This window comes from Ranitomeya variabilis, chromosome 3 (assembly GCF_051348905.1).
Source record: "Ranitomeya variabilis isolate aRanVar5 chromosome 3, aRanVar5.hap1, whole genome shotgun sequence".
NCBI lineage: Eukaryota > Metazoa > Chordata > Amphibia > Anura > Dendrobatidae > Ranitomeya > Ranitomeya variabilis.
Window position 1 is genome coordinate 87,130,072 of NC_135234.1, and position 60,948 is coordinate 87,191,019.

At 43.3% G+C, this 60,948-nt stretch overlaps 1 protein-coding gene across 1 annotated transcript; it reads right to left on the minus strand.

Moving 5' to 3' along the window:
• Nucleotides 1-11,013: 11,013 nt before the first annotated feature.
• TRAF4 (TNF receptor associated factor 4) lies at nt 11,014-56,534 on the minus strand. The gene is made up of 7 exons (XM_077294342.1): nt 56,139-56,534; nt 22,971-23,022; nt 19,888-19,992; nt 18,582-18,743; nt 17,026-17,187; nt 14,268-14,423; nt 11,014-13,987 (listed from the first exon to the last, which is right to left on the minus strand). The coding sequence occupies exons 1-7, from the start codon at nt 56,279-56,281 to the stop codon at nt 13,355-13,357; spliced, it is 1,413 nt and encodes a 470-aa protein (XP_077150457.1). The 5' UTR covers nt 56,282-56,534; the 3' UTR covers nt 11,014-13,354.
• Between the last annotated feature and the right edge of the window lie 4,414 nt (nt 56,535-60,948).

A 60,948-nucleotide genomic window follows, 5' to 3' on the forward strand; every position in this document is an offset into this window, starting at 1 on the left:
GTGTTCACACTAGACAGACAGGTTAGTTACCCATTCGATCTGAGATTACCTTGACGTTTGGTGAATGGGCTCACAATATTTGGCCAAATTTTGTGCTAAAAATCTCATGTGTTTTTTCATAAATTTCACAAGCCATCATGCTGTTCACATTTCATGTATTGCACATTTCCTTGCTTTAGCACAATAAACTCGAGTGCAGCCATTATCTATTTGCTATGTAAGACTTTTTGGTTATGCACCAGTTCAGACTAGATGGCTGTTCAGTCAGTTTTTCTATATTTACTATGTATTGCTTTTTCTGACTTGAACGCCCCGCCCTTCACCATGCTGTGATTTTAACTACATCCAAACACAGTTGGTTCTAACCTCCTCTATAAATACAGGCTTTACCATTTTATTAGCCATAGGTAAGTGTTCACACTAGACAGACAGGTTAGTTACCCATTCGATCTGAGATTACCTTGACGTTTGGTGAATGGGCTCACAATATTTGGCCAAATTTTGTGCTAAAAATCTCATGTGTTTTTTCATAAATTTCACAAGCCATCATGCTGTTCACATTTCATGTATTGCACATTTCCTTGCTTTAGCACAATAAACTCGAGTGCAGCCATTATCTATTTGCTATGTAAGACTTTTTGGTTATGCACCAGTTCAGACTAGATGGCTGTTCAGTCAGTTTTTCTATATTTACTATGTATTGCTTTTTCTGACTTGAACGCCCCGCCCTTCACCATGCTGTGATTTTAACTACATCCAAACACAGTTGGTTCTAACCTCCTCTATAAATACAGGCTTTACCATTTTATTAGCCATAGGTAAGTGTTCACACTAGACAGACAGGTTAGTTACCCATTCGATCTGAGATTACCTTGACGTTTGGTGAATGGGCTCACAATATTTGGCCAAATTTTGTGCTAAAAATCTCATGTGTTTTTTCATAAATTTCACAAGCCATCATGCTGTTCACATTTCATGTATTGCACATTTCCTTGCTTTAGCACAATAAACTCGAGTGCAGCCATTATCTATTTGCTATGTAAGACTTTTTGGTTATGCACCAGTTCAGACTAGATGGCTGTTCAGTCAGTTTTTCTATATTTACTATGTATTGCTTTTTCTGACTTGAACGCCCCGCCCTTCACCATGCTGTGATTTTAACTACATCCAAACACAGTTGGTTCTAACCTCCTCTATAAATACAGGCTTTACCATTTTATTAGCCATAGGTAAGTGTTCACACTAGACAGACAGGTTAGTTACCCATTCGATCTGAGATTACCTTGACGTTTGGTGAATGGGCTCACAATATTTGGCCAAATTTTGTGCTAAAAATCTCATGTGTTTTTTCATAAATTTCACAAGCCATCATGCTGTTCACATTTCATGTATTGCACATTTCCTTGCTTTAGCACAATAAACTCGAGTGCAGCCATTATCTATTTGCTATGTAAGACTTTTTGGTTATGCACCAGTTCAGACTAGATGGCTGTTCAGTCAGTTTTTCTATATTTACTATGTATTGCTTTTTCTGACTTGAACGCCCCGCCCTTCACCATGCTGTGATTTTAACTACATCCAAACACAGTTGGTTCTAACCTCCTCTATAAATACAGGCTTTACCATTTTATTAGCCATAGGTAAGTGTTCACACTAGACAGACAGGTTAGTTACCCATTCGATCTGAGATTACCTTGACGTTTGGTGAATGGGCTCACAATATTTGGCCAAATTTTGTGCTAAAAATCTCATGTGTTTTTTCATAAATTTCACAAGCCATCATGCTGTTCACATTTCATGTATTGCACATTTCCTTGCTTTAGCACAATAAACTCGAGTGCAGCCATTATCTATTTACCCCCCTATACACACAGCCATGAAGCATGCAGAGAGCAGAGACACAGAGCATGGAGCTGGCATGAAACAGAAACCACATCATGACCTGGAGCAGTGGGTAAGATAGTGTGAGAGATGCGAGGCCATGCCGTGATGCCAGCAGAGTTGTTACAAATAGCACACCAGTAGTATTTCACAACTCATTTAAAGGGAATCTGTTATCATGCTTTTGTAATATCATTTGAGAGCAGCATAATGTAGGAAAAAAGACCCTGATTCCAACGAAGTATCACTTAGATTACTGGGTGACACAATCAAAGTTCTTAGATGTAACATGAAGCAGAGCTCAGAAAGCTGCCCCCCACCCATACCACAGCTTTTTGTGTACATTGTCTACTGACAGTGAGCTGCTTATCAGAGGAGGGGGCGTGACCGGACAACTGTTCACATGAGCAGCAGTCCTGACAGTGATAATGTCTTGGTGATAAAACTTTCATTGTAAGGCCTCTTTCACACTTCCGTATTTTGTCCTCCGTCACAATCCGTCGTTATGGGCAAAAAACGGATCCTGCAAGTGTGCTTGCAGGATGCGTTTTTTGCCCATCGACTTGTATTAGCGATGGATGGACACACGTCGCATCCGTCGTGCAACGGATCCGTCGTGTTTTGGCGGATGCGACGCACAAAAAAAGTTCAATGTAACGTTTTTTTGTGCGACGTGTCTGCCATTTCCGACCGCGCATGCGCGGCCATAACTCCACCCCCTCCTCCCAGCTCATCACAATGGGCAGCGGATGCGTTGTAAAACTGCATCCGCTGCCCACGTTGTGCTAAATTTAGCACAACGTCCGTTGGTACGTCGGGTCGATGGTTTGCGACGGCCCCGTACCGACGGAAGTGTGAAAGTAGCCTTAGTAAACAACAGCACACAGACCAATGAGTGACATATCGTTGAAATCTGTGTTTCATCCCTCATTGCCTGCTTTCTTCAGATTACATAGCAAAAATCTGCTGACAGATTCCCTTTAAAGAGTAGCCATCCTTTCAATTTTTATGTCACATATCAGTAATACATATCAAAATGAGCAACTTTGTAATATATCTTTTCAGAGAAATCTGCTTCTTCCTCTTCTCGAACTGATGATTCATTTTCAAAATTCTCAATTCACAGGTAAAATCTGTAGTCAATAAATACAGATTGCTGAATTGCTGAGATAGGAGATAACCATAGCTACTGATAAGATTTTATTTAAGGCCCCGTCACACACAGCGACGCTGCAGCGATACAGACAACGATGCTGATCGCTGCAGCGTCGCTGTTTTGTCGCTGTGTGGTCGCTGGGGAGCTGTCACACAGACCGCTCTCCAGCGACCAACGATGCCGAGGTCCCAGGTAACCAGGGTAAACATCGGGTTACTAAGCGCAGGGCCGCGCTTAGTAACCCGATGTTTACCCTGGTTACCAGCGTAAAAGTAAAAAAAACCAAACAGTACATACTTACATTCCTGTGTCTGTCCCCCGGCGTTCTGCTTCTCTGCACTGTGTAAGCACCATAGCCGGAAAGCAGAGCGGTGACGTCACCGCTGTGCTGTGTTTTCCGGCTGGCCGGCGCTCACAGTGCAGAGAAGCACAGCACTGGGGGACAGACACAGGAATGTAAGTATGTACTGTTTGTTTTTTTTTACTTTTACGCTGGTAACCAGGGTAAACATCGGGTTACTAAGCGCGGCCCTGTGCTTAGTAACCCGATGTTTACCCTGGTTACCAGTGAAGACATCGCTGAATCCGTGTCACACACAACGATTCAGCGATGTCAGCGGGACCTCAGCGACCAAAAAAAGGTCCAGGCCATTCTGACACGACCAGCGATCTCACAGCAGGGGCCTGATCGCTGGTACGTGTCACACATAGCGAGATCGCTACTGAGGTCGCTGTTGCGTCACAAAACTTGTGACTCAGCAGCGATCTCGCTAGCGATCTCGCTATGTGAGACGGGGCCTTTAGTCAGGAGGGTGATTAGGAGAGAGAAGCTCTGCCTCTAGCTCCTTCCTCCTCACCTCTACATAAAATCTCATCATGTTAAAAACACAGATGCACCGAAAATTACTCCAATTAAAATATATAATTATATAAAATATGGAAGAAATACAAATAAAATGAATCCGATGCTCTGTGAAAGAAGTGGATACCACCAACCAGGAAAGACAACCCAAACAACCAATCTATGAATTACCAGAGAAGCACCACGCAGGTAATAGATTATAAAATGCCTTTATTAAATGTTAATTGGCAAAATTAAAAACACAAAACAAACATCTGTGCGCATAACAGGACTCAGAAACCACACATGATTGCTTCACAATTTAGATGGTAATTGTCGACCCTATTTATATATGGACTAGATAGTGGCCCGATTCTAACGCATCGGGTATTCTAGAATATGCATGTCCATGTAGTATATTGCCCAGTCACGTAGTATATTGCCCAACCACATAGTATATTGCCCAGCCACGTAGTATATTGCCCAGTCACGTAGTATATTGCCCAGCCACATAGTATATTGCCCAGTCACGTAGTATATTGCCCAACCACGTAGTATATTGCCCAGCCACATAGTATATTGCCCAGCCACATAGTATATTGCCCAGCCACATAGTATATTGCCCAGCCACATAGTATATTGCCCAGCCACATAGTATATTGCCCAGCCACATAGCATATTGCCCAGCCACATAGCATATTGCCCAGCCACATAGTATATTGCCCAGCCACATAATATATTGCCCAGCCACATAGTATATTGCCCAGCCACATAGTATATTGCCCAGCCACATAGTATATTGCCCAGCCACATAGTATATTGCCCAGCCACATAGTATATTGCCCAGCCACATAGTATATTGCCCAGCCACATAGTATATTGCCCAGCCACATAGTATATTGCCCAGCCACATAGTATATTGCCCAGCCACATAGCATATTGCCCAGCCACATAGCATATTGCCCAGCCACATAGCATATTGCCCAGCCACATAATATATTGCCCAGCCACATAGTATATTGCCCAGCCACATAGTATATTGCCCAGCCACATAGTATATTGCCCAGCCACATAGTATATTGCCCAGCCACATAGTATATTGCCCAGCCACATAGTATATTGCCCAGCCACATAGTATATTGCCCAGTTACGTAGTATATTGCCCAGCCACATAGTATATTGCCCAGTCACGTAGTATACAGCACAGTCACGTAGTATACTGCCCAGTCACGTAGTATACTGCCCAGTCACGTAGTATACTGCCCAGTCACGTAGTATATTGGCCAGTCACGTAGTATATTGGCCAGTCACGTAGTATATTGGCCAGTCACGTAGTATACACCATATCCCTGTTAAAAAAAAAAAAAAGAATTAAAATAAAAAATAGTTACTCACCCTCCGTTGGCCCCCGGATCGAACCGGTTACCGAAGCGGTTACCGATGCTCCTCGCGCGCTCCAGCCTGAAGAGTGCATTGCGGTCTCGCGAGATGATGACGTAGCGGTCTCGCTAGACCGCTACGTCATCATCTCGCGAGACCGCAATGCACTCTTCAGACCAGACCGCTTCGTAGTAACCGCTTCGATCCGGGGGCCAACGGAGGGTGAGTATGTAACTATTTTTTATTATTTTTAACATTAGATCTTTTTACTATTCATGCTGCATAGGCAGCCTGAATAGTAAAAAATTGGTCACACAGGGTTAATAGCAGCGTTAACCGAGTGCGTTACACCGCGGCATAACGCGGTCCATTAGCGCTGCCATTAACCCTGTGTGAGCGCTGACTGGAGGGGAGTATGGAGGGGGCACTGACTGCGGGGAGGAAGGAGCGACTATGTTGCCGTCGGACTGCGCCCGTTGCTGATTGGTCGTGGGCGTTTTTCCACGACCAATCAGCGACTTGGATTTCCATGACAGACAGAGGTCGCGACCAATGAATATCCGGGACAGACAGACAGACGGAAGTACCCCTTAGACAATTATATAGTAGATAATTAATTCCCTCAGGAGTGCAGTTGAAAATTGTGCAAAAATAACCATTAACTGTGTACATAAAAAGAGGAGTGTATCAAATCCGGATGTAGTATGCTATATCATACTAAATGTGCAGCGTGCAAAGCAGCATTTCATATATCAGGATCCAGATATAGTACAATATATCCAAAAAGACGGTGCAATGTGCAAAGTAGCAATTCATATACCAAAATCTGGCCACACAACAAGATGTTATGAGCCTAAAGTACAACGTGCAAAAAAAGGGGGGAATGAGAAAAAAGTGGGAGGGATGAGAAAATACTCAATATCTACCTTTCAGGGTCGCCACGTCCCATAGTTGCACACCCCGACGCGCGTTTCGGAAGTTATCCTTCGTCAGGGGGTTTAATAAAGGCATTTTATAATCTACTAGCTGAAGAGCCCGGCGTTGCCTGGGCATAGTAAATATCTGTAGTTAGTTATAGCACCTCACTTCTCTTATTTTCCCATCACGCCTCTCATTTTCCCCATCACATCTTTCATTTTCTCCCTCACACCTCTCATTTTCCCCCTCACTCCTCTCATTCCCCCCTAACACTTGTCATTTCGACCTCACATCTGTCATTTTCCGATCACTCCACTATTTTCCCTCACTCCTCTCATTTTGCACTCACACCTTTTCATTTTCACCTCACACCTCTCATTTTCACCTCAGTATATACATGATTGTCATCTCCCTTATATATAGTATACACCTGTATGTAATCTCCTGTATATAGTATATACCTGTATGTCATCTCCCTCGTATATAGTATATACCTGCTGTGTGTCATCTCCCCTGTATATAGTATATACCTGTATGTCATCTCCTCCTATATATAGTATATACCTGTATGTAATCTCCTCCTGTATATAGTATATACCTGTGTCATCTCACCTATATATAGTATATATCTGTGTGTCATCTCCTCCTGTATATAGTATATACCTGTATGTCATCTCCTCCTATACATAGCATATACCTGTATGTCATCTCCTCCTGTATATACTATATACCTGTAGGTAATCTGCTCCTGTATATAGTATATACCTGTGTGTCATCTCCTCCTGTATTAGACTTCGTTCACACATTATTTGGTCAGTATTTTTACCTCAGTATTTGTAAGCTAAATTGGCAGCCTGATAAATCCCCAGCCAACAGTAAGCCCACCCCCCCCTGGCAGTATATATTAGCTCACACATACACATAATAGACAGGTCATGTGACTGACAGCTGCCGGATTCCTATATGGTACATTTGTTGCTCTTGTAGTTTGTCTGCTTATTAATCAGATTTTTATTTTTGAAGGATAATACCAGACTTGTGTGTGTTTTAGGGCGAGTTTCGTGTGTCAAGTTGTGTGTGTTGAGTTGCGTGTGGCGACATGCATGTAGCGACTTTTGTGAGATGAGTTTTGTGTGGCGACATGCGTGTAGCAACTTTTGTGTCGAGTTGCATGTGACAGGTTAGTGTAGCAACTTGTGTGCAGCAAGTTTTGCGCATGGCGAGTTTTGCGCGTGGCGAGTTTTATGTGTGGTGCCTTTTGAGTATGTGCAAGTTTTGTGTGAGGCAACTTTTGCATGTGTTGCAACTTTTGTGCATGTGGCAATTTTTCCGCGTGTGCAAGTTTTGCGTGTGGTGAGTTTTCCATGAGATGAGTTTTGCACGTGTGGCAAGTTTTGCATGTGGAGAGTTTTGCGCGTGGCGAGTTTTGAGCGGCGACTTTTGTGTTTCGACTTTTATGTGGCGAGGTTGGTGTATGTGTGGTGAAATGTGCGCTGAGGGTGATATATGTGTTCGAGCACGTGGTAGTGTGTGGCGCATTTTGTGTGTGTGCTCATATCCCCGTGGTGGTGTGGTGATTATCCCATGTCGGGGCCCCACCTTAGCAACTGTACAGTATATACTCTTTGGCGCCATCGCTCTCATTCTTTAAGTCCCCCTTGTTCACATCTGGCAGCTGTTAATTTGCCTCCAACACTTTTCCTTTCATTTTTTCCCCATTATGTAGATAGGGGCAAAATTGTTTGGTGAATTGGAAAGCGCGGGGTTAAAATTTCACCTCACAACATAGTATATGATGCTCTCGGGGTCCAGACGTGTGACTGTGCAAAATTTTGTGGCTGTAGCTGCGACGGTTCAGATGCCAATCCCGGACATACACACATACATACACACATTCAGCTTTATATATTAGATTACCTGCGTGGTGCTTCTCTGGTAATTCATAGATTGGTTGCTTGGGTTGTCTTTCATAAAATCTTATTATTAGCTACTATCATCCCCTCTCTGTTTCTCATTTCCATGTGCACTATTGATTTATGAAAGAAAAATTAAAACAACGGTTATTCTTTAAAAGATGCTTTTCACCTTCATAAATGGCTATTGTTGGATAGTGCTTGTAAATACAGGCAATTTTGTAATTTATGTTCTTATTACAATTTTTAGTTATTTGAGATAATACACTTATTTACAGCTTGTTAACTTGGAGACTGACCACCGCTGCTCAGCAGGAGAAAATGCACAGCCCTTACAAGCTCTACCGGAATGCTTGCGAGCTAGCCAGCAGCGGTGGTCGGTCCTCTAGGCAATGAGCTATAAACGTAACAAAAGTATTACAATTTGCAACTGTCCTTCATATAGGTAACAAGCAGTAAACTGAAAGTGTGCTTGGTCTTATGCAGCAAAATACTTTATTTTTTGCAGACGTGACTGGCCTGATTTTTTTATACAATGGCGATCTAAACGTGCCAAAATTATTAACATTTTGTAAATGATTGATCTCTACCATAGTCCCCAAGATGAATATTCTCTCTCCCCTACCTCTTCACACCTTCCATAGATAAAACTAGAGAGAACAGACACAAAGCAACATAATGACTTTCTGATGAAAGGTGCTAATTCCCCAATGAGTCATTATCGTTAACTTCAATACTAACGGGGACATCTGTATTTAGAAACGTGGTCATGGCACATGTGAGGATTATGTTATCAGTTTCCAGAAAACAATGAGGTCTTTCTAGATGCTATTAAGGACAGTAGGGCCTATACAGAATGCTGCGTTTCAGATGGTTCTTTATGGAGAATCTGCTCTATTCATCTATAAACAAAAAATATATCCGATGTACAGGACAAGAGCAAGGATGGAGCGATTGTAAAATAGTAGCAGGAGGAAGAAAATATAAAAAGAGCAGACTGTTCAAGAAGTGGTAAAAAAGAACTGATCACATAGTAAATTTTCTTTACTCATGGACTGTAACGGCTGTGCCATCTATAGTCACCATTAAAGGGACTGTCACCTGAATTTAGCGGGCTATGTAAATGCCGTTTCTTCTTTTTTCCTCCACCCCATCCTTCCCCGCTGTTCACAATATTTTCCGGAATTGGAGTAGGTGTCCTCCATAGTTCGCGCACGCGCAATGCAATCTTGTCTCGCACACGCGCAATATGCTTTGCCCATCTGCGGGCAAAGCCAAAAAGCATTACTGCGCATGCCCCTGCGCACTATGTTCCAGAAGTATTTCTCTGTGTTCCGGGACATAGTGCGCCGGCGCATGCGCAGTAATGCTTTTGCGGCTTTGCCCGCAGATGGGCAAAACATACTGCGCGTGCGCGAGACAAGATTGCATTGCGCACGCGCGAACTATGGAGGACACCTACTCCAATTCCAAAAAAACATTGCAGATAGCGGGGAAGGATGGGGTGGAGGAAAAAAGAAGAAACACTGCCCATCGGACGGAAAACAGGGCATTTGCATAGCCTGCCAAATTCAGGTGACAGAGTCCCTTTAAAGTATGGTTTCTACATTGCACTTTTCTGCTTACCAACTGCAAGGACTAACAATGGGCAATGTTATTCCTTGTGAAAACCCGATTTACGTAAACTTGTTTTGTAACATTTGTAGGTTTTCACATGTTCTTTTGCTAATTATGTAAATTGTCTCTTCAGAGAGGAAGAGAACTAGAACTCTAGTGCTACCTATTGGAAGTAGCAATCCAAAAGGTGGCACTAGAGTTCTAGTTCTCTACCTCTCTGGAGAGACAATTTGCATAATTAGCATATTTCCCAGAGGAGCATTGCGGCTTTAAGTCTCCTCATCTCGGCATGCTTAGCATGTCAATCTCCGCAAGGAGAAACGATACTTCTTGGATATCACTTGTTCTTTTAAATTACATTCAAGTACCTAATATGCTCCCATGGTCCAAAGAAACAATATAACCAGGTGGCATGGTTTTCTGGAATGTTAGTCATTGACCATCTACCTCAATAGGAAAACAATGTCTCCCTAGTATGACTTGTACAGTACAACCAAGGAAGTTGGCACTAGAAGAAGTACCGGTAATAGTAATTAATCACTTACAAATTTAATAATCACAAAAAAGACAAGAATATTCATCATGGAGAGGATTTATTATACAAAAGTATAAAGGCAATCAGTTGCCCCTCCATCCGATACATTAATTCTTCATTCAGCACAGATAGTTTAGACAATAAATAATTAACAAGAATAATTCAGACACGCTACATAACACAGATGAGGCGGGTATCAGAGCCATCTCACAATGTTCCACGATATTCAATTCCTAACAGGATCCAGATTGTTTTGAGATAAACAGATCATTGCCACATAGCACCATCGCTCCGGACACGTCTCGTCCATTAGCCCTGCCATATTTTACAGCACGCAGAAGATCAGATCCTATTATACTATTGGCACTTGGTAGGTACATTGGTCAATGTAATGAGTTCCATGGGGGAGAGGGGAAGTCACAGATTTTAATATATTATTTTATATAATTCTTTTTTTCTATAACAAAATGTGTATATCCACAGAGTATATCTATGCAAGATGCTCATGTGCATCGCACGTCTAAGTTACCTAAATGGGGTCTATGGGGGCTTCTGGCACATGACATTTCTACATGGTTTTACACCAATGACTTACAAATATGGATTAATAGAACTACAATTCTTGTCTCATGCTGTTAACGTTTCTCTAATTTCGTTGGCCAATTACACATAAAGGAGGATAAATAGGATTCACAGTCACGACCATGAACACTAATAGGAAATGATAAAAATAGGCAGTGAAAATGTCCAAAAACGGGTGAAAATAATAAACTTTACAATGACTAAATATGTTGGTAATATGGAGAACATCTTTAAGGGACTTCGAGGTCTATGCACCATTTAATGCAATGGGGGACTGAACCAGTATTATAGAAAAATCCATCTATTCACTGGAAATGTAGAGGAAACTCTGGAGTGTCCTGAATAATACAAGAGGCACTGACTTATTGTATATACACAAGACCCGATAAAACTGCATTTTCCTGAATTCAGTCCGCCATATTTCTTGTTGGAAAATTTCTCAAGGTATTTAGACTGTACAATCTGCTCACTGTTCTCATGTCATCCCGTTACCGAAGTGATAGATCTATGGAGGACCTGAGAAAAATTCTGTACAAAATAAAGTGTATGTCATCCTCTGAGATCAACCTATTTGGACAGACCAGTTGGGGCATTTTCTGTAAGGCCAATAGTAGTCTAATCTGTCACAGGTGGAATTAGTATCAAAGTCAAAAGCTAATTAAAGGGAATATGTCAGCAGCATGATGTAGGGACAGATACCCCAAGTCTACCGATATATCACTTCACTGGTTGCAGTAGTTGTGATAGAATCACAGTTTTCTCTGGTGCAGATCTAGCAGAGCTCATACTGTTTAGCTGCGTATAACCTCGCTAACACGACTGCTAATCAGTGCTGGGGGTGTGGTTGGACTAGGAAGCACGAGATAACTAGTCCTCTAGTGATACTCACTAAATAAAACACTAACATTTTACAGAAACAGCAAAACGCAGACAAGTTAGTGACACACCATTGGAATCAGGGTCTCTGCCCTTACATCATTATGCTTGCAGATTGCATATAAAAACCGGACGGCGGATTTTATTCAATCTTGATTGTGTTTCTTGAATCAATGGCCAAAATGGAAAGTACTGAAACAAATGTAAATGGACTCATTACTTTGTGCTTAGAGTCTGCTGGTGTCCTGGTGAACGGTCTGATGAATGGGTAGCTGTCAAGTAAGAAATGTAGTGAGGGTCATGTGTCCACATTAACGATAATGATTGTAAGGTTTTTAGAAATGTGATTACAAGATCCAGGTCACTATTTGGAGGTCAGTCGGTTTTGTAATGCTCAACGCACAAGGTCATTTCGTGACGGTAGGAGAGGCCGTGCTGTGCGCGTGTCTCAGACAGTTAATTCACGACAGGATTTTATTCACTGAAATGTACAGAGCGGCGAGGCTCACATTAGAGACGTCACATCAAACAGAACATTCTCATCATACAATAATCAGTAACAGAAGAACCCAGCTACGAAATCATTAGAATCAATTCCCAAAGCTGTCCAGTACGTATTATCAAACTGTCAATTGCAAAAGGAGTAAAAAGGCTATAAAATTCGAGTAAAAAAAATGCTGCTGCTCAGAATACAAATGGACTGATCCTGGCGGCCACATTGGGTGACAAAGGGCCTCAAGACTCTCGTCGGTTTGTCATTTGACGTGCCCGCTATCAGTGCGCTTGGCCAATGTCTTTTTGTAAACCTTTGGACCCATGGTAGCCAAATAATTCACTTCGGCTAAAAGTTATCCAAGCTTCCTTGCATGTGTGCCGGCACCACAAACACCCCTGAGGTAGACCCGTCTCTGTTGTATTGCATGGGGTACACCTCACGGTCCTCGCTCCTTGGTTGGACACTTTGGCTTTATGTTAGCACCTGGACTTTAGTTTTGCTCTTAGGTGCTGACCTCACAAACACCTTAAGAGCCTGAAAGGGCCCTTTTTTTTTTTTTTTGCAGCTCAGATAATATGAATCCAGTTGTATTTTCCTCCATAATATTCAACAGTTTATTGCACTGTAAGTCCACGCAAAAAAAATCCAGTATTGTGAGATGCAAAGAAACATTCTCCCCATTCGTTGTCACTGAAAGGAGCTAGGTGACAAATGTAGTCCCAGTTTTGCAGCAGGTGTTACATTGTTGCCAAAAGAGAAGCAGAAGGGTGAACTTTTGGTCACATAGACTGTTACAGTTTGTTTTGGAACATCATCTCCAAAAAATGTACCAATGGTTTGAAGAACCATCATCATCTCCACCAAAAAATGTAGCAACGGCTTGAAGAACCATCATCATCTCCCCCCAAAAATGTAGCAATGGTTTGGTATAACCATCTTCGTGTCTCCAAGGCTTCACAGTTGACTTGGTCAAATAAACTCAAAAGAAAATGTACACTTACTGGAGGACAAAACATTTGTACCTCTTTTGTAACCATCCTCCTAATTCAAAGCCAGGCCATCTCAGGTAGTGGTGCAACTCAAGAACTGAAACTGGAGAAAACACTACTCATTTTAGTGCGAGAACAAGTCCTCTCTCATAAATGTCCACGCATTACAATTATGCAATGATCTTCTGGGGAATATCCACTGATGCTCTAAGGAATACAGCATTATCACGTACATAGTTGCGTTTTCGAATGTCCTCATGAGAGATAAACTTAGGATATCCAAAGCCGAGGGTGCTTTCGTCCAAGGAATTTCGAGAACCACTTGGTTTCTGGAAGTTTTTCCAGTTTGGGTCAGGATTAAAGGTTTCTATAATGTGTTGGGGTTTGGACAAGGAAGGATCACTTTGGTCAAGTAATGAAAATGTGACACGAAATGAAAAAGGCCATTCTAGCAGGTTGTCATACTCGCCAGGGAGAACTCTTATGTATACAGAAAGGTAGCTGCCTTCACCGCTGCCGTTGCCATTCAAAAAAGCCGAGACTTGAAGCTTGTAGCCATATCTGTGCGTATAAAAGGGTGGGCTAAATGATTCAAAGTTGCCTCGAACCTTGGCTTCCTGCAATTTGCGAGAATAGTCGCTGATCTTCCATATGAGTATCCCTTCGCTGCTCACAGACAGCTCCTCCACCTGCTTCCTCAGCTCCAGAATCTCCTGTCTTTGTCGGTTTACCAAGGAGGACATCATACTGAGGTGGGCTCTCATATTTTCTTCTAGATGTCTGCTCATACCAATCTTAGGGCACTGGTGAAAAAAAAAGGGGACAAAAAAAAGCATGATTTACTATTTCTATCATGTTATTAGCATTTCTTCCATTTCTCATTAGAATATGGTTATATTTAACAAATTTGTAATGGACATTCCCACAACTGTTTCATTCATCTGAACAAGACCTGCAGAAATATCCATGGCACATGCTGCAGAAGCGGCTCCATTCAGATGTACGGATTAATTTCTGGAAGGAATATGCCATCTGTAATCATACCCTTATAGAAAGCCATAAAGCATTACATTGCAATCTTACCCGGTGTTTGCAGCCAGATTCCTTAAAAGGACAAAGTACTAAAGCAGAACTGCAGCTGTCCTTTAGATGGCCGCTCAAGTCTTCTCTGGCAATGCTGGCATTGCCACACTGGTTGGGACAGGAGACTGGGTACCGTGGACACTGAAACTGGTGACTCTACAAAGAATGGAATACAATAAAATACTGATTTTAATCACACACTTGAAATTTGTTAAGAAAATGAATGGATTACTGCAACTGCAAGTTATACAATGTGATGTTTTATAGCATCCATCACATATATGTATATTTATATATTAATATTAAAAGTGTCCAGGATTTATCAAAAAAGAATACTCCGCCAATAATTCTTAAACTTTAGGTTGGAGTCACTGGTCAGGTGCTACCCAGCTGCTAGTGCAGTTGGAGAATACGTTATTATCAAGTTTATGTACTTAATTTACTTTTTTTTCTGTTAAGAATGTAACAAGTAATTATCAGACCCCATAGAAACATTTGGAATGTGGCTCCACCACACTATGAAGATTATTTTTTTTAATCTCCTAATATCAGCCATGTGCACACAAAAATCAATAAGCATGTATTGTAAATGGCCGAGAGCATATTCAGAAATCAGGTATTGCTCTCCCAATATCAAAACAAGTCTATAGGAGCATCACTCCCAATAGGACATATTATATACTAGCGAAAAGAGGGAGCATAGACACTAAAATAAAAATCACAAAATTTTATTAATGAAGTACAGAAAAAACCATACAAGAAAATATAAATAAATGAATTCTAAATACATGACAGAATATATAAAAGATTCCAACATGTAAACAAAAGGAGAACCAACCAGTACACTAAGGGGTAGGACACATATCCAGTGTGTGACCTGGGTAAGTATTATTAGTCCACAAAAGTAATGTGTACTCCCATCATGCGAGAAAGATCTATACAGGACCAACACCTTATGTCACCTAGTACATCATTATATCCCAGTATGTATATACCGCCAAGGCGATAAGGACTTACCCATAATGGATCAGGATGCGTGTGTAGCCTACCCGCTACCCCTGACGCGCATTTCGCTTGATCGCTTCTTCCCCTTTGAAGAAGCGATCAAGCGAAACGCGCGTCAGGGGTAGCGGGTAGGCTACACACGCATCCTGATCCATTATGGGTAAGTCCTTATCGCCTTGGCGGTATATACATACTGGGATATAATGATGTACTAGGTGACATAAGGTGTTGGTCCTGTATAGATCTTTCTCCCATGATGGGAGTACACATTACTTTTGTGGACTAATAATACTTACCCAGGTCACACACTGGATATGTGTCCTACCCCTTAGTGTACTGGTTGGTTCTCCTTTTGTTTACATGTTGGAATCTTTTATATATTCTGTCATGTATTTAGAATTCATTTATTTATATTTTCTTGTATGGTTTTTTCTGTACTTCATTAATAAAATTTTGTGATTTTTATTTTAGTGTCTATGCTCCCTCTTTTCGCTAGTATATAATATCAGCCATGTGCCTCATCCTAATATACAGTGATGTCACAGTACGGAAAAATGTAGCTACAACAAAATGGGACAACTTAAGAACCATGCAAACAACAATCTCTAAGCAGTGGTATAGTAAGTGCTTAATGCACAAAGTGATGTCACAGCACGAGGGTGATATACACAGTGGAACAACAGCACAGGCATAATGAGCAAAATAACATCATTGGATTATCGCTGTGCTCCGACATCACCCTGTGCATTATGTCTCTGCGCCATGACATCACCCTGTGCATTATGTCTGTGCTGACATCACCCTGTGCATTATGTCTGTGCTATGACATCACACTGTGCATTATGTCTGTGCTATGACATCACACTGTGCATTATGTCTGTGCTATGACATCACGCTGTGCATTATGTCTGTGCTATGACATCACGCTGTGCATTATGTCTGTGCTATGACATCACACTGTGCATTATGTCTGTGCTATGACATCACACTGTGCATTAGGTCTGTGCTATGACATCACACTGTGCATTAGGTCTGTGCTATGACATCACACTGTGCATTAGGTCTGTGCTATGACATCACACTGTGCATTAGGTCTGTGCTATGACATCACACTGTGCATTAGGTCTGTGCTATGACATCACACTGTGCATTAGGTCTGTGCTATGACATCACACTGTGCATTATGTCTGTGCTATGACATCACACTGTGCATTATGTCAGTGCTATGACATCACACTGTGCATTATGTCAGTGCTATGATGTCACACTGCATTATTTCTGCCCTATGACACCACACTGTGCATTTTTTCTGCGCTATGACATCACACTGTGCATAATTTCTGTGCTATGATGTCACAACCCAAAAATAATACACAAATGGAAATCTACTACCGTTGTTGTAATGTCTTTAACCAGTTGTGAGCCCCGGGCATCTCCATGTTCTGACTCCTGAGATCCTGGGAGAAAGATTGAGAAGCCCTAATACATATTTTTTGAATACTATGTTCTCTTTGCATTGATTAATGAACTGGTGCAATGGCGGCCTTACTCTATCCCTTTGATGGCAGGTATCTTTGATGCACTGCTCACCATGTCACCAACATGTAACCCAATTTTCACCATCATTGCTTGGAACGCTCAGATTATAACAGAAGGGAAACTTGTCTTTTACTCGAAATACTTTTTGAAAGCAAAGCAATTCCTTTCTGCACATACCCAGCGGTCCCAGATTATAGGGTGTGCTCATCATTACCTGGATAGTGTCGAAAACAAACTCCTTGCTGCAGTAAGGGCATGGCTGCGTGCGCTTGGGGCACTCGGCCAGAGAATGCTGGGACAGGACGCGTCTCATCATCCGAGCGCCACACTTGTTCTCACAATACACGCTTTCTTGGGGACAGGAGCCCTGGTGATCCTAGTTTAGCAAAGAAAACAGAATGGGTTAATGGAAAGGAAAAAAAAAAGCTTCCCCGTCTTCGTAGAGGAGACAAATGAGTAAGATGTTCTCGGCGTGAGAAAGACGAGAGGCATTTAAATGTTTGACACCGCTAATACATCAAAGATTATCGCTCTAAATGGTAAATGTGTAAGTCATTAGCTGAAAATGTGAAATATCAGACTTAATGCTGAGCTCAGCCTATGTGGTTGGCATGACAAGGGGGGATTTTCTAAGAGGATCTTGAAAATTGCCTTATATTGCATTAACGAAAAATTTAAATGTGCTAATGGAAAAACCAAGAAACAGAAACGTTCAGTAAAGTGACAAATAACGCAACATCAATACTAATAATTACACTTATATAATAATGGTATTTCCATTCTTCACGTAGAGAGGAAGGATTATCATCATATTTAGCTGATCGACTTCTATGGTCATAATTTCAATATACTATTTAGCCAAAAGTGACTACACACTTCTCGGTTTGTAAAAAATGGCATCAATGGCTAACCTATGACTGTATGTACTGTATATAAGATCTTAAAAGCTGTCCTTTTGCTTAAATCAGGATTTCGTGTTAAATGTATTTTTTTTATAATTTTTTTTTCTTTTTGCCATTTTTTGTATCACAATCTAAATAAAAAAAGTGACCTCTTGCAATTTTCACACTGGCCACCCCGCTATTTTATAGTCTAATGTTTCCTGTTTTATTTATAGAAGACTTTTCAGTAGCCTCATTATCATCACAGACAGGTTTACAATGACAATAACCATTTGTATGTACAACTTATGGGCTCGCTTACACGAGTATACATCAGACAAGAGCTATTCAATGTTTTATCAGATTTGCACTTGGACCAATGATATGTAATATCATTTTTAGATTCATCCATATATATTTTATCCATTTTCCACTGACTCACAGAATTGAGAAATGTATATTTTTCGTCTTCTCACAGTTATTTCACAAGGCTGTATAGGGGAGAGTCAGGGAAATGGGACCAACGTTAATGTCTTGACCTAAAAGACCTTCGAATTATTGTCTGCACGATCATGGCTGCATTTGAAAATAAGCTACCGTAAATGGAAATCATCCAATAAAATGGAGAGGGTCATGGCACATCCACGTTGTTTGAGAAAATCAGAGATTTAATACAAATGTATTAAAATCCAAATCTACACAATACAATAGTAAAACAGTACTCATAGTAGATCTATTGTGCATAGATAATTTTGGGGCCATATTACACATTAGAGAGAAGTCGTCTAGACCCGCCGATTTCAGCTCGTTCGCTTTTGGAGGTGTATGGGTACCATGATTGCACATCAGGGCTGCTGAGCCCACCAGATGTAATTTAGTGAACGCTCACCTCATAAGCCTCTCCAGTGAAGTCATTGCCGCAGAATTCACAGCGAACCTTGCGCTTCGGGCAGTCGTGCTGCATGTGTTCTGGTAAATCTCTGCGGATCAGTTTGGTGCTGCAGCGGTTTGGACACGGAATCACGTTGAAGGCACAAGTGTTGAGATGAGTCTAATGGGCAAAAGTAATCATCAATGAAAAACCGCAGTCTTTTCCCCAGATTTCACACCGGCATGATGATACTTAGTATGAAGTAGACTAGGTATTCCTTGACAGAGATACTTTGGGATAGACCATTTAATACCTATCTGTACTAGTGATGAACGAATGTGCTCGGATAAAGTCTTATCAAGCATGCTCGGGTGCTAAACGAGTGTCTTCGGTGCACTCGAATAATATGTTCGAGACCCCTACAGCTGTTAGACAGTGGCAACACATGCAGGGATTGCCTAACAGCCGTGAGACGCGCAGCCATGGGATCTCGAACATATTATTTGAGCACGCCAAAGACATTGGGTTAGCACCTGAGCATGCTCAGATAACACCTTATCCGAGCACGATCGCTCATCACTAGTACACATATATTAAATGGGCTATACCACAGTATCTCTGTCCGTACTAGTGATGAATGAACGTGCTGGGATAAGGTGTTATCTGAGCATGCTCTGGTTCTCACCCAGTGTCTTCGGCATGCTCGAATAATAGGTTAGCAAGCCGAAGACATTCGAGACCCCCCCAGCTGCATGTCCATCGGCTGTTAGGCAATCCGTTCATGTGTTGCGGCTCTCTAATAGCCGCAATACATGCACTCGCAGGGACTCGAACATATTTTTCAAGCATGCCAAAGACACTAAGTGAGCACCCGAGTATGCTCGGATAACACCTTATCCGAGCACGTTCGCTCATCACTAATGTGTACCTGTATACCAAGAAGTTTAATACATAGGTGGTTCTGATGTTGTGACTCACTAGTAATATTGGGAGTAGTATTTTATTAGACTCCTGGGTCTAAGCTGGCTGAGAAAAAATGTAAATGCATACTACTCAAAAAAGCTTTAGCATATGAGCATAATGGAGGCCTTTGACTAAGGCTACTTGGTAATAATCTTGGGCCTAATGCATGGGAAACGACTGCAGTATCGCGATGTAACATCACAATGTAATGAAAGTGACTGCGATATGGCTCATACGCAAATTGTGATGACTACAACACACAAGTTGCAAAGATACAATACGTTAACAAAGGTTTTAATACAGTACGTTTCTAGTAAGGCGACTTATGCATTGTCTCAGCTTTGGTCTCCCATCATCTCACCTGGAGTTGTTTTATTGGCCCGCTCCATCGGCACCCCTCCTCACTATGTATACATCGAATGGACAGGCTGAGCACTTGCGTTTCCAGCTCTCGATCAGGGTAAATCTATTCCATGGACAATTAGGAGAAAAGAAAAAAAATCCTCATAAGAAAAAGTGAACAGAGCAGAGTATTTTACCCAGTCAATACATTTTTAAGACACAATAACTCCATTTTCATCAGGGTTGCACCTGCTATATGCCAAGTGTGGCCAGCATTATGCCATTGGCACTCGTCCTTGGCCATATGTAATAAAACATACATGACAGCTGCCAGCTCAGCTGTGCCTCAATCACTCAACAGGGCATTTGTCATGGAATTTGCAGAGAGAAAAGAAAGTTGCATTGTGTTGAGACGTTCCATCTTCTGTACCAAGCACGTGTGACAGGGAGGGTATTTTTTTTTTAGCTGAAAAAAGGGGGCAGCTTTGTTCTCGGGCTTGTCAGACACTGGTCGCCTGGATTGACAGAATATATTCAAATCAGCCATTCAGCCTAAAAACTGGTACATAGAAGCATAGGCTCTCCCGTAATGCAGTCACCACAAAGACCCCTTTCTCCAGTGCATCTCAAAACTGTACTGATGCTGCTTTATCTACAGTCTGTGCTGGGTTTGGCTAGGACGTCAGATACAAAAGCATGGTTTATGCTCCTGATGGGGCTGCATTTAAAAAAGAGCCAGGAACAGACAGCCATTGTTGTGGGACGAAGAGTCTCCGGGGCTCTGCATAGTGGTTCTGGAGAAGTTTTCTTTGGCAGGAGCACTACTTGCCGGCACGGATAGGGGCTATTTTTGTAGACAGATCCTGAAGTGGAACACACATAACTGCTATTATGTAAAGAGATGTGTGTGTGTTCCCCTTCCGGAACAAACTAAATCTTTCCAGGGACTGAAAACACCACTACTAGTAATGATGGGATCCGGTAGTACCTTGTTGGGCAGATACAGTGGGGCAAAAAAGTATTTAGTCAGTCAGCAATAGTGCAAGTTCCACCACTTAAAAAGATGAGAGGCGTCTGTAATTTACATCATAGGTAGACCTCAACTATGGGAGACAAACTGAGAAAAAAAAATCCAGAAAATCACATTGTCTGTTTTTTTATCATTTTATTTGCATATTATGGTGGAAAATAAGTATTTGGTCAGAAACAAACAATCAAGATTTCTGGCTCTCACAGACCTGTAACTTCTTCTTTAAGAGTCTCCTCTTTCCTCCACTCATTACCTGTAGTAATGGCACTTGTTTAAACTTGTTATCAGTATAAAAAGACACCTGTGCACACCCTCAAACAGTCTGACTCCAAACTCCACTATGGTGAAGACCAAAGAGCTGTCAAAGGACACCAGAAACAAAATTGTAGCCCTGCACCAGGCTGGGAAGACTGAATCTGCAATAGCCAACCAGCTCGGAGTGAAGAAATCAACAGTGGGAGCAATAATTAGAAAATGGAAGACATTCAAGACCACTGATAATCTCCCTCGATCTGGGGCTCCACGCAAAATCCCACCCCGTGGGGTCAGAATGATCACAAGAACGGTGAGCAAAAATCCCAGAACCACGCGGGGGGACCTAGTGAATGAACTGCAGAGAGCTGGGACCAATGTAACAAGGCCTATCATAAGTAACACACTACACCACCATGGACTCAGATCCTGCAGTGCCAGACGTGTCCCACTGCTTAAGCCAGTACATGTCCGGGCCCGTCTGAAGTTTGCTAGAGAGCATTTGGATGATCCAGAGGAGTTTTGGGAGAATGTCCTATGGTCTGATGAAACCAAACTGGAACTGTTTGGTAGAAACACAACTTGTCGTGTTTGGAGGAAAAAGAATACTGAGTTGCATCCATCAAACACCATACCTACTGTAAAGCATGGTGGTGGAAACAACATTCTTTGGGGCTGTTTCTCTGCAAAGGGGCCAGGACGACTGATCCGGGTACATGAAAGAATGAATGGGGCCATGTATCGTGAGATTTTGAGTGCAAACCTCCTTCCATCAGCAAGGGCATTGAAGATGAAACGTGGCTGGGTCTTTCAACATGAAAATGATCCAAAGCACACCGCCAGGGCAACGAAGGAGTGGCTTCGTAAGAAGCATTTCAAGGTCCTGGAGTGGCCTAGCCAGTCTCCAGATCTCAACCCTATAGAAAACCTTTGGAGGGAGTTGAAAGTCCGTGTTGCCAAGCGAAAAGCCAAAAACATCACTGCTCTAGAGGAGATCTGCATGGAGGAATGGGCCAACATACCAACAACAGTGTGTGGCAACCTTGTGAAGACTTACAGAAAACGTTTGACCTCTGTCATTGCCAACAAAGGATATATTACAAAGTATTGAGATGAAATTTTGTTTCTGACCAAATACTTATTTTCCACCATAATATGCAAATAAAATGATAAAAAAACAGACAATGTGATTTTCTGGATTTTTTTTTCTCAGTTTGTCTCCCATAGTTGAGGTCTACCTATGATGTAAATTACAGACGCCTCTCATCTTTTTAAGTGGTGGAACTTGCACTATTGCTGACTGACTAAATACTTTTTTGCCCCACTGTATCTCCCAAGTAGTGACCGGTGAAGAGTTATCCATTTCTTAATAAATTCTCTTAATGGAGAGGGGATTATCCAGCTATTACAGAATCCCGAAATGATGAAATAATGACATATTCTTGTGTGTAGCAGCATGAGTAGGAAGATTTACTGAGTGATTAACTTCTCGGAGCTGCCCTGGAGATCATACGGGTCGTCATTCCCCTCTCCCAGATAGGACGGAACCAAGAAGAGGCTTTTAGCGCCAACATTACATAACCACAACGCAAGGGCTTCTATGTACTGGTGATATTTTTGACAAAAACATTCATGCATTTGACAGCTGAATGCTCCAGATCACTGGCAGGTAAGATGGCGACCACTATGTTCTGCCTGATTTGCTGTGACATAAACTTCAAGGTGAACTGGAGCGTATCCATTAAGAAAGGAAATAAGTGCACTTCTCTTTCAAGTAGACAAACAGGTATTCAGATTCTAAGCCTTAAAGTCGTCTTTACCTTTGCATAGTCCAGTGCTAGTTGGTCTTCTGGACACTTGAAAACACCTTCACTGCAGACAAAGAAAATATAAAGTTAAAACGACGCGTGCAGAGACAACGTCTGTCCGATATACCAAAGCATTATATACTGCAACACATGGCCCTGATCCATTATTGTATTTTCACCTTATTATTGGGGTAAAATTGTTTGAATATTGAATTTTTTATTTGTGCCTTAAAGTAAACCTGTAAGGCGATTCATGCAGCCCAAACCAGCGTGGGTTGCATCCGGGTGAGCTAGAGCAAATCTGTTTTACAAGATCCGTCCGGGGACAATAGCCATGGACCAGACTAGTCTGACATCGCCCCTGGCCGGCTCTTCCCAGCGCTGCTGCATGTGATGAGCAGGTCTCTCCCTCTCCTATGTCTGTCAATCACTTCTAGCAGATCTTCAAAGTTTATTTATTCTGAAACGCCAGATAAGTAACTTCATAGGAAGCCATTTACAATCCGTGCACCTCACACAGCATTCAACAAACGACCAAATCTCCAAAATGAACTACATATAAATGTACAGAACGGGACGATCAGTTTCCCATGTGTATGATGCAGCGAAAAGAAAATGACACACGTTACTGGCCACCATAAACGCAGCTAATGTTTCCTCTTCCAGCGCTGATCTAAATCTAAATCCACAATTCAGCTTTGAGCCCTTTCCAAAAATGCACAAGACATGGGAGAATATATATTTATAGGATAGATAGTGTTTAGCTGCTTTGAAATAACCCACAGCCATAATCCTGCTTCTTTTCAGCAAATGAGTTTGGTTTTCATCCCTTTTTAGCACAGAAATGACTCCACATCTCGGGTGCACTTGTTCTATTTAATGAGGGCAACGAGCAGAGAACTTACGGAGGCCACGACATCTGATAGTTGGCCCCTGGGCCATTTTATGTAACGTAATAAAATATAATTATGGGTATCAAGCACCGCTGCCTTAGACGTTACTTGGAGATAATTAGAAGGAAATTATATTATTGGAAGTTATGTAAAATAAATAGTGCATCAGAAGCAATTTGGCGAGGCATAACCCAGAACTGGAGCTGCCGTGCACTTCATAGGTAGCATGAGGTTAAAACATGTGACATCGCTATACTTATTATACAAAGCAAATTAACTCCTGCCGGTACACTGAAGCAACTTAGAAAAGTAAATGCTGGTGCTGGCCATGGAAGTGTTTATCAAGGCAGCACAGCAATAGATTTGTGTTACAGAACCTTACACTTTAGAAATTGCTTAAAAAGGGTATTTCCAAACCAGGTACAGGTGGTCAGTGCAACCTTGGCAGGGCCAAACAGTCCAGTGCACCTTCCTACCTACTTGTTTCCCATCTATCTCCACAGTTCTCAGGCTGTATAAAGTCAGACATGTCTATCAAAGAAGAATGGGGGGGTGGTGATCGTGGAAAATCAAGTAGGTAGGAAGGAGCACTGGACTGTTTGGCCACACCAAGGCTGCACCGAGCGCCTGTGCTTGGTTTGAACAGTCATTCTGTGTTGTTAAGACTCTCTTTAATTTAGGAGCGGCTCAACATTTTCAGTATATATATATATTTTTTTTTTTAATCTTTGCATGTTCCTTTTTCTCAGGTGCCCTAGTACCCTGTTATGGGGGGGGATCTTGTTTTCATTGAAGTGACCAAGGAAATGTATGAAGACTTCTTACAGGCAATGTTTCCTGAGCAGAAGGTTTTACTTTGGCAGGAGAGCTCTCTCATTTAGAAAACAAGTTTCCATTAGTGAGGTACAGGAACCCTGAAACAAGTACAAGTGCTACAAATGTGTCTCTGGTTTGGCTAATATAAAACAGTCTTCTTCCATCTGTAGGAGAGATAATCTAATCTGAAGCCTTTATTAGGGAGCCTTGTCTACAAGTTTCTTTATACCACTTGGATCTCTTCAATGAGAACTGATACCTCCAGAGCGGCATCAAAGGCATCCCATCCTGCCCACCAATATCCTGCTCTTCACTAATGAGGGGCATGAAGTCTGAAACAGCTGTTTAGGGATGGATGTCAGGTCTGGATAGTTTGCAGACTCTGCCCCAAGAATAGTCCTAGTTACCGGTACTTATTACACAAAACACGATATTAATGTTTTCTCCATGTGTCACCATGCTGTTCCTCCTGTGCCCTACTCTGTCCTATAGAGCTTGGTAGATATAGTGTGGCAGATCCAGATCAGCATGGCCACCTAACACCAGGATTTACTTCTCCCTGAAATGGTAGATGGGATTTTAATTTACTTTTTTGGCCATCACTACTAGAAGGGATGGCTGTAGATCCAACATTTATGTGTACGTGTAGCTGCTTAATCGATCCCATCAAAGCAATGTGAAGGAAATTTGTGCACTTAATAGATCACAAGATTCCAGCATCCATTGTCGTGTACATGTAGAACCAGTAAGATGTACAATCAAAACCAAAGAAAAAAAGATTCAATGTGTGCAATATCGGACTTTTGTACAAGCTACAAATGACTCAATATGATCCCAATCACAGAGCACATCTGGGCTAACGTGCAGATGCGGCCATGATCTGTCCTGCCAGCTGGCAGCTGAACACTTCTGTTCTGAATCTCTCCCCTCTCGTAACTTCCTCCCTCCATAAGCAAATACTGTCCACCCTGCACCGCTGTGCTTCACACAATGGGCTCCGTGTACAGAGCTTCTTCTCCTGACTGCATCACGCATTTCACAAGCCCCAAGTGGATATTACTGAACTGTAAAAAATAAGTGTGTTGTAAATAGCATTCTTATTATTTGTACTTTCTTTTCTAATGTAACCAGCATGTTTTCCACAGTGCTGTGGGTATTTATTTAATTTACTAATTTTCCACTGCAGATTGTTTGGATTACTGACTAACAACAAAAATGTTTATATTTTATGTACTATATTTTCTAATATTTTTTTTTCTATATAGAAAAATTATTAATAAGGCGTTTTAAGCTAATACAAAGCGATTCCCTACTGCACAATCCATATTTGAGATATGGAAAGAAAATCCAGTTCACACTTATACTGCAGTGCATTTCGTACCATCTCGCTTAGTAACATGGAGTGAACCAAGCCAAAATGGAATCAGTCTATATATTTTAATAGGTGCCCTGTAATTAGAGGTCTTAGGTCCCCCTAACTAATCATCTCGAAAATGTACTCCAACTTTTATTCTTACATAGGCCTAAGGCTAGGTTCACATTGCGTTAGGGCAATCCGTTTAGCGCTAGCGCTAGCGGATTGCGCTAACGCAATGTTTATTTAGGGGCCGTGTTTGGGGTCGCGTTAACGTCCCCACTCTCGCAGATCCCCGATCTGCGAGAGCGGGGAACGGACCTCGGGCGCGCCGCGGACGCTGCAAGCAGCGTCCGAGGCGCGTCACAGAAGAACGGCACATCACTAGCGCGAGCCGAAAAAGGCACGCGCTAGTGATGCGCTGCAGGAGAAATTGACATTGCTGTCAATGGGCACGCTAACGGCCCCGTTGCACGGCGTTAATTGCGACATTTTCGCCGTGCAACGCTGTCCGTTAGCGTGCACACAGTAACGCAATGTGAACCCAGCCTAAGTATGGCCAAGGGAAGACCACATAAACGGCCATAGAATGAAACCCAAAATGGTAATACATAAAACAACAAAAACCCTAAAAGACCAAAAATGTGCAACGCGTCTTGGCACTTCACACAATAATACAGGAGCACTTGGGATAGCAATCTGGACTCAGGTCAGCCTCAATGTCTCTCCCCACCACCACCCACTGGCTAGGATACCCCCACCAAGCTAATATTTAACTTTATCCCTTGCCGAGAAAATAAACAGCCGCACAAAGCTACCAAATGGCCAAATACAAGGACACATAGGTTACTGTAACTTTAAAGCAAACATTCACATTCTTTTTTCCTCTTGAACTGGAACGAAGTTCAGTCCTCAGTGAGAATTCGTGTACCCACCTCAGAGATCAGAAGCCGAGACCAGAAAACCACAGCGATGACAGAACCAGGACCAGAAATACCGGCCGTAGACATGAGCTGCGGCCAGGACCCACAGCATTTCTGTACACACCTTACAGATCTACAGCTGTCTACTGTCAGGGGAACAGGGCTGTCCCCGAGCATGTCACTTTCTAGATATGACACATAACATTGCTGGTAATATAGCACACCCAGTACAAAGGGCAAACGAGGTAGATAATGTCAGGTGTCTGGAAGAGACATTCTTGTCGATGCCCCATAACACACACATCTTATTTTTAATTCATCGTTACTGATTCTTCAATGATGCCTGTATGCAAATTAGCACTCACCCAAAAATAAGAAACTCTCTGCTGCCCCCTATAGGTGGTTAGCCTGTAGTCAATATTCAACCTATTAAAGAGCCTTGAAAACATGACTAGGGTTTACAGCCAAACTACCAACTCCTATCAGTAGACTGCTGTTTGGGAGTTTTTGCTCCTCATCAGTACAAAGCATAGTACTGGGTAGTTGGCCGAGATGCCATTGATGCAATTCAACATTGACGCAAGTGGTACTGGTTATCGTCAAGGAGGACCAACTGGTGTCAGAGTCATAAGCAATGTGTTTCTGGTTTGACTGACATCTCTCGTATGTTTCATGGAAATTGAATGGATTAGACATAGACTCAAAGAATAGCTACATATAGGAGGCAGAAGAGGTCGCCTTTAGTGCCTCCGGTAGGTATAGAAATAGTTTGTATAGAGAGAGAATTACCAGTAGGACTCTCTACACCTGCTGAATCTCCTTCAGGAGAACCAGAATCCCAAAGCTGTTCGTCCTTTTTCTGCAAGTTTGTGGAATTTTTCAGTAGGATGCAGAGATACTGGCTGCACGGATTTCGATATTATGGAATATTATGGAACAGTTGACAGATGCGCAAACATTACAAAGTAGAAATGATGCGTAAATGTCTTATACCATATGTGATAACTAATAGCACATTTGGCAATAAACGCAATCATAATGTGTTTTTTCTTCTTCTTCCCAGAGATGGCCTTAACAGTTGACCCATAGGCCCAGTAATTGTTAACATCAGGAGGCCGTGAGATGAAAACAGCAGATGTAAAACACTCTTCTTAAGTCCTACAAAATACACATCCTCATCGGCTGTGCCAGGCAGCTGCTCGTCTCCACACCCAAGAATGCTGTGGGAATTCTTCTTTGGAATCTCCACTTTCACTAAGAATGGCCAAATCTTATTCCTGCCAATCACCTGCTATGTGACATGACCGAGAGAACCCAAGTGGAACCATTACATAAGTGAATACTTAGGCACCGGTCCTATCGAGTGCTGCCATACCGGTCACAGAAATGTAACTAAAGCAAGACGACGGTCAAAAATAAAATGTATAACTGCTATATGTCCAATGTCAGGAAATAGAGAGAGCTGGTAGCCAGGACCTATATATTTAGATGTACTATTCAGGCAGGGTATTACAGTGCATAAATAGGGTGGATTCTAACTCCTTTGTTCTTCAATGCCCCACCCTGTTTAATACAAGCATGGCCCATCTTAAACTGTTTCGCTAGGGGCTAGACAATAAACAGAAGGTGTAATTGTCAGTTACCTCTCAGCTAATCATATAACTGAAAACTGTCTGTCCACGTTTGTCTGAAGAATCCTGAATCACATGGGAGGATAATGTTAATGAGTTCATATTAATGCCACTTTGCAAGTCAAATTCTCAGCTCAGCCCTGCACACATTGCCGGGATGTAGAAGTACAAGTAGTTATTGTAGCAAAAGGGGTTTTCTCATTTTTGGAGTTTTGTTATTACCCATTCCTGCTTCGGAGAGGAATTCTTTACTCCATAACTGCCGGGAATGTAATCCGCGATTCCACTTCTTATATGGAAGGGACTATGGTAAATTAAATAAATGATTCTACAGGAATATTAAAAACGGATTAATCGTAATAATTATACATGATATAGGTTTCCTTCGTCTATCACTACCATACTTTGTCCTATTAAATGGTTTACCAGAAGTCCGGTGGCTCAAGGAAAGAACGAAGCGTTGTGCTTTGATTATGTCATGCGCCCTATTGGTTTGAAGAGATAGACCCGTCCGCATGAAGAATAACGGAAAGGGAAAAAAGATGCCTTGTGCATATGTGGCAAAATTCCCAGTATCCTCTTGTTGCAGATTTTCCTGCAGATTTTAATTCACAAAAATCCTCTCCATAGAATGACATGCTAATCACTGTAAATCTGCACCGCAGATCAATTCCCGCAGCGTGTGGATGAGATTTGGTACTTCGCTGTTACTATAATTACAGAGTTTTCACCTGGAAAATCCACAGTGTTTCAGCCCTGGGTGAACTTGTAATTAAAGCAGTCCCATGTGGGGGTCCCCTGTAGCATAAAGTCACCCCTTCACATTGTAAATATTGCTAAGAAAGTCACGGAATAAGATAATTGATAGAGAATAAAGTTTTGTGAATATATTCTTACATTGTATTTAGACGCTTATAATTTCAGTGACTATCTGAAGCACAAATTCTAATTTATGATCTCCCCAATTAGCTTATTCTGTGACCATAAAGGGAATCTATCAGTAGGTTATTGCTATTTAATCAGATAGCTGCATGATGTAAGGGCTGAGACACTGATTCCAGCGATGTGTCACTTACTCAGCAGCTTGCTGTAGTTTCAGTATATTATCACTGCAGGACTAGATGTCACATGCCAGGCAGTCCAGCTGATCTATGTAACCCCGCCCCCTCCACTGATTGGCCGCTTGCTGACAATGCACAGTGTACACAGGAATTTGCCAATCAGGTGTGTGTGGGCGGGGTTATACACAGCTCAGCCTTCTGGCCACTGTTACATCTACAGCAGGGAAAACAGGGATTCTATCAAAACTGCATCGAGCGGCCCAGTAAGTGACGCCTTGGTGGAATCAGACTTTCTGCACCTACATCATACAGCTCTCGGATTACATACAAAAATCTGCTTACAGATTCACTTTAACAATATTTTCTGTTTAGTATTTAGAAACTTGACCGAAAGTTAATGTAGCATGTAATAAACATGGTGATAATATTCAGTATCCCAGAACTCTATCCAGTGGCTCACTATAAGGTGGTAACGCTGTGTACAATAATATGATAAAAAAGGAGCATGTTCTCCATATCTGTCACTTTTACTGCCCACAGCTCTAGATGTGCATAGTCACATTCTCTTAATTTATGTAAGGTTTTTTGTTTGTTTTGTGTTTGTTATTTTAGACCTTTGGACCAATAACGTACCCTGAGCTACCTCACATTGCAGAGCAGCCAGATCCCGAGCCAGAAACAGCCTCAGCAACAGTGAGCGCCAATTACTTGTGTCAGAGGTAGAGAATATCCAGAGTGCGGAGACAAACAGAGGATCCATATAATGAGTCCAGAAATAATAGCGACCTTTTCAACCCAAAGTCTTCCAAATGATTATCTCATCCCATAACGTACTGGCAAAACACGCTAAAGTAAAGGAGCATGTTTAATGTAAGATGTACAATGTCTACAGCTGGATCTGAAATAACCATTGTATCACAGTGTGTCAGTGCCATCATGTTAATAAAAGAAAATAACCTATAGCTAAATATTTCCCTCGAGATGTAAAAACTAATACTCTGGCTGGAGGTAATGAATAAAAAATATGTGTAAGTGTACTTAACTCTGGAAGTTAACAGAAAAGCTTTAAAAAGCTTCTTTAGTCTCAGTTCACATCTGTGTTAATCACTTCTATTCTTGTATTCCATCATGAGAGCAAAATGACAAAATGTAATTGTTGTGGCGATTTGTCACATGAGTAACGCTAGTGATGAGAGATCGTGATTGGATAAGGTGTTATCTAAGCATGCTCGTGTCCTAATTGAGTATTTTCTGCGTGCTCGGAAAAAAATGCTCTAGTCGCCACAGCTGCAAGTCTTGCGGCTATTCGAGAGGAAATCCCTGCATGAATTGTGGCTGTCGAACAGCCGCGAGACACGCAGCCGCGGCGACTAGAGCATTTTTTTCCAAGCAGGCAGAAAATGTATCCAAGCATGCTCGAGCTCATCACTAATGATCACCAAAAGGTACTCAATGACCCCATTGACTATAATGGTGTCCGTTGGGTTCATGTGATGATGTCCAGCATTGTGCTGTAAAAATGATAGAAAATCCTGAATCAGAGCCTCCAATGCAGACGTGAACGCAGCGTAATTTGTAAGCTTTTATGCTGTTGCATATATGTATGCGATTGTTATTATTAGCCCTTATAAATAAACATATTACCTTATATTAAACACCCTTTGTTCTATTTTCGAAAAGCCCTGCAGCAGATCAAGTGTTCCTATGAAAGAGCTGCCCGGGTGGCATATTTGCCAACCATTAGACTGTGGTGTTATGTCAGCAAGTGATGTTTGCACAATAATTATAAGGGTGGAAACATTGCATTTAGCTCTATTCTGCAAGTGCAATGTATTGGTATTTCATATTTATTTCTTTTAAAGGGGATGTCCTCTTTTAGAAAACTTACCCTCATATGTAAAGCTGGTTGTAAAAAAATAAAGTATACTTTATTTATGATCCTGGGGACGCTGCCCCTGGTCTCTGATATTTGAGTACAGACCGCTGACATCATATTGAGATCGCTGCAGCCAATCAGTGATTTGGCGGATCTGAGCAGCTCGAATCGTCTACATGGCGGAGTCGGCAAGGTCAGTGATTGGCTGCAGCGGTCATTGCTGCAGCCAAATAACAGAGACACTGCGCTGGACCCCGAGAGGTAAGTAGTACTCAGTTTGCTTTCTTACAACAAAATGTACATACAGTATATTAGGAAACGTTTTCTAAAACGGGGACAACACCTTTAAGGTAGCTATACATCTATGTGTTGCGTGAAGCTCTTATGTTCCAGATGTGTGTGAAAAAGGGCTCTAATGCTGTCCTAACATAGCCAGTGACATCAACCTGTGTATGAGCCATTACAGAAGTGAGGGATTTATTTGTTTGGCAAGATAAGTCTGATTACACTCATTACAATATTGTGCAATTACTGTGCTCTGTCTTCACACCTCCGCACCAACCACTTTATAATGCGGCTGCTTCCTTATGTGACAATAGGACTCTACACCTCATCTAGGAAAAAGCCAAGGACATCTGTGATGTATGTTCCCCTCTCCCAGTATACATCTACACAAATCTGGACAGCTATATTGTTGGCTCAGTCACTAGTGACCCATAGTCTTCATGGATGATCCCAGGCTTCATTACTACCCAAGCTCGCCCTGCCTACTCTTGCTTTTAGGCCACGTTCACACATTCAGTATTTGGTCAGTATTTTACCTCAGTATTTGTAAGCCAAAACCAGAAGTGGAACAATCAGAGGAAAAGTATAATAGAAACAAGTCACCACTTCTGTATTTATCACCCACTCCTGGTTTTTGCCACTGATGTAAAATACTGACCAAGTACTGAACATGTGAATGTGTCCTTAGACTGAGCATCATATCGTATTCTATTAAATTTTAATGTCTGTGCATTAGGAGTCTGGTGGAAGGTTCTACTCTTTGATCAAGAGCCATCTCTGTATGCACGCATATACAACAAACACTATCAATCACTGAGACCGCCCACTGGACTCTTAAGACAAGACTGAACAGGAATTAAATAGAAAAAAAACACACAAAAAAAAAACACAACTACTCATACAGCCTTTTCTTCATAGATCAGACTCCATGTTCAACTTGAGGTTTTTTCATTATATTAAACAATTATTGTACAATTTTCTTTGCAACAAACTTATATTAAGAGATGAGCAAAAATATTTGAACTACCCTGCTCCGATGTCCAGGTCAGTCCTCCATAGCAGCTAGACGAGCCAGTGTTCAATTCTGCTCCATGGTGAATCCGGGGCACCTCTGCTGCTTATTATGACCCCGTGATGTCATGATAATGCGCGAGGCCTAGTCACGACGTAAGCAGCGGGGCCCTAGTAAGTTGCATTGATGCCTGGACACCGGACCAGGGATCTTTTTGCTTTTCTCTACCTGTATGGCATGATACAAAGCAATGACAGCTTTTCGTTAAAAAAAAATAAAAAATTACAAATTGTATGAATATATAAATGGCTGCTCGTGGTAAGGCTTGGGTATGATATCAACTAGGATTTTTTTTTTTTATAGCAAAACTATTATTATGAAATCCAACTCTTGAAATGGAGCTCGCCACGTGTTCACTTCATAGTGAGGTCTTCTCATAGAGATCTAAGTGTTTTCCTATGACCAGTAGTTATTATAAAGAATAGTATAATTTGTTATTATAACCAGACTACTAATTACACTCACAGTCAGGGAGGAGGCACGCTGCTGCCATATATAACATCTTATATATACGGTACTTGCTGGAACTTGTGGTTCCACATGGCCTCTGTTGCAAAGGCTATTTTGTCATTTTTATTATTTTATTATTATCCCTGGTCAATGATGGCATATAATAACCTGCACAGAGCAAGGTCAGCAACTCCATTTCAGTCCTCGCACACCTTCTTCCCATACATACAAGATAAGCAGCAAAATTCTGCACGCCCCCTCCAGAGAAAGTGCTGTATTGTTATGTGGCAGATGAATCGTGCACATTTCCTTCCCATTTACCTCCACGTTTCCAGCAGACAGAATTTCCCATGGTCTGGGTTATTTGGGGGCACTAGTATAATAAGGAGATTCTGTTCTCTTGCAGCGGAGGAGAATACCAGTCTGCCAGTACCTGCCAACATCTGACAGCTCCTATCTGGCAGATTTGGCCAGGATATTCGCGGTCGCAGACGACAGAAGTAGTTTGCTTTGAAAAGGAGTTAAACTGCATTAAGATTAAAAAAAAAAAAAAAAAGACAAAAACCATTTTATCCAGAAGTCAGAATACTATTGTTCACAGACGATATGACTGTTGTAGTGAATGGAGCCACTAAACCTAGCTGATAAGACAAAAAAATGAGATTTGAGGAGTGGTTCTTAGAAGTGACTGGTGCCAGCTTCATCCACACTGCTGTGTTATAGTTAATGGCTGTTAAACGTAGACTTTATCAAGTAAATGCAGTAATTAAACTGGTCATACAGACACTGCTGATGGTTCTGACACCAGTCATGGATATTGCCAACTAAAACATACATATTCCTCCATTTAGCACACAATCAGCGGAGTGGGAAGTGCTACAAAAAGTGGTAGGGCCACCTCTGGGAATGTGGTTGGGGGTAATAGGCTAGTGGACATCTACCGTAATTATCCCACTGATGCCTCCCCAAAAATAATTAGAAAGTCATCCTAAAGGTCCATCTACATGAGCCATTATGTGGGAAGAAGAGTTTTTCTAAACACTCATTCGCCAGTTTTCGGTTTGTGTAATGGTGCCAGCAGTTATCCGAGCAAAAAACGCTCGTTCTTGGGTAATTGGATTGTTCGGGCCGACATTGAAAATATCGATATGCCCTGTGTAAACAGGAGATGTGCTACCAATAACAATGATATTCTATGTGCACAGAACGATTGCATCACATTAACCGTTGTTCTGTGTGCACAGAATTGTGGTCAGCCCGTCTAAAAAGTCCATTAATCGCCTGCCGATCTGCTTTTATACAGCTGATCAGTGGTGGTTTAAATGGCTGCCGTCATAAATGGTTAATGCAGCTTGGCTAACAAAAAAATCAAAAATAATGAGATGGAATATAAGCTGGGTTGGTATACATCCAATGTGTAGGAGCATGTTCACACTGGCCATTAGACAAAACTTAGAAGCAAAACGAACATATACCCCTGCTATGACTAAAAAAAAAAATAGTGCATATAAACAATATAGGGTACTTAGTAAACAAGGTTTTAATAAAATTTAAAAAAAAAAAAATAAGTAAAAGCCATCATACCAACGTCAAGGTGTATCCAGTTGGGACCTACAGGACAGGACCGTCCCGACTGGATACTCCTTGTCTCCATGGGCTGGCTTTTACGCGCAGTCATATTCATGGAATTATTAGATTTAGAAGACAAAAAACACAATCTCTCAAACAACCCAATAAGGGAGTTGTTGGTAATGGTAGGATGACTATTTGTGATCTGCGTATGGTCAAAGGACTATCAAACAAGGAATTGTCCAAAGCGGAGAATGGCTTTAATGTAATAGTCATTCTAATTGTTTGTATAGGAAGTAACTAGCGGCGTCCCTTATAATAACCGTCTGCAGAGTAACGACTTCTCAGCATTCCCATATAGTGATAGACCAGAAATTGCTTTATTATCACAGATGCACTGGTTATAAGAACAAATATTTGTCAGAACTGTAGTGCATCTGAATGAAACAGAGCATCTTATGTCAGTGGTCAAATATCTCTGTGGTCTCCGGTGAATATTTCAAATAGAAATCCCACCCTTGGTCCATTATACACAGATTTAACCCATCCTATAGACTGGCGGAAGTGGGGACGGCAAGTTGAGCCCCATGTGTCCTCCAGTAAAAGTCTATTTAGGGCAAAGAGAAGGCAATGTTGTAATTAGAGTTGGGCGACTATGGTCAGAATCGGTCGCCGAATCTGAATTTGCCATATTCATGCCATATTAGTTCCCTATTCGTGCCAAATGTATGTTTGATGATTGGTTCCGAACATATTCATTGATTTCTACTCCCATTGACTCCAATAACGCTCGACTGTGTTGTAAAAAAAATTCGGCACCGATCATAAATCAGAACCGAATTTTGAAAAATTCGCTCAACTCTAGCGTAATGCCTAAATGTGAATTTGAATGAAGTTATTCCAACGAGATGTTTTTGAACTAAAGGGGCTGTCTGACTTAAAAATAGATCAATATAAAATAATCGAAGCAAAGGATGGGTAAAAAAATAATAATCACATTCTTTACTCACCACCCCACAGTGGTCAAGTGCCGAAAGAAAGTAGCGTGATTGTTTTCTGTCCCACCCGAGCAGCCTGCGCTGCACCAATGGAGGGTAAAGAGTGTGAGTATGCACCATTTTAATAGGGGTTTTTTTTTTTCACCTATTCATTAATTCTGCATTTTATTTTTATCTTTTTTAAGTTGGACAACGCTTTTAATAATTTATGGAGAAATAGTACCCATAAAGATCATTGCATTCATGGTAGATTGCAATGTATAATAGCATTTATTATTAGTCTATAGTGATGAGATTTCACAAAACTACAGGTGACCATGATGTGAGTTCAGAGATGCTGGGATTTACCGCACAGAATGATATCTGTGATGCATTATACCGCAGTGAAGCCGTGCACTAATTCTATTATTATTCCATTTTCTATATCCCCATTTCCTGTATAGTGTTGTATTAACAATTTGTGTACTCCATGCAGTTCAGAAAATCACAGCTGATCTCCAATTTGTTGGTAGGGGTCACAAGTGAACAAGTACACGCAAACTGATCGGGATCGCCCTTGGGTTAGATTGTTGTGTCAGGTTTCCAATAACAGAGATCTCCGCGTAGTGCCAAAGGGGTTTGTGTGTCTGCAAATGGAAATCAGCAGTGGTGTGAAATGACAGCGTGATGTTCTCGCATGTATTGATGATATGTAAGAATATCATATTTACTGTATTTATTTAAAAGAAAACTGTAAAAAAAAAAAAAAAAAATCACACAAAAAGTGATGCTTGTAAAGAAACAAATGGTGTGCATCTGCCATTAGTGCGAGTTTCAGTGATACTGCCCCTTTGACCTCGGCACAGACACAGAAGGAAGCGACATATTGCAAGAACACAGCCCTGTAAGATCTCTCAGTGAAATTAACATGATACCGAGGATCACTTTACACGTCCCGCATCTTCCCTCATGTCTTCACTCTGGGGAGGCTGAACCTGAGCTACTATTCTACTACAATTAAATAGCTGTCAGCAGTATGACCAAATCTGAGTACTAGGAATCAGGTACCGCACGGGCTGCAACATAATGCGCGCAGATGTCATAAAATCTAATAGTGTCAAACGGTTATTTGTGCATTTATAAAATAATAATAGTAATACTAATGTTCTTTGTTGAGCGCAGGATTCAGAACAAAGCCTAGGTCTGCTCCTTACACCTACTCCGAGCAGACAGATGTCAGCACGGCCACACCATCTGTTGCTAGGCAGACCGTGCTCATGGCGAGGAACTACAACCTATGCAAAACAGGCAGGCCAGGAGGCGGCTATTAGCATACCTTGCCAGTTTTTCTGCAATTAACCTGGATCTATTGCTCTTCATTAAATGCTGCTTACACGTTGGAGATTATGGAGGGTGGTTAAGGGAAAAAAAAAAAATTTGTGGAAAAAATTACCATGAGTTTTTGGTAAAATGCATTTGCACTCTTGGGTAAGATTTTGGCTTGGCACATAATAATATAGGGCTAGAACACGATGCTATAAAGTCATCAGGTGCATGGCACACAAATGCCCGGCCTGAAGCCAACCCAACTCCTATAATAAAAGGAAGACAGCGTGGAAATAAAACAACTATAACGCTCTCCCTGTCGAACAGAAGGGTTACAGGTTATATGAATGTGTTATAAATTGTATTTTTAAGGCCGGTTTTATATGAGGCTGGGTGAAGAAACTGTGGCCGATCCGAACATCGTGGTCCGCACTCCGACTGTGAATCCGGCCTCAGGCCTCGTTCACATGGATATATATCTAAGGTCAGTGGGGTGTCCATGTGTACAATGACTGTGGACAGCACACTGACCAATCTAAGTCGATCTGCTAGTCCACGAGCGTTTTCCCACATGCACAGAACATGCACAAGTTTTTTCATCTGTTTTGCAGACAAGACCGCTCCATATTTAAAACGGATCCGGTCAGGTCCTCCATGCCCTCCAGCCCAGCAACAGTCACCTATGTATGAGTAAACTCCCTGCCTAACCAGCCCTGTATAACGTTATTCAGCTAAATAAAGGTTTTTAAAAAAGCCTTTATAATGTCCCAGTTTCCGATTCAAATTAGGGCTTTGACTAATTGAAGATGGCTTCTGGTCATGTGCAGTGCTACTCTGTAACCGGAAGTGTACACACGGCTACAGAGGTGCAGTGATACTGCCGAAATAAGCGGCGCACACGCGCAGGATTTGCATGATCCGCGCATGAGGCCGGCTTCTGCAAATTATGTTATCAAGCCCACTGTGGGCGTGATAACATGGAAAAAGAGCGGTCTGACTAGTCTGGGGACACTAACGCCCCATCAATTAGTAAAAGCCCTAATTAACATAGGAAGCGGGGACATTATACCTGTTTTTTTTAAACTTAACTGGATAACGTTTAAAGGGCTAGTTAAGCAGGGAGATTAATACTGCTGGGTTGGAGGGCATGGGGGACCTGACATGTTCCTTTTAATGCTGGATAGCTCCTGCTCCTATTCACAATAGGGAGCTCAAGGGGCTGCCAACGGACCCACTGATGCAACATGCAATGTAATGGGCCAGAAGCTCTGCCTCAAGGTGTATTTAGACATCAGATTTTTACATACAAGTGCCATCTATGTTTTCAGAGATCAAACTCGTACTTATCATAATCTATGTGGCTGTTCTCAAGTACGAGGATTTTTGCAGAGAAAATATGGATACGTGTGATTTGGATCAAAATTGAACATCAAACTTGCAAACTTAAGTCTGAGTACTTGAAGAAAAAAAAAAAAAGACAACACGTGTTAATTATTTGATATGAGAAGCTCCATCATATATTTTTTTATGAAAAAAAAACTGATGATACTCTGATGGTAAAAAATTGCACATGGACCAAACTTTGATGCAACGCTGATGAAATGTGGAAGTTTTTTTTTTTTTGCATGCAAGAAAAATCCCTGACATCTGAATGAGTTCTTATGTATGAGGCACAAGCCATGGGGACTCCATGTGTCTGATATCATGCACCACTGACTGCTCCACCACTGTTTCTACAATCCTATCACTAAGGGCGCTTGGACGCTAGAAACGCATCAGATTTTATACATATTTTTTGGATTCCATGTTTTTAATGAGTTTTGAATAAAGCATGAAATAATTTTTTACCTATTTTTGGATGGATGTTCCGCTCATTTACTCTTAGCCTTGAATTGTTTCGACAGTTAGGGCTCTAGGATACTTTACTGCGGGCGTTCATTGCTCTAGCGCTTTCACATTAGAGAGTCAAGAGTTATCACCTCGCTCTGCACATACGTCATCTGATTATTTTGTCTGATTTGATAGAAACCGGAGAAATGCAGAAAGTGGTGTACACCTCTTGTATTCAGTCTGACAACTGTTACACAGTCATAATTTCTCAATAGCCACCAACCACGTATATTTTGCAGCACAATCATCTCGGAGCCAACATTGTATATTTTCAACATTTGCTTCCTGCAGACACTGACTTGCCTCTGCTCACGTCATTACGGCTTGGCTTCAATGGTTTCTTTAACAAAAACATCTATATCCTTCCTTGAATGTGAATGAGATGGTAAGATAGGATGACTACTGAGGTTATGGTGAGACTGCAGTAAAGGAACCATAAAGTCCTCAGCTGAAAGACTGAGGCACGGCTTTGGCTTCTTCTAGACTACACACAATGTCAGTGAGAACATGAAGTCACCTTGGTTCCTCTACGTAGATATTCAGAAGAATAACGTGCATCCATGTGTATCAATGTCAGGTTCTTTGCAGATATTAGGGCAGGTACGAGCAGGTCTCTTCTATGCTCCTCACGCTCTCATTCAACACTTGAGGCTTGCACAAGACAGGGCCTGCTCCCCACGCTTGGTGCACGCAGCCAGAGAACAGAAGAGGAGGGTTTCAGAGATGTGCCGTGCGGGATTAATATGGATCAGAGCCAGGCAGTTTTCCCCATAGGCCATGGTGTCGTTTTCAGAAGCTCGGTTATAAAGACTATGTGGCTGGTTATCTTTACATGGCGTTTCCCGCTCTCTGACCTTCTGGGCGGTTTCCTGAGGCGAGCCGACATGTAATTATACCAGACAATCCCTATGGGAAATTTAAATTGCCCCACTGTATAATCAGAATGAAAAAAAAGAGCCCACGCTTTACCTCCTGGATGGAAAATTCACCAGCAGAAAATTGAATAGAATAAGCGTCCACATTTAATGAGACACTCTTGTGGAGCAGCGTGTGGCCAGTCTATTGCTCCGATGCATCGCTCATGCTCATAGTAGTATTATTATTATTATTTATTTATATAGCACCATTCATTCCAGTATCGTAGCTGACAGGCAATGAAGCAAGCTCATCATGGTCCATCGATACCCGTACACACAAGGCCCAAGAGAATTCACTCGTGTGCCATGATACATTACCAAATTTTACGCCTAAAATGGAATTTTAAATTATTCTTACAATGTAGATTTCCGTAGTGACGTAAAAGCATTTTAATGCATTTTTTTGTAAAACGCGCTGCAGACAGATGTTGACTGAAGTCAATAAGAAAACACGACTGCAAGACACATCTTTTTCTTTAGGTGTCATTTTTTAAAATGTACTTGCGATTTTTATTAAAATTGTAGCGTGCTCTATGCATTGCGTTATTTCATCCACAGATCTGCATTATTATTTTTTTTAAATAACGTGTGTCAATGTGACATGAGTTTTATGGTGCACTTCTGACATTACAACTCTATCAATCTGCAAGGAGTCTAGAATTCACATTATCAATGAATCACGTGACTAAAATGGAACACAGCTTGCAGATTAAAAATATTAAATTTATTAAAAAAAATTCAACAAAAGTGCAAAAAGAAAAAAACGCAACAAAAATGCTGGCTTTTATTATTATTTATTTTAATGCATTTTCTTGACCTAAAGGCAAATTAGAGAACAAAGAAATGTTCAGATTATTACCCAGCTTTCCTGGACTCCCCAGATAGTAAGTCTGTCTAGGCATTAGTAGGGCTGGTGATGCCCACCTACATCAGTAGACATTTTGTTTTCATGGTCCCGTCAGTAGAATATTTGGTGTGATCTGAAATCCTCTTTCCTTCTGGTCTTTTTTGTTTCTATGATACAAGTGTGTTTGTGCTGAACCAGCGGAATATAATACTCCCACCCTGATGCACAATCTCAGACAAATGTGCGGAAATGCATTAATCAGAGTGACAAGTGAGTATAAAGAGCCGATGGGCGAGCTGGGGGTATTAGTGCACACGTGCACAGGCAGCAATATGAGTAGCAGCTGCTAAATAAGCTTCCTCCCTCCATCCCTTGTATATATTCAACTCCTCCTCACGTCACTCACGGCGCAGCAGCCATTGTGTGTCAGCCAAGTGGCACTTAATGAAGTCAGGGATTGAGAGGGGATGTTCATCAGGCCCTAGACAAAGGTGGGGGAGGGCTGACTAAATGGTTAGGCAGCTCTTATGCTCAGCCCTCTGCTTATCCAGTACAGAGAACACATCATAATTATTAAGCCTTGTTTAACGGCAAAATCTCTCAAGAGCCAATACACCCATGCTTCATGCGCAACATACAGCCAAGGATGATCTTTGGAGAATTAATAATAAGCCGCAAACACTCAATTTTTGAAGAAAAACATTACAAACGATCATGATTGTCTGGGGCCAGAATTACAGCCGCATGAAAACTTCAACAATGATTGAATGATTGCATGTCTTCCACCAGAAATAATCACTCTATGTTCAAGAGGGTCACGGCATAACTTCTATTTACACCAGGGGTGAGGAACCTTCTTTCTGCCAAAGGCCATTTGGATATTTATGCCATCATTCGGGGGCCGCACAAATTGCGCCCTAACTCTGCCCTCAGACTACGTCCTGACGCTGACACTGGTGTCAGGACGTAATCATTCATTGCACACACCTCAGCGTTCAGCAGTGAACATTGCGTGAACGAGCTCAAAGAGCAAGAAGAAATGAATGGGCTGGCGGCCATCAAAAGATAGCTGTCGGGCAAAAAACTGCGGTCTCCATAAATCTGCCCGATGGCTGGATAAAAAGTCATTGAGGGTCGTAAATGGCCTGTGGGCCTGAGGTTCCCCACCCCTGATTTACACAGGCTAAGGGCTGTCCCACACGTCCAGATAATTCCGGTACCGGAATAAATCGGTACCGGAGTTATCCGTGTCCGTGTGCCTGGGAACTCACGGAGGCCATACCTGCGGCACACGTGTGCCGCCCGTATGGCGAGTGGGTACCACACGGAGCGTGTGGTACCCACTCTGCATGGTGCTGAAGCTGCGATTCATATCATCCCTGCAGCAACGTTTGCTGCAGGGAAAATATGAAGAATAGTGTTTAAAATAAAGATCCATGTGTCCGCCGCCCCCCCACCCCCTGTGCGCCCCCCCCGCTGGTCAGAAAATACTCACCCGGATCCCCCGTCGGCAGTCGCTCCTTCCTGGTCTGGCCGCGGCTTACTGTATGCGGTCACGTGGGGCCGCTCATTTACACTCATGAATAGGCGGCTCCGCCCCTATTGGAGGTGGAGCCACATATTCATGAGTGTATTCGGCCGCATACAGTAGGAGGCGCGGCCAGACCAGGAAGGAGCGACAGCCGACGGGGGACCCGGATAAGTATTTTCTGACCAGCGGGGGGGGCGCACAGGGGGTGGGGGGGCGGCGGACACATGGATCTTTATTTTAAACACTATCATTCATATTTTCTCTATAGCAAACGCTGCTACAGGGAACATATGAATGGCGGCTTCAGCACCATGTGGGGGGGACAGCGCTTACTGTAGCGCTGTCTCCGGCACGCCACACGGACCCCAGACGGAGAATGTCCGTGTGAGGTGCGTGTTTTACACGGACCCATTGACTCTATTGGGTCCGTGTAATCCGTGCGCTCCCACGAACACTGACATGTCTCCGTGTTTGGCACACGGAGACACGGTCCGCACAAAATCAATGACATCTGAACAGATGCATTGATTTTTATGGGTCTACGTGTGTCAGTGTCTCCGGTACGGGAGGAAACTGTCACCTCACGTACCGGAGCCACTGACGTGTGAAACCGGCCTCAGGCCTCATTCTTATGTCCGTGTTTAAACACCTGAGGCCGGTTTCACACGTCAGTGGCTCCGGTACGTGAGGTGACAGTTTCCTCCCGTACCGGAGACACTGACACACGTAGACCCATAAAAATCAATGCATCTGTTCAGATGTCATTGATTTTGTGCGGACCGTGTGCGGACCGTGTCTCCGTGTGCCAAACACGGAGACATGTCAGTGTTCGTGGGAGCGCACGGATTACACGGACCCAATAGAGTCAATGGGTCCGTGTAAAACACGCACCTCACACGGACATTCTCCGTCTGGGGTCCGTGTGGCGTGCCGGAGACAGCGCTACAGTAAGCGCTGTCCCCCCCACATGGTGCTGAAGCCGGTATTCATATCTTCCCTGTAGCACCGTTTGCTATAGAGAAAATATGAATGATAGTGTTTAAAATAAAGATCCATGTGTCCGCCGCCCCCCCACCCCCTGTGCGCCCCCCCGCTGGTCAGAAAATACTTATCCGGGTCCCCCGTCGGCAGTCGCTCCTTCCTGGTCTGGCCGCGCCTCCTACTGTATGCGGCCGATTACACTCATGAATATGTGGCTCCACCTCCAATAGGGGCGGAGCCGCCTATTCATGACTGTAAATGAGCGGCCCCACGTGACCGCATACAGTAAGCCGCGGCAGACCAGGAAGGAGCGACTGCCGACGGGGGATCCGGGTGAGTATTTTCTGACCAGCGGGGGGGGCGCACAGGGGGTGGGGGGGCGGCGGACACATGGATCTTTATTTTAAACACTATTCTTCATATTTTCCCTGCAGCAAACGTTGCTGCAGGGATGATATGAATCGCAGCTTCAGCACCATGCAGAGTGGGTACCACACGCTCCGTGTGGTACCCACTCGCCATACGGGCGGCACCCGTGTGCCGCAGGTATGGCCTCCGTGAGTTCCCAGGCACACGGACACGGATAACTCCGGTACCGATTTGTCCGGTACCGGAATTATCTGGACGTGTGGGACAGCCCTGAGGGCTGTCCCACACGTCCAGATAATTCCGGTACCGGAATAAATCGGTACCGGAGTTATCCGTCCGTGTGCCTGGGAACTCACGGAGGCCATACCTGCGGCACACGTGTGCCGCCCGTATGGCGAGTGGGTACCACACGGAGCGTGTGGTACCCACTCTGCATGGTGCTGAAGCTGCGATTCATATCATCCCTGCAGCAACGTTTGCTGCAGGGAAAATATGAAGAATAGTGTTTAAAATAAAGATCCATGTGTCCGCCGCCCCCCCACCCCCTGTGCGCCCCCCCCGCTGGTCAGAAAATACTCACCCGGATCCCCCGTCGGCAGTCGCTCCTTCCTGGTCTGGCCGCGGCTTACTGTATGCGGTCACGTGGGGCCGCTCATTTACACTCATGAATAGGCGGCTCCGCCCCTATTGGAGGTGGAGCCACATATTCATGAGTGTAATCGGCCGCATACAGTAGGAGGCGCGGCCAGACCAGGAAGGAGCGACAGCCGACGGGGGACCCGGATAAGTATTTTCTGACCAGCGGGGGGGCGCACAGGGGGTGGGGGGGCGGCGGACACATGGATCTTTAGTTTAAACACTATCATTCATATTTTCTCTGTAGCAAACGGTGCTACAGGGAACATATGAATGGCGGCTTCAGCACCATGTGGGGGGGACAGCGCTTACTGTAGCGCTGTCTCCGGCACGCCACACGGACCCCAGACGGAGAATGTCCGTGTGAGGTGCGTGTTTTACACGGACCCATTGACTCTATTGGGTCCGTGTAATCCGTGCGCTCCCACGAACACTGACATGTCTCCGTGTTTGGCACACGGAGACACGGTCCGCACACGGTCCGCACAAAATCAATGACATCTGAACAGATGCATTGATTTTTATGGGTCTACGTGTGTCAGTGTCTCCGGTACGGGAGGAAACTGTCACCTCACGTACCGGAGCCACTGACGTGTGAAACCGGCCTAAGTGGAAATATGGTACCGGTGTCATCAGTGTTTTGGATTAGTGTGTCATGAGTGTATAGTCCGTGTGTCAGTGTTTTTCACAAATGTATATATAAATAAATTACGGTACACAGCTTCTCACACTTTGAAGTGTTATAAACAGGCAGCACACTGATGCCATCCGTGTTCACAGACCCAAAGACTTGTATTGGCCCTTGTCATCCGTGCTGTTGGTATAAAAAAAAAAAAAAAAAAAAAATCAGACATCGCTGTGACTTTTGCATAAACACACAGCACCATAGATTATAGGGGTATGTGCACACGATCAGGAACTGCTGTGGTTGTGATGCTGTTTAATTATGCAGCGTCAAAACCGCAACGGCCAGATGTTACAGCTTAGGGGATGGGATTTCTAGAAATCCTATGTCCATTGTGCGTATATGTGCGCCTGGGGATCACCCGTGGAGACTGACATGTGGTGAGTTTTTCAAGACCGCAGCAGGCTATTTCTCTTGCAACAGAAATGTAATCAAAAGAATGTATTGAATGCGGTAAATTTGTACGGTTCAGTGAACACATGCGGGTATACCTGCGATCAGCAGAATGCAGCATTTTGGAAGCAACGAAAATACACTGCATCCAAAGGGCTGCTACTTGTGGATCGTGGGTGCATAGCCTAATGAGTAAGTGCTGCAAAAATGGATACAACACGTACCTGTTAATGAGGATAAAGGAAAACTTAGGGGACGTCCTCTCTGGACAAAAAAAAAAAAAATCTGACACAAATCTGTAGAAAACCCGCATGTGTAACATACGGATATAGCTGTGAATTTTACAATGATATTCATCCCATTTACTTTCAAAGTTCGCTCATGGTGAAAATAAAAAATAGGAATATTCCAGAATTATTAACCGATACAAACTTCTGCACAGGAAAAAAAATCCAAATCTTGTGGATGAGATTTGTGGTCATCCACTCTGGATTTTCCATGTGCAACTCTACATAGAATATAAACAGCATGGGTGGGGGCCTCTGTACAGTCCCTACAGCAGATGATGTGGGGAGATAAAGACTTGGTATGTCCAATTTCAGACTGTTTTCGGAAAGATAATCTTTCCCAAGGGGAGTCAACTGAGGCTCTCTTCTAGAGAACACAGGCGCGCTCGGCAGAGCAAGCATTCCTGTGTATGGAGGAGTTGGGAGAGAGCTGCTGACTAATTGATTTGTAGAACCATCAATTGGCCAATAGCTATCCTGTGTATGGGGCAACGAAGAGTATGTGCACATAGGACTACTTTGGTAGTTTGGTGAACTCAGGTCATCATCTCTACATTTTCTAGAAATGCTTATAAACAGTCTTTATAGAAGAACAAGGTAAAGCTTAAAAGGTAACTGCACTTTCAATGAACTTTGCATGTATCAACAGTACAAGGGAATATAAGAAACTTTGAAATGTATCTTATCAGAGAAATCAGCTTTCTTTGCCACCTGTGGGCAACTTCTTCCTCTTTTACCTGCCTCCTGAACTTTTATTCAGTTTGATCAGCTCTAATCTGTCTTGTTCAAACATAACAGACATTATACTCTTTAGGGAGACAAGAAGCAAGGAGGGAACAAGCAGAGGGAGACACGGGAAGATCATGCTGAGCATTCTAACAAATCTTTTACCTCAACCCAGAGCTTGATTCACTTCTACACAGTTCAGGACTCCTGTATAATATCTATCATGCGGCTGCTGATACTGTGGGCTAAAAAGGTATAAAAAGCAAGAAAACCCTGTGTAGTGTGCATGGCAGCTATCATAGTTGCTAATCTCCTCTCACCAGCTAAGAGTCAATTGTAAACTAAGAAGTAGAGCCTATAGACAAAAAAACTGGCGATGGTGCAAGATACAAGTCATATAATGACCAGAAATGGTGTCATTCTTCATGTAAACACATAGGACAGTTTATTCCAAAAAGATACTTGAAAGTATGGTTATCCTAAAAACACCATTCTCGACAACACATCGACCAGTATAAACAGTCCATTAAACATCAGCTGATTGGCTACATGCAAGTCAATCAGTTTATCTTTGTGGGCGGCAGGTCTATGGCTTTTGTGACTAACGTTCTAAGATTCCATCGAGGTTTCTATCAAACTGTCTGAATTATAGCTGCACTATTCTTGCTGTGAAACTAGCAATAGAGTCTGTTAGTGTCTATTAGAATCCACTGATATATGGACCCATTACTGCAATTGTGGCTTCAAGGATCAGTGTACTCAGATGCTTACATATAAACTAATAAGCTAATCAATTACTACTAGTTACTAACATTTTCTAATGTCATTGCAAAATAGAGGTTGGACATTATAAAACTGTGTTTTCAGAATCACTAAATTTAACTATGACCTTGTATAACATGGATCCCAGATATGATGCTTATCTTCCAGTTGGTCAACTGTAAATCTATTGTATTGCATCTTTTCCAGACACTAAGGGTACCGTTACACAAAACGATTTACCAACGATCACGACCAGCGATACGACCTGGCCGTGATCGTTGGTAAGTCGTTGTGTGGTCGCTGGAGAGCTGTCACACAGACAGCTCTCCAGCGACCAACGATGCCGAAGTCCCCGGGTAACCAGGGTAAACATCGGGTTATTAAGCGCAGGGCCGCGCTTAGTAACCCGATGTTTACCCTGGTTACCAGCGTAAACGTAAAATAAAAAAAACACATACTCACATTCCGGTGCCTGCGTCCACTTCCCTGCACTCCTCCTGCATCCTGTGTAAGCGCCGGCCAAAGCAGAGCGGTGACGTCACCGCTGTGCTCTGCTTTCACTTTACGGCCGGCGCTCACAGTCAGTGCAGGGAAGCAGACGGCCAGGGACCTGACGGACACCGGAATGTAAGTATGTACTGTTTGTTTTTTTTTACATTTACGATGGTAACCAGGGTAAACATCGGGTTACTAAGCGCGGCCCTGCGCTTAGTAACCCGATGTATTACCCTGGTTACAAGCGAACGCATCGCTGGATCGGTGTCACACACACCGATGCAACGATGACAGCGGGAGATCCAGCGACAAAATAAAGTTTCAAACGATCTGCTACGACGTACGATTCTCAGCGGGGTCCCTGATCGCCGCTGCGTGTCAGACACAGCGATATCGTATGGATATCGCTGGAACGTCACAGATCGTGCCGTCGTAGCGATCAAAGTGCCAATGTGAGACGGTACCCTTAGGCTATGTGCACACGTAGGAAGGGTCCTCTGCGGGTTCTCCCGCAGCGGATTTGATAAATCTGCAGGGCAAAACCGCTGCGGTTATCCCTGCAGATTTATCGCGGTTTGTCTTGCGGTTTCCGCTGCGGGTTTACTCCTGCACTTGTTTTACTATTGATGCTGCATATGCAGCATCAATAGTAATGTTAAAAATAGTAAAAAAAAAAAAAAAAAAAATGGTTATACTCACCCTCCGACGTCCTGATCTCCTCGGCGCTGCACGCGGCGGTCCGGTTCCAAAGATGCTACGCGAGAAGGACCTTTGTGACGTAATGGTCATGTGACCGCGACGTCATCGCAGGTCCTGCTCGCATAGCAACCCTGCGACCAGACGGCCGCGTGCAGCGCTGAGAGGTGAGTATATCATTTTTTATTTTAATTATTTTTTTAATTACACAAATATGGTTCCCAGGGCCTGGAGGAGAGTCTCCTCTCCTCCACCCCGGGTACCATCCGCACATGATCCGCTTACTTCCCTCATGGTGGGCATAGCCCCATGTGGGAACTAAGCGGATCAATGCATTCCTATGTGTGCAGAATCGCCGCGATTCCGCACAAAGAAGTGACATGCTGCGGAATGTAAACCGCTGCGTTCCCGCGCTGTTTTTTCTGCAGCATGTGCACAGCGTTTTCGGTTTCCCATAGGTTTACACTGAACTGTAAACTCATGGGAAACTGCTGTGGACCCGCAGCTGCAGAAACGCTGCGGATCCGCAGCAAAATCCGCAACGTGTGCACATACCCTAATACTGAATACTCACACAATTCAGTTAAGGTGCCCATGAAACACAGTCTGTGTACGAGCCATGATGTACGGACTGGCCGTGGGTCTCTCAACGCAAACTCAACAGCCTCATTTGTTAACTTACGTAATTTTGGAATAGTCTAACTGATTGACACTAGACATACAGAACCTGGAAGCATAAGCAAATAAATGAGGGTCATTAACTTAAGTTTAACAATCCATCAGCTCTTCTAAGACACTCTGCTGCAATGTGTGATATATACCAGTATATGCAACCTGTCATATCATCCTGCATTAATCTATTCACCTCGGACGTACGGTCATTCTGAAGATGAAGGCTGCTCCTCATATAGAACTATAACTTAGAGACTGATAATTTGGAATAACCTCCTCCAGGGTTTTCTGAAAACTCCACCATCCACTCCAAGAGGTGAAAAGCAGAAGAACATAGAGCAGGACAATTGTGGATGAATTCGCTTGTAATATGAGCAAATATTTGCTGAGGTTGAACAGTTTCACATAACTTAAACAGAACAAGGAGTAATAACGAGAACTTTCTACAGAACAGCAAGGAATAACACCCAGAGCTTGAATCCCAAAATTTCCTTAGTATCACAGTCAGCTAGCTAAAGCCTGTTGTCTGCATCTATTCTCGGCGGATGGAATTATAGGGCGACATTGCTGCGTGATGAAAAAAATACAAACACTTCACAGAGCAATAGTCGACAATGGGGAATTGCTTTTTATGCAACTTTTCAATATTTTATTTTTCGGGTTCACTAAAAGGTTAATCTGCGTCTATGAGGAGGAGGTGGATGATGAACAAGCCACTAAATATTAATCATCACTGTCCTCTCCTCTATTAATAATCCCATGCAGAGTGAAGAATTTGAGGCATCTTTAAAACAGCAAAGTCTCAAGTTTTTGAGGGGTGAGGAATCCCAAGTTATTAGTAGTTATTGTGTCCTGGTATGTCTATCTGCCCAATAACAGGAAGGTGCACCAAATTTACACAGTCGGAAACATAGCTCTTGGTTACTAGTGGCTACCAAGTGTTCGTTAGGGCAAAACTTTAATGTGGATGCAATGCCTCAAACTGTCAAATTTCAATGTGGATTTTTGCTGGAATGTGTGGGTTAGATTTCATATATTCTTATACATGATACTGGAATTGTAATATCTACTAAATTTTGTGTCCAGAAAACTTATTGCAAGGATCAAGGACAACATCTACAAGGCGTTTGTATCTTCTCCCAAAGTATGCATGGGTTTCCTCTGGGATCTCCGGTTTCCTCTCACACACCAAAGACATATTGCTAAGGACAGTGATGATGTTTGTAAAGCACCGTGGCATTAATGGAGCTCTACAAGTGAGCAAATTAAAGAAAATAATATATATTTCATATCCGAAGGAATCTGATGACTTACAGACCCTCTTGAGCATGAGATTCCTTGACCAAATGAACAGCTAAAAACAAAAACAAGAATCCACATAGAAGGCTATAACCAACTTTCCAGAATTACCTTTTGGTGTAATAATGTTATTTTTACAAAAGATGACAGGTGATAACTTTCAATGATGGGAGTAACCCATTAAGGTATCATGGTTTGTGTGAAAATATATACATATTTGTAGGCATTTGTTCATGCATTGACGTTCAGCACCATTTTGCGCTTTTGACTTGGATCGTAGCTATCCAGGTTCATGGCAGATACCTTTTAGGGGACACTTGGAGTAAATCCTAACCACTATCCTTTTTGTGGCACTAAAAAGAACTGACTCTTTGGTAGTCTTTCACTAGGATATCAATCTAAAGTAAGTTTAGGCAAAAAAGGCTATACTAGACCCAGGGAAAGTTGGTGATACAATTATAATTCGCCAAATGCTCATTCAATCAATAATTATTCTTCCGGATCCCCCGTACACTGGGCTCGGTTGAATGGTCATGTGTTTTCAACATTGTGATGGTAAAAGTAGATGCCACACTCTTCTGGTAGAGGCTCAAATCCCATGAAAGGACCTACAGCCCAACATTGCAGAGAAGACTGTCATAAGTGGCTGCCAGTCATGCCTTGTGGCACTTATCATTCCGAGCAACAAGGGATGAAGTTAAAAACCAACATATTTGTCCATTCTTTCCCCTTGACATTTGGAGCTTAATATAGACAGAAGATGGTTGATATATGCTGCCAGAAATCTGAAGCATGTGGCCACACAAAATACAGTAAATGCTTATACTAAAATCAGAACATACCGTGTTTATCACAAATAAATAAAAGGTATGGCGTCTACCTATTGTCCTGAAATGGGTAAATCTGCAGTAAAACCAGCAACAAAAGCCACATGTTACCGTAATACGTGCTTATGATTTCATCAATTTCACTGCTAGACACTACAAGCTTTATCCCCTGATCACAATCATTGGAATTTAAAATATAAGGATATAATTGATTTTTGTTTCAGGACATCAAAAGAAAAGGAAACAGATTTAAGGTCAAAACTTTCTAGTGTCATTAAAAGTTTTCTGAGAATGCTCATTTCCTCATTTTATAGGATTACACACTGGTAAACTGCTTCTCAGAGTCTTAAGGAGCCGACATCAGTAGCCGAACCAAAGCATGAAAGTGCTCTCCTCCTCCCTGACAACATGAAGCATGAGGTGTATATCTGGGGGGCATATGGGTGGATCCCGCTGAGGCATTAGAGAAGATTGTAGTGTTACTCACCCGTAACCTGCCTGTAATGTTACAAGATCGATACTCTGGAGGTTCAACATCCCTCCTTACATACCGGTATATACGCACCTTCTAAATCTGACCACTAATGAATGGCCACAAATAGCGAGGGGGATCCACAACCCATCCCCAAAACACCACCATATCCTAAACATCTTTCCAGGGCAGTAACTGACACCTACACGCAGCTACCTGCTAACTTTCTGAGCTACATAAACTTTTCTTAAGTGAGCAATGGTCCTTACATAAGTACAACCCAATGCAGGAATCTAGGTCAGCCAGGACTATTATGACAAAGAGACAAATGCAATTACAAAATAGTAGTAAAAATATTAACTCGTGATATGCTGTTGCCAGTGGCAAAAGAAAGATATAATAGTATCTCAAAATAAAAGGGTATTCCACTTGTAACATTTGGGGGTAAATTACAGAAATGGCTCTCAGATGAGCTCAAGCTCAGTCTCAGAGTGTAAAATGTTTTTTTTTGTGGTTATAAGTGAATGTGCATAGTTTTTTTTCAGATGGTTGAAAACGGCGTTTTGTTTCCTAAAGTGCTTTAGAAAGCGTCCTCTGCAGCCTTCTGATTGGACAGTGCCCAATTTGGGGTATTTTCCACCGGGAGATACTTCAAACTGACCTGCACTCTCTTTTTTCCCACCTGGTGCTTTTCAAAACTTGAAGCAGAAGAAAAAAAGGCTCCAAAGACTGAACATATAAAATAAATATAAAATTGTAAAACAAGTAGTTTTACAATAGAAATGAATAGGAACAGTCAAGCATTTTTAAGCAATTTTTCAGAATTTTTTCTCTTTTAGCAGCCTCGCTCCATAAACCTCCTCCAAAAATTCTGTGTGCACATAACCTCAAGTCCGGTACTTGGATAGAAGTCATTGAAGTATATTCGTATAACAGCACAATGGATAAGTGTCTAGCACTGTGCCGGGGTCCTGGGGTCAAATCCCACTAAGGACAAAAGTGTTTGCTTGGGTTTCCTTCCACACTCCCAAAGACATACTGATAGGGAATTTATATTGGGAGCCCCAATGGGGACAGCGATGACCATATCTGTAAAGCGCTATGGAATATGGTGGCGCTATATAAGTGAATGTAATAAATATCAGCCTATATACACATGGGTATAGACATACATCGATTCATTTATCACCCTCTAGCATACCGGCGGCAGAGATAAGAACTTGGGGTCAGTTTCTGCCTCTAACTTTGGGCATTTTTAATGATTTCAATCACATACCAAGTAGTAGATCTACCTGGTTACAATATTGTGAGCCGCTGACCATTGGTGTACATTGGAAAATTGGCTTATGTTGGTGAATTACCCTAATCCAATGTAATTACAAACCAATGTGCGCCCATCTTTACTCCCTGGTGATCTTTACTCCCTGCCATGCCTCTGCTGCCCATCATCTCATAATGTGCATAGTGTAAGCAGAGTTTCAATGACATGAAATGACAAGAGCTTGCAATCAAAGCTGATTATGAAGAAAAGTGAATAAGAGGAATCCCACTGACTACAGTGTAAGCAAATGCGTTAGTGCATCTGTAGTGAGTGCCTGGGGAATAGCCCTGGCACCACAGATGATGGATCTTGGCAGTTTTACAAGCAGAAGAGTGGAGGATCCAGTAAATCCTCCTGACTGTAAGAGGCAGCAGGGATCTGAACAAAGGATTTAGGTGACGGGCACAAGAGCCCCTTGTTCTGTACATTATTCACCTATTTCCACCACATTGATGTGCATTTCCTCTGCTTCATATCACAACTCATACACTTTCCAGCCTTGTGTTTGTTGACAACGAGCAACAATGCAACACAATGAGCGTCCTGCTGCTCCATTCACTTCATTACATTGACATTCATCCAACCTGCCTCAAACTAAAACCAGTACAACAGCCTAAGCTCCTGAGGGCTGGGATGGGTTTACTGGAAAAAAAAGAAAGAAGAATATGTCAATACAATTCAGCAGGTGGAAATCTGGCCAAGCACGTAAGAATCAATTACCATTATTTATGGTCTATGGTAATAAAGTCATCGGTTCTTCGCTTGCATCATTTATTGGAGAAAAAAGTTAGTTTAGGACTGGAATTAGTTAAAACCGACTGTACTACAGTAATGGAGAATATTATCAATACTGGGAACAGCGCTGCATGGAGAAATCACTCATCATTGCTTATAGCCACACACTTTCACAACAAAATTTTAATATTTTCTAGAAATTCCCAAAATTGGAGGCAGCTATGCATTTGTCAAAATGTAACAATTCCCATCAAGGGGGATCAATATTGGTCGTCATGGATGGAAACTGACACTCCTATTGCGACTTAAAATAATTACTCATCATTGCGAATATCCGTACTCTCTCCCATACTTGACCTGAGTAATTTTGATATTTTCCATAAATTCCCAAAATTGGAGGCAATTTTACATTTATCAAATTTTTCAAGAAGTATCAATGCCCATCACAGGGGACCAATATTGGTTGTACTGGATGGGAACGGTGACATCTATATAGCCTTAAAAAATTGACTCATCTTTCCAAATATCCGTAATCTCTCCCATACAGTTCTTCCTAAAAAAAAATGGGCTATTTTCTATAAATTCCCCAAATTGGAGGCACTTTTGCACTGGACCCTTCCCATTACAGGCAATCAATATTGGTTGGATAGGATGGAAGTTGAAGTCTACGCTATAAGCCAATTTTGGACACTTGAGGGACCAAGAGTAAAACCAAAAGATCTGCACCATTTGCAAGAATAAGAAAACCGCCAAACTGCAGCCAGGTGACAAGCGGGTGACGCACATCCTGGTGACGCAGTTATGCACATGGCGCCATGAGCCCATAGTGACGGACATACAGATGTGGACTTTTTGGTGACAGAGGGGTCGCAGTTATGACACATGGTGCCATGAGCCCACAGTGACGGACATACAGTTGTGGAAGTTTTGGTGACATAGGGGTTGCGGTTATGCAAATGGTGCCATGAGCCCACAGTGACGGACATACAGTTGTGGAAGTTTTGGTGACATAGGGGTTGCGGTTATGCAAATGGTGCCATGAGCTCACAGTGACGGACATACAGATGTGGACTTTTTGGTGACAGCGAGGTCACGGTTATGACACATGGCACCATGAGCCCACAGTGATGGACATACAGATGTGGACTTTTTGGTGACAGAGGGGTCGCGGTTATGCACATGGCACCATGAGCCCACAGTGACGGACATACAGATGTGGACTTTGTGGTGACAGAGGGGTCGCGGTTATGACACATGGTGACATGAGCCCACAGTGACAGACATACAGATGTGGACTTTTTGGTGACAGCGAGGTCACGGTTATGACACATGGTGCCATGAGCCCACAGTGATGGACATACAAATGTGGACTTTGTGGTGACAGAGGGGTCGCAGTTATGACACATGGTGCCATGAGCCCATAGTGACGGACATACAGATGTGGACTTTTTGGTGACAGCGAGGTCACGGTTATGACACATGGTGCGATGAGCCCACAGTGATGGACATACAGATGTGGACTTTGTGGTGACAGAGGGGTCGCAGTTATGACACATGGTGGCGCCATGAGCCTACAGTGATGGACATACAGATGTGGACTTTGTGGTGACAGAGGAGTCGCAGTTATGACACATGGCGCCATGAGCCCACAGTGATGGACATACAGATGTGGACTTTGTGGTGACAGAGGGGTCGCAGTTATGACACATGGTGGTGCCATGAGCCCACAGTGACAGACATACAGATGTGGACTTTGTGGTGACAGAGGAGTCGCAGTTATGACACATGGCGCCATGAGCCCACAGTGATGGACATACAGATGTGGACTTTGTGGTGACAGAGGAGTCGCAGTTATGACACATGGCGCCATGAGCCCACAGTGATGGACATACAGATGTGGACTTTGTGGTGACAGAGGGGTCGCAGTTATGACACATGGCGCCATGAGCCCACAGTGACAGACATACAGATGTGGACTTTGTGGTGACAGAGGAGTCGCAGTTATGACACATGGCGCCATGAGCCCACAGTGACGGACATACAGATGTGGACTTTGTGGTGACAGAGGGGTCGCGGTTATGCACATGGCGCCATGAGCCCACACTGATGGACATACAGATGTGGACTTTGTGGTGACAGAGGGGTCGCAGTTATGACACATGGCGCCATGAGCCCACAGTGATGGACATACAGATGTGGACTTTGTGGTGACAGAGGGGTCGCAGTTATGACACATGGCGCCATGAGCCCACAGTGATGGACATTACAGACATCCTATAAAGTGACAGCCTGAGGGAGCGGGCGAGTCTGACTGGCACAGGCCAGCAGTGAGATGGCAGACTGGCACAGGCACCAGCACAGAGGCTCCCAGGAGCTGTCACCCTCGCAGCGCCCCCTTCTGCTTACCTGAGGAACTCCTGCAGGCAGGTGTCACAGAAGCGGTGGCCACAGGTGGACACTTGCACGGGCTCTCTCATTGCCTTGCTGCATAATGGGCAGATGAACTTGCGCCTGAGCTTCTCCAGGAACTTGTAGTCATAGCCCGGCATCTTGTATCAGCAGCAGCAGCAGCACACCGAGCGCAGGAGCGGAGGGAGGCGGCAGCACGTCCAAGGTCGCCCGTGTCACTCGCCACTTCTCCCCACAACTAGGGGCATGCAGAAAGTAGATGTCACCTCCAAGACGGGAGCGCAGGGCAACCAAGGAGCAGCTGCAGCAGAGCGGGTCCGTGAGTCTCCCAGACTGGGCTCCTTCCAGCTGTCTCTCCCAGCACTTGCTCCGTCTGCTCCAGCTCAGCTGCTCAAGGTACATCCAGCCCTGCCTGTCCGCCCCTCCTCCGCACGGCGGCAGGGAGGAGACTGCGCGACACTCTGCAAGTCCCCCGACAGGTGGCGCTGCGGAGCCCCCAGCAGCACAGAGAGCACAGCGACAGCCGGAGCGAGAGCCTACACACTACAACTCCCATCCTGCCCGCCCGGCAGTAGTGTCACCAGTGCTCAGTCTTTTATCATGCATCTTGTATTGGTAAATGCTCTCACTTGCTAATATTCTCTTTCTTGCTGTAATGGAGACTTACCCTCTTGTGGGGCAGGAGCTGGTGGCATTCATTCCATCGGCCATGTCACTAACCTGTAGTTGTTGGATGGTGGCCCTCAGATCCACCTCCTACCTCCGGGCATCTGCAGCTCTTCTTTTGATTATTCAACCTGGCATGATGTCATCATTGCGGCGTGATGTCATCATTGCGGCACGATGCACACTTGACGTCACTCCGGACGGCTAATAATAATAATATTTTCTATTTCTATAGCGCCAAAATAGTCCGCAGCGCATTACATTACAGAGGAGACTCGTACAGACAATAAAGACATCATAGAATAACACAGAGTCCAACAGATAGAGGAGTGAGGGTCCTGCTGGTCGCAAGCTACAATCTGTGAGGAAATAGGAGGGAGAGGAAAGTTAAAAGGTAAAAAGTGATTGTACTGTACGGTCCGGCCGTCAGTGTAAGGCCGGGGTCACACTTGCAAGTGCAATGCGAGAAACTCACGTGAGTCTCTGGCCTCAATACCCGGCACTGCCGCCGGCACTCGGGAGCGAAGCGTGCAGCTACATAGAAATACATGAGGCCGCACACTCCGCTCCCGAGTGCCGGCGGCAGTGCCGGGTATTGAGGCCAGAGACTCACGTGAGTTTCTCGCATTGCAGTTACAAGTGTGACCCCGGCCTAATAAGTAGGGTCTGCACATAACACTGCATGCACCGGCCACCAGCCGGCATCTCTACAGCACAGACACAGAGAGCTGTCAGTACATGAACAGTGTGAACAGATGAAAGAAGGGATGGATTCTGCAGAAGGCTTTGGAAGGGCAAAACATGGATGGTTAGATAAGTGAGGTGATAGGCCAGACCAAAGAAGTGCGTTCTTAGGCCAGGCTTAAAATTGTGGGTGTTGGGAATTAATGAAATAGTCCTGGGTAATGAATTCCAGAGAATTGGCACAGCAAAAGAGGATCCGCAGATGGCGGAGGGTAAGGGTATGTGTCCACGTTCAGGTTTGCTTCAGGCTTTGGTCAGGATTTTATGCAGGTAAGGCTACGTTCACATTTGCGTTGTGCGCCGCAGCGTCGGCGCCGCAGCGCACAACGCAAACAAAAACGCGACAAAACGCACGCTAAAACGCTGCGTTTTGCGCCGCATGCGTCCTTTTTGGCCGAAAGTTGGACGCAAAAAAAATGCAACTTGATGCGTTTCTTGCGTCCAACGCTTGCGGCCATGCGGCGCAAAACGCAGCACAACGCATGTCCATGCGCCCCCATGTTAAATATAGGGGCGCATGACGCATGCGGCGCCGCTGCGGCGCCCGACGCTGCGGCGCTGACCGCAAATGTGAACGTAGCCTAAAATCCTGACCAAAAATGCACCTGAGGTCACTGGCAGGTCACCTGCGGTGTTCCTGCGTGTTTTGCTCATTGTAGCAACATGCTGCGTTCTGAAAAAACGCCAAGCATGTGCGTTTTTGCGGGAATTCCGCATGCGTTTTTTCCTGCACAGTGGAGACGGGATTTCATTAAATCCCCTCCACTATGCTGTAACATCTGGACGCTGCGTTTTTGACGCTGCGGCTCAACGCTGCGTAAATAACACAGCGTTCCTGAACGTGGACACATACCCTAAGAGGCGGTTCTCAGGGCTCCTGTCCAGCGGCCACAGATTATCGTCATGGCAGATGGATGTGAATTGATTTGCAGCAACTCTAATGGAATTTTGATAACTAATAAGAAACGCACTGCTTGTCATGTGCTCTGGGAGGGCTTGTTCATAAGCTGCATTTTTGACACGGAAAAGCATTTTACAGTACCAGCAAAGTGAATGAGCGCTGGGAAAGCTCACGTGCACGCTGCTTATTTCTCCTTGTTTTTAAAATTCTGCAGCTTGTCAATTCTATCAGTGTTCTTGCAGCATTTTTTATCTATTCAAATTAATGGGGAAAAAAGCAAGTAAAAACGCATCAAAAATGCAAGTAAAAAACATTTATTTTACATTTTTCCCTGCCAACACGCTCATTTTTCCTATAGAAAAATCTGCTACAAATACTAAACGTGTGCATATTGCTTTATATTGGGGTCCAGAAAATATTGTCTAGGGCACGATCTTTTCTTGTCTACATCAAAAGGTAATCCAAAAAAAAGTGCTGGACTACTGTATTTTTTACTGTATTTTTTTAATATGTAAATTTGACCAACTTTTCAATTATTACATGTAATTTAGATATTAATCGTCAGTATGATTGGATATTTGCTAGGATATGTGGATAAGTGACTATTCTTGTGTAGAGATGTGTGGGACAAAAAAGTGGCTAATTAACACAATGCGCCACTAGCTGATGGCTACAGGGCGACTTCAGCCACGACACAATTCGCTCTGCCAAAAATGACACTCCAAGCCTCTGCTACATTGTAGCATATTGCGGGTGAATAGACTCACCTTGTGATCCGCTAGGTACCACAACTTCGCCACTTAGGCTACTTTCACACTTGCGTCTTGTGCTGTACGTCGTTGTCCACAATTTCCGGGAATTAAATGTCCGGGAACGAGAGAGAGAGACTGACACTTTTTTCCAGAGTTGAAAATCCTTCCGGGCATGCTCAGAGGGGAAAAACGGGATCCGTTGCTGGATTCCTGTGTGTGACGGTCAGCGACGGATCCTGCGTCCATAAGCTTCCATTATAGCCGACGATGGGCAGCGCAGGATGCGTCGCTGACCGATTTTCCGACGTGCAGAAAAAACGTTCCTATGAACTTTTTTACGCACGACGGACCGCTATTTTCCGACGGATCCAGTGCACAACGGATGAAACGGATGGCCATCCATCACAATCCGTCGCTATTAAAAGTCTATGGGAAAATGCAGGATCCTGCAAAAAAATTGGCATTCTCAAAAATCGACGGATTGTGACGGAAGCTGAAAAAGGCAAGTGTGAAAGTAGCCTTAGGCTGCTTTCACACTAGCGTCGGCACGGGGCCGTCGCTATGCGTCGACCCGACGTGCCGACGCGCGTTGTGAAAATAATGCCCGACGTGGGCAGCGGAGGCAGTCTTACGACGCTTCCGCTGCCCCATTGTAAGGTCCGGGGAGGAGGGGGCGGAGTTTCAGCCGCGCATGCATGGTCGAAAATGGTGGACACGGCGCGCAAAAAAACGTTACATGTAACTTTTTTTGTGCCGGCGGTGCGCCAAAACACGACGCAACCGTCGCACGACGGTTGCAACGTGTGGCAATACATCGCAATGCGTCGGTAATGTAAGTCTATGGGGAAAAAACGCATCCTGCAGACAACTTTGCAGGATGCGTTTTTTCTCCTAAACGACGCATTGCGACGTATTGCAAACGATGCTAGTGTGAAAGTAGCCTTAAAGGCTACTTTCACACATCAGGTTTTTGCCGTTAGTCAGGATCTGGCAAATTTGTAAAAAAAACGGATCCATTGCAAATTGTGAAAAACTGATGCAACGGATCCGTTTTTTTGCTGGATCTGTTTTTTTTTCTAATGAACCCGGGGAGAAAGAGGGAGAGAGAGAGACCCCAGAACGGACATTTTGCATGATTGTATGGAGAATGCATGAAAAGCCAGAGTCGGAGACCGGATTCATCATTTCACATGTCAGTTTCATCCGCTTATCGCTGGAACCGTCGCTTGGCGTTTTTTCGCCGGACAGAAAAAACGTTACTATGAACGTTTTCTCCGGCCACCGGAAAAATAATTTTAGATGGATACGGCAAAAAACAGATGAAACGTGTGGCCATCAGGCACAATCCGGCGCTAATACAACTCTATGAGAAAAAAACGGATCTGGCGGAAAAGAAAACGGATCTGTTTTTTTTCAAAACTTGCCGGATTGTGCCTGACGGAAAAAACCTAATGTGTGAAAGTAGCCTAAGTTGCATGATGTCCAGCGGGTTCTGACCTTTTGCATCTTGCTTGTCACAATACAACTTCTTTCACTTGCATTACTCTGGGATGGAGCAGTGGAGACCTGTGTCGTGGCCAAAATTGCCATGTAGTCCTGACCTAAGGGTATGTTCACAAATGACACATTTGCTGCTGAATTTCTGCCGCGGAATATCTGCTATGCGAATGCTGCTAATCTATAGCTGTCCTTTCCCTTTGCAATGCAGATCCGCTGTGAAAATCTGCAGCACAATTTGACAGGT

Coding starts and splice junctions, on each gene's coding strand:
- TRAF4 (XM_077294342.1), bottom strand. CDS start 56,281: ATGCCGGGCTATGACTACAAGTTCCTGGAGAAGCTCAGGCGCAAGTTC. Junction 19,993..22,970: donor TAGCACTGGACTATGCAAAG/GTAAAGACGACT, acceptor TCCATGGAATAG/ATTTACCCTGATCGAGAGCT. Junction 14,424..17,025: donor TTGTTTTCGACACTATCCAG/GTAATGATGAGC, acceptor CATTCTTTGTAG/AGTCACCAGTTTCAGTGTCC.